We start from the raw sequence: 72,089 nt of genomic DNA on the forward strand, positions 1-72,089 counted from the left end.
GACACTGGAGTATCATCAAATGTTATCTTCACACCACCACCTGAGTGGGCCAGCACCGGAGTGCCTGCAACCAGTAGAGACTCTCCTCAGATGCAGGAAGCCCTGAAATGCATCATGGAGACAGATCCTGGGGCATACTTGCAGTTCCTTGACTGCCAGGCAGAGAGGAACGCCTTGGTATATGATATACTCCTGACCACTGCACTCTGTACTCAGGGCTGTATATGATATACTCCTGACCACTGCACTCTGTGCACGGGCCTAAGATATACTCTTTAACCCTGCACTCTATACACAGGGCTGTATCTGACGTATTCCTGACCACTGCACTCTATACACAGGGCTGTATCTGACATATTCCTGACCACTGCACTCTGTACACAGGGCTGTATAGGACATACTCCTGACCACTGCACTCTATACACAGGGCTGTATAGGACATACTCCTGACCACTGCACCCTATACACAGGGATGTATATGACATACTCCTGACCACTGCACCCTATACACAGGGATGTATATGACATACTCCTGACCACTGCACTCTATACACAGGGCTGTATATGACATACTCCTGACCACTGCACTCTATACACAGGGTTGTATATGACATATTCCTGACCACTGCACTCTATACACAGGGCTGTATAGGACATACTCCTGACCACTGCACTCTATACACAGGGCTGTATATGACATTTTCCTGACCACTGCACTCTATACACAGGGCTGTATAGGAAATACTCCTGACCACTGCACCCTATACACAGGGATGTATATGACATACTCCTGACCAGTGCACTCTATACACAGGGCTGTATATGACATGTTCCTGACCACTGCATTCTATACACAGGGCTGTATATGACATGTTCCTGACCACTGCATTCTATACACAGGGCTGTATATGACATACTCCTGACCAATGCACTCTATACACATGGCTGTATATGACATACTCCTAACCACTGCACTCTATACACAGGGCTGTATATGACATACTCCTGATCAGTGCACTCTATACACAGGGCTGTATATGACATACTCCTGACCACTGCACTCTATACACAGGGCTGTATATGACATATTCCTGACCACTGCACTCTATACACAGGGCTGTATATGACATACTCCTGACCACTGCACCCTATACACAGGGCTGTATATGACATAGTCCTGACCACTGCACTCTATACACAGGGCTGTATATGACATACTCCTGACCACTGCACTCTGTACACAGGGCTGTATATGACATACTCCTGACCACTGCACTATATACACAGGGCTGTATATGATATACTCCTGACCACTGCACTCTATACACAGGGCTGTATATGATATACTCCTGACCACTGCACTCTATACACAGGGCTGTATATGATATACTCCTGACCACTGCACTCTATACACAGGGCTGTATATGATATACTCCTGACCACTGCACTCTATACACAGGGCTGTATATGACATACTCCTGACCACTGCACTCTATACACAGGGCTGTATAGGACATATTCCTGACCACTGCACTCTATACACAGGGCTGTATAGGACATATTCCTGACCACTGCACTCTATACACAGGGCTGTATAGGACATACTCCTGACCACTGCACTCTATACACAGGGCTGTATATGACATACTCCTGACCACTGCACTCTATACACAGGGCTGTATAGGACATACTCCTGACCACTGCACTCTATGCTGATGACCTGGGAAGGCTCTCAATGTGTCATCTATGAACAATTTATGATGAAGACGTTTGTAACTCACAACACAATTTTGTTATTTCATTCAATAAACTTTTTATTGTAATTATATTTTTAACAAGATTGTAATCATAGAATCAGGAAATAACAAAGGAAGAAATCCGATTGGTCAGGAAGATCCCTTGTCTGGAATGTGGGGGCGGAGTCATTATTATTGGTGTACAATACAATACACAACGTGTTCCATTATTATAACAAAGTATTGTAGAAAAGATCCCAACATAGAAAATGGGGGAAAGGAGGAAATAAAGGCGGATATGAAGGGGAATCTGTGTACGGGGAACACCTTAACAATCACCACCATTTTATTCTCCAGGGCCTCTGATGTCACAGAATAGATGTTTGGGGGTTTATCTCATCTTCAGGACCAAAATCTGCATTTTCCCATGTGTGCAAAATCATGCAGAAACAGCTCTGGCAGTGAGAGGGTTAATGTGGGCTAGATGGGATCCCTCTGCTGGGGTGACATTAGAGCTCCCCCTAGCTGCAGCCTGGTAATAACATTGCTGGGAGGTCTCTTCATTTCTCTGCTCCATACTTCCCGTCTTTATAGAAACGTCTCCTGACATTTGGGGGTCTATTCATAGAATGTTTGTATAGCAATTCCCTCAGTGAGAGTTCATGTCCATTTCTCCTGTGTGAATGGGGGAACCAATGTTATTAGGATCACATCTGACCTGCTGGAATGTCTTCCATTCATGGAAAATACATTGAAAACTTCTTATCCTGATATCAATGGCCAACCCGGTCCCACACTTCATCCATGTCTTTGGGGGCCTCTCATCTCCTTGAACTGTTTCTTCCATGATGAAGATCAGCCATGGAGTATATCTGAGGTGTATATCAGGGTGTGCTTCTTCCCCACATGAGAGCTGGGATGTCCAGCAACATTCATCTAGAAGACATTTCCCGCACTCAAGACACTAATACACCTCCAGGGTTGTGTGGGACCCCTGATGTACAGGAAGACAGGACTTCAGTGAGGAACATTTCCCTCACTCAGGACAGGAAAGTGACTTTTCCCCCGTGTGAGACCTCTGATGTGTGTAAAGATTGGAGTTCTGTGAAAAACATTTCCCACACTCAGAACAGGAATATGGCTTCTCCCCTGTGTGACATCTCTGATGTTTGTAAAGATCGCCCTTCTGTGAAAAACATTTCCCGCACTCAGAACAGGAATATGGCTTCTCCCCTGTGTGAGACCTCTGATGTGTGTGAAGACGGGACTTCACTGAAAAGCATTTCCTGCACTCAGGACAAGAATATGGCTTCTCCACCTTGTGATATCTCTCATGTTTATGAAGAAGGGACTGCCGCACAAAACATTTCCCGCACTCAGGACAGGAATATGGCTTCTCCATTGTGTGTGATCTCTGATGTGTGTGAAGATGGGACTTCACTGAAAAGCATTTCCTGCACTCAGGACAGGAATACGGCTTCTCCCCCGTGTGAGATCTCTGATGATTATGAAGTTTGTACTTCTCTAAAAAACATTTCCCACACTCAGAACAGAAAAATAACTTCTCCCCCGTGTGAGATCTCTGATGTCTGCAAAGACTGGACTTCACTGAAAAACATTTCCCACACTCAGGACAAGAATACGGCTTCTCCCCCGTGTGAGATCTTTCATGCACATTAAGCTCTGATTTTTGCCAAAAACCCTTCCCACACTCAGGACAGGAATGTGGCTTCTCCCCCATGTGAGATCTTTTATGTGTGTAAAGATTGGACTTCACTGAAAAACATTTCCCGCACTCAGGACAGGAATACGGCTTCTTCACTGTGTGAGATCTTTCATGCACATTAAGCTCTGATTTATGCCAAAAACCCTTCCCACACACAGGACAGGAATACGGCTTCTCACCCGTGTGAGATCTCTGATGACTATGAAGTTTGGACTTCTGTGAAAAACATTTCCCGCACTCAGGACAGGAATACGGCTTCTCCCCCCTGTGAGATCTTTCATGCACATTAAGCTCTGATTTATGCCGGAAACCCTTCCCACACTCAGAACAGAAAAAAAGCTTCTCCCCCGTGTGAGATCTCTGATGTGTGTGAAGATTGGACTTCACTGAAAAACATTTCCCGCACTCAGGACAGGAATACGGCTTCTCCCCCGTGTGAGATCTTTTATGCCTATTAAGACCAGATTTATAAAGGAACCCCTTCCCACACTCAGTACAGGACAAGCTCTTCCCTGTTGGAAGGCCGGCCTGGTCCCTCACAGTCTGAGGTTCCTCAGGATACGAGGAATCTGATGGTCCATCTACACTGGGTGGTGCCGGATGGACATTGGAGGGAGCCGGGTTTTCTCCTGGACTATACTGTGTGATGTCCTCATCTTCTACTTTCCAGTCTGGAGACAAAGTGAGACAATCCTCGGAGGTTTTCCTCATCTCCCGGCCATGGACTAAAATACAAAGACAAAGAGGATTACTAGACAGGAGCTGATTGGTTCCCCCAAACCAGGACTCTGCCCACATCAGGCAGCTTGATCTCTGAGGAGCTTACAATTCCACCCTCAAGGGAACTAGGAAATGGCTCCTAGGAGGGGATTATAGGATGAGGGTCCCCACCCCCTCCATCACTCATCACCATCTTCCCACCACAAGAAGTACTGCACTTCCTTATTTAGTCCATGATTTAGTCATGAAGAACAGCGGGGCTGAGCCCCACCAGAGGTCAGAGAGTGAGGATGGGGGGAGTACAACCAAGATGAAGACTGGACTGATCCTGAAGACCACCATCATTGGGGTATTAACTCCTCCCTCATTATCACTTTCTGGTTAAGGGTCCAAAGTTGGAGGATGTTATCACATTATTATCACCATGTAAAAGTCTGTGCTCCAATCACATCATCCGATATAAAATGTCCAGCTGGGAGGAAATGGGTGTAACAAAAGAGAATCCATATTATGTGTATATATAGCAGTGGGGGGAGGGGGAGAGCAGAAGTCAGGAGTATGTCATGTACAACATAGAGTATATAGTGCAGGGGTCAGGAGTATGTAATGTATAACAGAGTATATAGTTCAGGGGTCAGGAGTATGTAATGTACAACATAGAGTATATAGTGCAGGGGTCAGGAGTATGTAATGTACAACATAGAGTATATAGTGCAGGGGTCAGGAGTATGTAATGTACAACACGGAGTATATAGTGCAGGGGTCAGGAGGATGTAATGTACAACATAGAGTATATAGTGCAGGGGTCAGGAGTATGTACTGTACAACATAGAGTATATAGTGCAGGGGTCAGGAGTATGTCATGTACAACATAGAGTATATAGTGCAGGGGTCAGGAGTATGTAATGTACAACATAGAGTATACAGTGCAGGGGTCAGGAGTATGTAATGTACAACATAGAGTATATAGTGCAGGGGTCAGGAGTATGTAATGTACAACATAGAGTATATAGTGCAGGGGTCAGGAGTATGTCATGTACAACATAGAGTATATAGTGCAGGGGTCAGGAGTATGTCATGTACAACATAGAGTATATAAAAAGTCGAAAAATGAGCGCTGGATATAATCTGAAAGGAGCTGCTAGAATAAAATGTAAAAACCTCTAAAACCTTCTAAAACATATAAAATAAACATGCAGCACTAAAAAATGTGACAAAAACATAGAAGATATAAATCATTGGTGACTGAGTCAAACTATGTTATTGATATGTTATAGATGTTATGTTATATGTTATAACATATAACATAACATATATGTTATGTTATATGTTATATAGGTGTGGAGAAAGTCTCCAGGTGGGTTTAGCCTGTCATTTATCATAGGTAGAAATGTCCACACATGGACTTCCACAGGGACCCCCAGACTACATATAGAACCTGTACAGTGTCCCCTGTAATGAATTGCTTCCCCCCAGGCCTATAGCAGAATGACAGCTGAGCGGGATCTCTCCCATCCTGGGTGGACATCATATGAAGTCCTCCAAGTCTAGCGACTCTGCTGTATCTTGATATGTCACCTGCTGTGTCCACTAGATGACAGATCATTGTACCAGGCCAGCCCAGTACCATGTGATTGCTATGACCAATCACAGTGATCACATGACAGTTGTACACAATAAATGTCTTTCATTCATAGCCATCCATTGTGTACTATTGTGATGATCTCTGTGATTTGTCACTGGCTCACTACCTCTACTGGAAATGTATTCCAAGCATCTACTACTCTTTCAGTAAAATAATACTTTCTGAGATTAGTTGTGAACTTTCCTCCAGTTAGTTGGAGGTCATGTCCTCGTGTTCTTCATTTTGGTTTCATATTGAAAATCCTGCCCTCCTGAACCTTATTCACTCCCTTGTTGTATGTAAAGGTTTCAGTCATGTCTCCCCTTTCCCTTCTCTCCTCCAGACTGGACATGTTACGTTCCTGAAGTCTCTCCTGATATCACTATTTGTATTCCCCGTCTCTGGACTCGTTCTATCTTATCACCTTTATGTAAGTGAGGTCTCCAGAACTGGACACAGTATTCTAAATGAGGTTGCTGGTGACCCCTCTAGTGATAGAAAGATCTATATAGAGGAATCAGGACCCCCTTCCTCCTGCCGGTGACCCCTCCAGTGATATAAAGATCTATATGGAGGAATCGGGACCTCCTTCCTCCTGCCGGTGACCCCTCTAGTGATAGAAAGATCTATATGGAGGAATCGGGACCTCCTTCCTCCTGCCGGTGACCCCTCTAGTGATATATAGATCTATATGGAGGAATCAGGACCTCCTTCCTCCTGCCGGTGACCCCTCTAGTGATATAAAGATCTATATAGAGGAATCGGGAACTCCTTCCTCCTGCCGGTCAAACTTCCAACTGAGTCAAACTATGTTGTGGGAAACATCCCAAGTTGGCGTTTCAAGGTGCAAATAGTGAAGAAATATTCAGTTCAGGTGTATTCAGTGGGGATCCATGATGGTGTATTAGAATATATGGCTGTAGATTGTACTCACCAGAGAGCGCAAATCAATGGGCATTTGAGATCATTAGGACAACTCCTGGTCATCCGCATCAGGTTACTGGAACGCCGGGACATCTGCATCAGGTTACTGGAACGCCGGGACATCTGCATCAGGTTACTGGAACGCCGGGACATCTGCATCAGGTTACTGGAACGCCGGGACATCTGCATCAGGTTACTGGAACGCCGGGACATCTGCATCAGGTTACTGGAACACCGGGACATCTGCATCAGGTTACTGGAACACCGGGACATCTGCATCAGGTTACTGGAACATCGGGACATCTGCATCAGGTTACTGGAACGCCGGGACATCTGCATCAGGTTACTGGAACGCCGGGACATCTGCATCAGGTTATTGGAACACCGGGACATCTGCATCAGGTTACTGGAACACCGGGACATCTGCATCAGGTTACTGGAACACCGGGACATCTGCATCAGGTTACTGGAACATCGGGACATCTGCATCAGGTTACTGGAACACCGGGACATCGACATCAGGTTACTGGAACACCGGGACATCTGCATCAGGTTACTGGAACACCGGGACATCTGGTGGGCATCACTAGGATAAGCAGCACACCATCAGGGCATCCAGGCACCAGGATTGCACTTAATCAGCCACCAGGGGGAGCCACACTTGTAGGTAAAGCCAAGTCCCCATGGATATCCTTGTAGGGACGGCTCATGACAAAGGAATCAGAGCAAAAAGAATGTCCATAGTGTAGTAACTTATTAAATAAAGGGGTAACAGAAGGAGATGCAATGTAACTCACATTAAAATCAAAGTGACAGTGGTTTAAAGATGGCTGCCAGCCGTCCACATGGGCCGTGCCGTGTGATGTCTATGAGGCAGCTTCCTTACATGTTTCGTGCACCTGCATGTTATCAAAGGAAGCGTGCCTCTCCTCATGACAGTTCTTATATAGTAGAATGCGCACTTGCGCAGTACCGTCCGCTACCGCCATTTGTGCATGAGCGAAGCATGCGAACGGCGGCCATCTTATTGTAGCTCAATATGCCAGGCAACATATAGGAGAAATCCCCATTACGAGAAGACAGAGGAGAGAGATGGTCTCCACTCTCGTTGGTATTATGGACAACAATCTTAATGAAAACAGCCGAATAGAACGATAGATATCAGGCTAAATAGATACAAAGGAGGACAATCCTCAGGTATTGATATAAAATGCCCAAATAGAAAACAGGAAACAGGAGGAATTCCATACCATATAGTCTGTGGGACTACAAGTGCCAGGGAAGAGTGGATATAGGAGATTCCTACAATGTTGCTGTGGCATCATGTGCAGATGTGCATCAGTAAAATGGGCAATAAATATCAAGTCAAATCTAGATACAGGAGACAACTGGTATCACAGTAAACCGAATTCTGTCATATTAATAATTAATAGATAAATAATAGTCATCAAAAAATAATCAAATGTGACTGATAGAATAAACAAATGGTAGTATGATCATAAAAATAACAATAACAAATGGATTAAATCGTATACTAAAAGTAATTAAATAGAAAATAATCATCAAATGTTAGTTACTGGATGTTACTGATAAAAGCAGGGAAAGGGATGTTCCCATCCTAGGAATATGGACAAGTCAATAGTAGGATCTCTGATGTGACATAATAAAGTATACAGAGAGATCAGAAATAAACCTGAAGATCAGATAGAGACGTGACTATATTACATGATATAATAATTATATATGTTACTGATAAAGCAGGGAAGGGATGTTCCCATCCTTAGAATATGACAAGTCAATAGTAGGATCTCTGATGTGACATAATAAAGTATACAGAGATCAGAGATAAACCTGAAGATCAGATAGAGACGTGACTATATTACATGATATAATAATTATATATGTTACTGATAAAGCAGGGAAAGGGATGTTCCCATCCTTAGAATATGACAAGTCAATAGTAGGATCTCTGATGTGACATCATAAAGTATACAGAGAGATCAGAAATAATCCTGAAGATCAGATAGAGACGTGACTATATTACATGATATAATAATTGTATATGTTACTGATAAAGCAGGGAAAGGGATGTTCCCATCCTTAGAATATGACAAGTCAATAGTAGGATCTCTGATGTGACATCATAAAGTATACAGCGAGATCAGACATAAACCTGAAGATCAGATAGAGACGTGACTATATTACATGATATAATAATTATATATGTTACTGATAAAGCAGGGAAGGGATGTTCCCATCCTTAGAATATGACAAGTCAATAGTAGGATCTCTGATGTGACATAATAAAGTATACAGCGAGATCAGAAATAATCCTGAAGATCAGATAGAGACGTGACTATATTACATGATATAATAATTATATATGTTACTGATAAAGCAGGGAAGGGATGTTCCCATCCTTAGAATATGACAAGTCAATAGTAGGATCTCTGATGTGACATAATAAAGTATACAGCGAGATCAGAAATAAACCTGAAGATCAGATAGAGACGTGACTATATTACATGATATAATAATTATATATGTTACTGATAAAGCAGGGAAGGGATGTTCCCATCCTTAGAATACGGACCAGTCAATAGTAGGATCTCTGATGTGACATAATAAAGTATACAGCGAGATCAGACATAATCCTGAAGATCAGATAGAGACGTGACTATATTAATATAAAAATGTTCCGTATTTTCCGGCTTATAAGACGACTTTTTACACCTTGAAAATCTTCTCAAAAGTCGCGGGTCGTCTCATACGCCGGTATACGGCATGCTGACACTTTCTAGGGGGGCGGCGCGGTGCCGCCGCCGCCCCCCCCCCCTTCCTTTCAAGGGACACTAAGTACAGGGGTGGACAGGGGCTGCTGTTTCTTACCTGGCTCCGGTCCCACGACGATCCGGTCCAGGAAGCACAGCTGCTCCTTCATTCGGTTCGGCTACTGGATGTTCGCGTGGCTGCTCGGCTCCGCCTCCTCACTGGTAATTGGCCGCCAGGCACACAGGCGGCCAATCACCAGCGAGGAGGCGGAGTCGAGCGGCCCCGCAAAAATCGAGTGAAGGAGCGGCCCATAAGTGTGCCGTACAGAGGTGCTGCTGCAACCACATATGCTGGCTGCAGCAGCACCATACTGGAACAGGGGTCAGCAAGTGTCATTGGTGTCAGTGGGAGGAATAGTGCCCCATCATTGGGGCATTATTCCTCCCACTGACACCAATGATGGGGCACTTTTCCTCCCCCCCACTGACACCAACGATGGGGCACTATTCCTCTCCCCACTGACACCAACGATGGGGCACTATTCCTCCCCCCCCACTGACACCAACGATGGGGCACTATTCCTCCAACCCCCACTGACACCAATGATGGGATACTATTCCTCCCACTGACACCAATGTTGGGACACTATTCCTCCCACTGACACCAATGTTGGGACACTATTTCTCCCACTGACACCAAAGATGGGGCACTATTCCCCCCACTGATACTAATAATGGGACACTATTCCTGCCACTGATACCAATGATGGGGCACTATTCCTCCCACTGACACCAATGATGGGGTGCTATTCCTCCCACTGACACCAATGATGGGGCACGATTCGTCGCTCTGACACCAATGATGGGGAACTATTCCTCTCACTAATACCAATGATGGGGCACTATTCCTCCCACTGATACCAATGATGGGGCACTATTCCTCCCACTGATACCAATGATGGGGCACTATTCCTCCCACTGATACCAATGATGGGGCACTATTCCTCCCACTGATACCAATGATGGGGCACTATTCCTCCCACTGACACCAATGATGGGGCACTATTCCTCCCACTGACACCAAAGAAGGGGCACTATTCCTCCCACTGATACCAATGATGGGGCACTATTCCTCCCACTGACACCAATGTTGGGACACTATTCCTCCCACTGACACCAATGATGGGGCACGATTCCTCCCACTGACACCAAAGATGGGGCACTATTCCTCCCACTGATACCAATGATGGGGCACTATTCCTCCCACTGATACCAATGATGGGGCACTATTCCTCCCACTGACACCAATGATGGGGCACTATTCCTCCCACTGACACCAAAGATGGGGCACTATTCCTCCCACTGATACCAATGATGGGGCACTATTCCTCCCACTGACACCAATGATTGAGCACTATTCCTCCCACTGACACCAATGATGGGGCACTATTCCTCCCACTGGTGTGCATTGGAAGAGGGGTAGTCTTATATGGCGAGTATAGACCAAACACTACATTTTAACAGGAAAAGTAGGGGGTCGTCTTATACGTTGGAAAATACGGTATATTAATAAAATAATGAGTCATGTAAAAAAATAAAATAAAATAAAAAATGACATAAAATATTTTAAATCTATTTTAAGATAATAAATAGATATGACAAATGTAAAACGGATATCAAGAGTATAAATACTAGGTAGAATGAAAATATAAAGGTGTTATGTAAAGAAATGATACATGTAGGACAGAAATAAATTACCTGGTGCCGATAAAGCACTTTATATCAAGGTCGATATTGAGGCCCAAAGGGGTATGAGTATGTAATAAATAAATCCATTTGGTCTCAAGCCTTGAAACTGCTCGGCGTTTGAAAGTGCCTCTCCAGTGCTTCTTCACAGTATCTATGCCTATGAATTTGAGGCAATGCGGGTTCCTGTTATGCGACTCTCAGAAGTGCAAAGATACTGAGTGTTCCTTAAAGCCCTTCTTAATGTTGCTCGGGTGTTCTCTAAGCCTATCTCCCAATCTCCTGGTAGTCCTGCCTATATACTGCTTTCCACATGGACACTCAAGGAGATATACAACGTGTGTACTATTGCACGTCATAACCGTTTGGATGTCATACACCTTGCCGGTGATGTTGGAACGGAAGCTTTTCACTGCTTTCTAATGGATCCATTATTAACACATAACATGCATCTGTTGCATGGGGAAAATCCTTTTAGGTTGAGGCATAGAGAAGGCTGTTTAGGTGGGTTGACAGTGTGAGGGGCTAGGATATTCCTCAAGGGGAGAGCCTTCCGATACGTGATCTAAGGCAGACCAGGTAACAGTGCCTAAAACTGGGTCGTTTTTAAGGATTGACCAGTTTGTCTTAATAATTCCAGCCACTTGTTTATATTGAACAGAGAAGTTTGTGATGAATGGACAAAATCTATCACTCTTATTGCTATTTATCGGAACAAGAAGGTCTTCTCTATTGAGGTTGCTCACTTCTATCATTTCTGTTTCCAGAGTAGCGGCATTGAAGCCTTTTTCCAAAAAACATTTTTTAAGAGTTTCTGATTGTGTGATATAGTCTTCAATTTTTTCACAATTCCGGCATATACGCAGAAACTGTCCCTTGGGGATAATATCCAGCCATCTCCTCACTGTCATGAGGAGAGGAACGTTTCCTTTGATAAAATGCAGGAGCACGAAACATGTAAGGAAGCTGCCGCATAGACATCACACGGCACGGCCCATGTGGACGGCTGGCAGCCATCTTTAAACCACTGTCACTTTGATTTTAATGTGAGTTACATTGCATCTCCTTCTGTTACCCCTTTATTTAATAGTTACTACACTATGGACATTCTTTTTGCTCTGATTCCTTTGTCATGAGCCGTCCCTACAAGGATATCCATGGGGACTTGGCTTTACCTACAAGTGTGGCTCCCCCTGGTGGCTGATTAAGTGCAATCCTGGTGCCTGGATGCCCTGATGGTGTGCTGCTTATCCTACTGATGCCCACCAGATGTCCCGGTGTTCCAGTAACCTGATGCAGATGTCCCGGTGTTCCAGTAACCTGATGCAGATGTCCCGGCGTTCCAGTAACCTGATGCAGATGTCCCAGTGTTCCAGTAACCTGATGCAGATGTCCCGGTGTTCCAGTAACCTGATGCAGATGTCCCGGTGTTCCAGTAACCTGATGCAGATGTCCCGATGTTCCAGTAACCTGATGCAGATGTCCCGGCGTTCCAGTAACCTGATGCCGATGTCCCGGTGTTCCAGTAACCTGATGCAGATGTCCCGGTGTTCCAGTAACCTGATGCAGATGTCCCGGTGTTCCAGTAACCTGATGCAGATGACCCGGCGTTCCAGTAACCTGATGCCGATGTCCCGGCGTTCCAGTAACCTGATGCCGATGTCCCGGCGTTCCAGTAACCTGATGCCGATGTCCCGGCGTTCCAGTAACCTGATGCCGATGTCCCGGCGTTCCAGTAACCTGATGCCGATGTCCCGGCGTTCCAGTAACCTGATGCAGATGACCCGGCGTTCCAGTAACCTGATGCCGATGTCCCGGCGTTCCAGGAACCTGATGCCGATGTCCCGGCGTTCCAGTAACCTGATGCCGATGTCCCGGCGTTCCAGTAACCTGATGCCGATGTCCCGGCGTTCCAGTAACCTGATGCCGATGTCCCAGCGTTCCAGTAACCTGATGCCGATGACACGGCGTTCCAGTAACCTGATGCAGATGACCCGGCGTTCCAGTAACCTGATGCAGATGACCCGGTGTTCCAGTAACCTGATGCAGATGTCCCGGTGTTCCAGTAACCTGATGCAGATGTCCCGGTGTTCCAGTAACCTGATGCAGATGTCCCGGTGTTCCAGTAACCTGATGCAGATGTCCCGGTGTTCCAGTAACCTGATGCAGATGTCCCGGTGTTCCAGTAACCTGATGCAGATGTCCCGGCGTTCCAGTAACCTGATGCAGATGTCCCGGTGTTCCAGTAACCTGATGCTGATGACCAGGAGTTGTCCTAATGATCTCAAATGCCCATTGATTTGCGTTCTCTGGTGAGTACAATCTACAGCCATATATTCTAATACCACCATCATGGATCCCCACTGAATACACCTTCACTGAATATTTCTTCACTATTTGCACCTTGAAACGCCAACTTGGGATGTTTCCCACAACTCTATTGTGCCAAACGCCTCAGTGCCTTCATTTATTTACTATATGTTTGATTACTGCTATAGACTGAGACAATCACAGACGGCCATTTACATTCTATCAATAACATAGTTTGACTCAGTCACCAATGATTTATATCTTCTATGTTTTTGTCACATTTTTTATTACTGCATGTTTATTTTATATGTTTTAGAAGGTTTTAGAGGTTTCCATGTCTTAAAATGGCCGCTGCCGGCATTTTGCCCTTTTGTCAGCCGGTATTTAAGGTCTATGAGCACACACGTCCGTATCCCTATTGAAAAAGTCTGGATGTGACGAAACGCGTCTGTGGCACGTGACGTAGTGATGCACTGACGTTTCCGGAAGTGCTTCAGCGGCCATTTTGGTTTCTGGTACACGCGGTTGTTCCTATCCCTAAGGACTTCCGTTTACCACCAATGGAGGTGGCTCTGAGACTCTCCTTTTCTATGTAGACGCCAATTGTATTGGAGATACTGCCGATTGTGGATGCCGGTTGTATTTCTCCCATTATGGATGCAGATTTCAGCCTTTTTATATGTAAGTTGCTACAATAAAATGGTGTTTTATTTGATCCTAATACTGACCCTTGGTCTGTCTATGAGGTCTGTGGAAAGTATCCAGAGAAGCACATGCCATTTTGATGCAGCTCCATCCCACTTATGGATTCAATGCTGGTTATATTTACCTTCGGGTAATCATGCATTGTTACTGCGGTCAGGGGGTGTATTTTAGTTTCATTTTCACGATTGCTGTGGCACTGAGTTACCTTGTATGTGGCAGGAGAGGCACATTTATGTTATCCTGAGATAATACACTATGTTTAGGTTTTGTTTATTTGAGGTCTATGAGGAATATCTGGAATCCATCACCGACCCGTTCTGGAATCTAAGCTATTTGGATCTGCTTGGAGTATTTGGATGACTGTTTGCACTATTTGTGGACTTTAAGTTTATTCATTTTATTTATTTATTCAAGTCTGCAATATTATTCAGTAAACTGATACGAGGCATGGAGGAGATCAGCTATGAGGAAAGATGAGAGGAACTGAATGTATTCTCTACTGAGAAGAGGAGATTAAGGGGGATATGATCTCCATGTATAATACATAAGGGGGGGATATGATCTCCATGTATAATACATAAGGGGGATATGATCTCCATGTATAATACATAAGGGGGGTATGATCTCCATGTATAATACATAAGGGGGGGATATGATCTCCATGTATAATACATAAGGGGGGATATGATCACCATGTATAATACATAAGGGGGATATGATCTCCATGTATAATACATAAGGGGGGGATATGATCTCCATGTATAATACATAAGGGGGGATATGATCTCCATGTATAATACATAAGGGGGGGATATGATCTCCATGTATAATACATAAGGGGGATATGATCTCCATGTATAATACATAAGGGGGGATATGATCTCCAAGTATAATACATAAGGGGGGATATGATCACCATGTATAATACATAAGGGGGGATATGATCTCCATGTATAATACATAAGGGGGATATTATCTCCATGTATAATACATAAGGGGGGATATGATCACCATGTATAATACATAAGGGGGGATATGATCTCCATGTATAATACATAAGGGGGGGATATGATCTCCATGTATAATACATAAGGGGGATATGATCTCCATGTATAATACATAAGGGGGATATGATCTCCATGTATAATACATAAGGGGGGATATGATCTCCATGTATAATACATAAGGGGGGGATATGATCTCCATGTATAATACATAAGGGGGGGATATGATATCCATGTATAATACATAAGGGGGGATATGATCTCCATGTATAATACATAAGGGGGGATATGATCTCCATGTATAATACATAAGGGGGGGATATGATCTCCATGTATAATACATAAGGGGGGGATATGATCTCCATGTATAATACATAAGGGGGGATATGATCTCCATGTATAATACATAAGGGGGGATATGATCACCATGTATAATACATAAGGGGGGGATATGATCTCCATGTATAATACATAAGGGGGGATATGATCACCATGTATAATACATAAGGGGGGGATATGATCTCCATGTATAATACATAAGGGGGGGGATATGATCTCCATGTATAATACATAAGGGGGATATGATCTCCATGTATAATACATAAGGGGGGGGATATGATCTCCATGTATAATACATAAGGGGGGGATATTATCACCATGTATAATACATAAGGGGGATATGATCTCCATGTATATTACATAAGGGGTGATATGATCTCCATGTATAATACATAAGGGGGGATATGATCTCCATGTATAATACATAAGGGGGGATATGATCTCCATGTATAATACATAAGGGGGGATATGATCTCCATGTATAATACATAAGGGGGGATATGATCTCCATGTATAATACATAAGGGGGGATATGATCTCCATGTATAATACATAAGGGGGATATGATCTCCATGTATAATACATAAGGGGGGGATATGATCACCATGTATAATACATAAGGGGGGATATGATCTCCATGTATAATACATAAGGGGGGATATGATCTCCATGTAGAATACATAAGGGGGGGATATGATCACCATGTATAATACATAAGGGGGATATGATCTCCATGTATAATACATAAGGGGGGATATGATCTCCATGTATAATACATAAGGGGGGATATGATCTCCATGTATAATACATAAGGGGGGATATGATCTCCATGTATAATACATAAGGGGGATATGATCTCCATGTATAATACATAAGGGGGGATATGATCTCCATGTATAATACATAAGGGGGGATATGATCTCCATGTATAATACATAAGGGGGATATGATCTCCATGTATAATACATAAGGGGGGATATGATCTCCATGTATAATACATAAGGGGGGATATGATCTCCATGTATAATACATAAGGGGGGATATGATCTCCATGTATAATACATAAGGGGGGATATGATCTCCATGTATAATACATAAGGGAGGGGTATGATCTTCATGTATAATACATAAGGGGGATATGATCTCCATGTATAATACATAAGGGGGGATATGATCTCCATGTATAATACATAAGGGGGGATATGATCTCCATGTATAATACATAAGGGGGGATATGATCTCAATGTATAATACATAAGGGGGGATATGATCTCCATGTATAATACATAAGGGGGGATATGATCTCCATGTATAATACATAAGGGGGATATGATCTCCATGTATAATACATAAGGGGGATATGATCTCCATGTATAATACATAAGGGGGGATATGATCTCCATGTATAATACATAAGGGGGGATATGATCTCCATGTATAATACATAAGGGGGGATATGATCTCCATGTATAATACATAAGGGGGATATGATCTCCATGTATAATACATAAGGGGGGATATGATCTCCATGTATAATACATAAGGGGGGATATGATCTCCAAGTATAATACATAAGGGGGGATATGATCACCATGTATAATACATAAGGGGGGATATGATCTCCATGTATAATACATAAGGGGGATATGATCTCCATGTATAATACATAAGGGGGGATATGATCACCATGTATAATACATAAGGGGGGATATGATCTCCATGTATAATACATAAGGGGGGGATATGATCTCCATGTATAATACATAAGGGGGATATGATCTCCATGTATAATACATAAGGGGGATATGATCTCCATGTATAATACATAAGGGGGGATATGATCTCCATGTATAATACATAAGGGGGGGATATGATCTCCATGTATAATACATAAGGGGGGGATATGATATCCATGTATAATACATAAGGGGGGATATGATCTCCATGTATAATACATAAGGGGGGATATGATCTCCATGTATAATACATAAGGGGGGGATATGATCTCCATGTATAATACATAAGGGGGGGATATGATCTCCATGTATAATACATAAGGGGGGATATGATCTCCATGTATAATACATAAGGGGGGAATATGATCTCCATATATAATACATAAGGGGGGATTGCTGTAGGAAAGTCCTGGATCCTTTCTTGGATACACAGAATATAACTGGATATAACATTTATAGGGAAAGTTGATCCCGGGAATATCCGATTGCCTCTCGGGGGGTCAGGAAGGAATTTTTCCCCGGCAGGAGGAGATTGGATCGTGCTTTGCTGGGTTTTTGCCTTCTGGTGGATCAGCTGTGGGTGTCGGATTATAGCTTTTATTTTTAATGGTACAACTAGATGGATGTCTTTTTTCAGCCAGACTATGTAACTATGTAGGTCCCACACCGCTGCCTCCCATCTCCTGAGACTGCACTCAGTGACTTGGGTCTGAGACACTACGGACATATCCCTCCACCCGGCACAGCCAGCAGATAACAGAGAAGGTACCCTGGAGGAGTTCGGCACAAGGCAGGAGACCCCAGTCACATGTCCTGGGTGCCTACATTATGCAATGCTTATAGGAAAAATCCACATTTTGCTGCCAGCTGAACCCCAGAACCTCCATAAATCCAGTCTAGATACATAAATTGTGTCTGCAGCACAGAGAAGGAAGATTATCCGAGAGAAATCCAGGAATACAGGACGGGGAACACAGCTCAGGAAAGTGACCAGGGGATTACAGGCTGATATCACCCAGTCCCCGCCCTACTCTGGACCAATCAGTGAGCAGTATGGGTGGAGGAATGGATTTAGTGTTCATGACCCACCTGTGCTGATCTCTGTAGGAGTGTCCTCCTCTATAAATGTCCCCGTTATTCCATCCTCCTCCATAGACTGCTGATCATCCCTCACATACGCCTCTTCTTCTTCTGCTTTCACCTCAAATTCTATATCGATTGGATCTCCACTCTAAATCAAGGAAATGAGAGAAAATATCATCTGTAAAATTTAAGGTCACATAAACATCCACACATCATCTATACAAGTCCATGTTCTAGATGCTCAATCCCACCAACCTTGCAACAATGAGGGATGGTGTGACCTTCCTGTGTGGAATCCCGGGAATACAGAGGACGGGGACATCTCTCTGGTGGGTTCCCATGACTGGATCCATCTGTAGGAAACACACACACTGACTGAATCCATTGTTTCTATGTGTTTATCAGATGATGGGGGATCTAGGTGGATCCTCCGTACTGCTCTCTCCTTTACAATAAAGTCTCCTCTTACCCGGTGATGTGAGGGGCGGCTGATTGTCCATCATGACGTCCTTGTAGAGATCCTTGTGTCCTTCTAAATACTCCCACTCCTCCATGGAGAAATAGACAGTGACACCCTGACACCTTATAGGAACCTGACACACACAATGATACAGTCACCATCCAGACACATCCCTTGTCTGTTACTGGAGAATGTCCCAGAATTCCCGGCACCGCTCACCTCTCCTGTCAGCAGCTCCATCATCTTCTTGGTGACTTCTAGAATCTTCTGTGTCTTCTGTCTTGTAGGGATCAGGGATGGAGGTGGGGGGATGGTGATGGGATTCTGGATTCTCGAGGATCTTGTGGTCATACGATGAGATCTCCTTCTGGTGTCATTGTCGGTAGATTTCTTCATGACTCCTGTACAGTTCTGTGTGATACAAAGATAAATCTCACTCTCCCATAATCCCTCACTTCTATGGTCAGCTCTAGATTTATTCTCCAGGGATTGGCCACAATGTGCCGACTCAGCAAAGGACAGACATGTCCATCCAAAGATATGATGACAATGGGGTCAGATTTATAGCTCCTTCTAGAAGTCATATAATAGAGTCACTAATGGTTTACTAGTAAGGCTCACTGACCCACCAGGAAATGTCACCCATGGATTAAGTGGTCAGTGGGCGTGGCATGCTGGTAATCATGGGTCTCACTGATTGGACGAAAGCTGAGATTGTTCTCTTCTATAACCAATGCCGCCATCTTGTGCTATAACCAAATCTCATAGAGTCCGGACACTTTATGTATTCATAGTACTTGTGTGGATGTCGTTATTGATTACAGAACATCAGAAGACTTCAAGTGACTCTGAATACCTCCCAGTGTACAGCCGAGTCAGATTTAACCCCTTCATTACACTCACCTCTCCAGTCAGCAGGCTGAGGATCTCCAGGGTGAGCTTCAATATCGTCTCATTCCGGGGAAATTCCTTCCTTACAATCTTCACAAAACCCAAAGTCTGCTGATTGTCCATCATGACGTCCTTGTAGAGGTCCTTGTGTCCTTCTAAATACTTCCACTCCTCCATGGAGAAATAGACAGTGACACCCTGACACCTTATAGGAACCTGACACACACAATGATACAGTCACCATCCAGACACATCCCTTGTCTGTTACTGGAGAATGTCCCAGAATTCCCGGCACCGCTCACCTCTCCTGTCAGCAGATGGACCATCATGGTGGTCAGTTCCAGAATCTTCTGCTCTTTCTCCCTCTCAGGTATCAGAGAATGAGATGGAGGCACCATGGTGAGGCTCTGGGTTCTGCTCCATCCTCCTGAGATTGGCTCCCCACTAGACTTCTTCTTTACAACATAATCCTACAGATCAGGAGACAAATAAAACAATATCAACCACCTGACATCATCTAAATGTGTGCAAAAATAAAATGGTCTATTGACCAGAATAGACAAGAGTGATGTCATGTGACCTCCCAGAATCCTCCTCACCTCTCCGGTCAGGTCTGTGTTTTATTAATAGAGATCAGAGTGATGTCATGTGACCTCCCAGAATCCTCCTCACCTCTCCGGTCAGGTCTGTGTTTTATTAATAGAGATCAGAGTGATGTCATGTGACCTCCCAGAATCCTCCTCACCTCTCCGGTCAGGTCTGTGTTTTATTAATAGAGATCAGAGTGATGTCATGTGACCTCCCAGAATCCTCCTCACCTCTCCGGTCAGGTCTGTTTTTTATTAATAGAGATAAGTGATGTCATGTGACCTCCCAGAATCCTCCTCACCTCTCTGGTCAGGTCTGTGATTTATTAATAGAGATGAGAGTGATATCATGTGACCTCCCAGAATCCTCCTCACCTCTCCGGTCAGGTCTGTGTTTTATTAATAGAGATGAGAGTGATGTCATGTGACCTCCCAGAATCCTCCTCACCTCTCCGGTCAGGTCTGTTTTTTATTAATAGAGATGAGAGTGATGTCATGTGACCTCCCAGAATCCTCCTCACCTCTCCGGTCAGGTCTGTGTGTTATTAATAGAGATGAGAGTGATGTCATGTGACCTCCCAGAATCCACCTCACCTCTCCGGTCAGGTCTGTGTGTTATTAATAGAGATACGAGTGATGTCATGTGATCTCCCAGAATCCTCCTCACCTCTCCGGTCAGGTCTGTGTTTTATTAATAGAGATGAGAGTGATGTCATGTGACCTCCCAGAATCCTCCTCACCTCTCCGGTCAGGTCTGTGTTTTATTAATAGAGATCAGAGTGATGTCATGTGACCTCCCAGAATCCTCCTCACCTCTCTGGTCAGGTCTGTTTTTTATTAATAGAGATAAGAGTGATGTCATGTGACCTCCCAGAATCCTCCTCACCTCTCCGGTCAGGTCTGTTTTTTATTAATAGAGATAAGTGATGTCATGTGACCTCCCAGAATCCTCCTCACCTCTCTGGTCAGGTCTGTGATTTATTAATAGAGATGAGAGTGATATCATGTGACCTCCCAGAATCCTCCTCACCTCTCCGGTCAGGTCTGTGTTTTATTAATAGAGATGAGAGTGATGTCATGTGACCTCCCAGAATCCTCCTCACCTCTCCGGTCAGGTCTGTTTTTTATTAATAGAGATGAGAGTGATGTCATGTGACCTCCCAGAATCCACCTCACCTCTCCGGTCAGGTCTGTGTGTTATTAATAGAGATACGAGTGATGTCATGTGACCTCCCAGAATCCTCCTCACCTCTCCGGTCAGGTCTGTGTTTTATTAATAGAGATGAGAGTGATGTCATGTGACCTCCCAGAATCCTCCCCACCTCTCCGGTCAGGTCTGTGTTTTATTAATAGAGATGAGAGTGATGTCATGTGACCTCCCAGAATCCTCCTCACCTCTCCGGTCAGGTCTGTGTTTTATTAATAGAGATAAGAGTGATGTCATGTGACCTCCCAGAATCCTCCTCACCTCTCTGGTCAGGTCTGTGTTTTATTAATAGAGATAAGAGTGATGTCATGTGACCTCCCAGAATCCTCCTCACCTCTCCGGTCAGCAGGTAGATAATCTCCAGGGTGAGGTTTAGTATCTTCTCAGTCATGTGACTCCGGTCCTCCTCCATCCTCATTGGTGCCATCATGTGATCTATACAGGTCTCCTTGTAGACGGATAACTTTGGGAAATGAAAGTAAGAATGATTTGGATGGTATTGGTCACACAATAATAGGATGTGGATGTGAGGGGGGAATAGGAGGGTTGCTGGACATTGAAGAACTACTCCCCCCATGGGAAGACATTTTGTTTGGACTGTTTAGTGTTTACTACAATTTTGGGGTCCGGGGCCCCTTTTCTCTGTTGGGTTTGTTTGGTCTCTGAACTGGTTTTGATGAGTTTTAGATCTGCAGACAAGGAATGATAAATCTGATCCTTCCTATGACTAGTTTGCTCTGAGGCAGTGCTGTGAGGTCAATGTCGGCTCATCATGCAGGGATGGTCACTTTACATCACCCGACGCCCGGGACATGTAGTTCTGGGTGCCGGGCAAGTATTGTTTTTAATCTTTATCCCTGCTGAGGGCAAGCCGCAGGGCTCTCCTTTCAGGTGCCAGCCTCTGCCACCCCATGTGTGTGAACCTCTCCTGTACCTACCATGCTTCCCCGGCTCTGCTTGCCCATCTGTGGGCCCGGGTCAGCGGGTGTTGGAGGGTAGAGGGGACGGAGGAGAGCGGACATGTTCACTCCCTTCTTGTCCTGACCCAGAAGTGATATTATGACAGATTTCCTGACCATCGAGGACGGCAAAGAATGTAATCCGATGCGATGTGCACTACATTACGTCACATGCCTGATCGTCACATGCCTGATGAAGGGGTCCTGCGAGACTCCGAAACGTTGCCTTGCTGTAACTATGTGATGGTTTATTAAAACCTTTGGACCCATATTGGTGATCCTCGGTGTGCTGGTGACATTTTTTCCGTGCACTACATTACATCCAATGGAGTACAGGGGAGACATTGGGGGTCTTTTAGACCCTGGATGTCTCAATAAAGAGAACCTGTCATCAAACGTCATCTCATAGAGGACTTTGTCCCCTTAAGTAAAAATGTTTTTTTTAAATGCAAAGAATTAAAGTTATAACCAAGTACATAACTCCTTCCTTTAAAAAATTTTAAGGCCCCCCCCCTCCCCCACATATATGCACACCCAAACATAAGAGCACACACTGGAGGGCCTACACATGATAAAATTGATTGTGATACACGTTACATATCGCCGGTCACACCAGAATGAGAGGATAATTCTAGGAGCAGACCTCCTCCGTACTCTATACTGATGACCTAGAAGGGGCTATAAATGTGTCCCCTATAGATAATACCGGGGACTAAAGGTTGTCACCATTTCAGCACACACAACTTAAGGTTTGACATGTTGGATATCTATTTACTCGCTGCAACCTCGGCTTTTATATTATTACAAATAAATGAGTCATTTATTGCTTTTTTGTGCCCTGAAATTAACTTAAGTGTATTTTTTACTGAAATTTGGCATTTCCTAGACTTTGTGATAACATTTTGTGACATAAAAAATTGGAACTGCCGCTATTTTATTCTCTAAAGTCTCTACTTTCAGAAAATCGATATTTTGGGGGTTTTGTGTCAACTTCAGGATAAAATGATTTTTTAAACGTGCAAAAATGCAAAAATGGCTCTGGGAGTGAAAGGGAGAAAAGATAAGCCGGACACTCCCCTTTCCTGAGGAGCAGCCAATCGGTTCTCATTACACTGCAAGGAATCTCCCCTCCCTGCTAGTCCTTGGGTGCGGTGCTGGAGACAGGCGGGGGAGGGGAGGAGGAGATAAACAGCGAATGTTACACATATTAAATGTTTTAGTCTCTATAAAGCCCCATTTATTTTTTAAACCCCAGATATTCCTAAAAGCGTCTCAGATTTATATACATTTTCTGTTAAAAAGGAATGTTTTCCTCCTCCTGAGCAGCAATGTAAGGGGCTCTATGCTCCATACTCCTGACCCCGGCACTCCATCATTGTGTTGGCTGCATAGTGTAATGATTGCCCATTGGCTGCCTGTGTAGTGTCATCATTGCCCTTTGTAGGCCATGTATGGTCAGGATGGTCCTTGTCTTGTCTATTTATTGTCAGTGCTGTTTGTTTAGAGGACCATATTACTAGAATTTATCTCCACAATGAGGAGAATGTTCCGGCCCCGGAAGTGGGGGAATGTTCTGCCCCTGAAGGGGTTCATCTGGGTTCCCACACTATATATGTGTGTATCATCATCTGCTGGAGATAAAAGACTTCACAGTGACTGTCAGGAATGGACTTGCCAGTAATGGTGGGACTCACCTGCCTTGTGGGCTGCAGTACCAGGGCTGGCTAGCGGGTGCTCCCGGCAATCAGAGACTCAACCTTGCATCCAGCCAAACACCTGAAGCTGATTATGGAGGTGTATTTAAGGGATGGCCAGACCTGCAGTCTCTGCCTTGGTGTGTGTTTTTCCTGGGCCCTGTATCTTGTTACCTGCATCCCTGTTCCTGTCTGATTCGTTGCTGACCCTGCCTGATTCCGGACCTCTGCTGACTTCTCCTGTTTCATCTCTGGCTTGTGACCCCAACCATTCTCCGCTTGCTCCTCCTGTTCCTACCTGCCCGATTGTTATTGACCCGGCCTGCCTGACGACGCTTGCATTGTATGTACTGTTATCTGTGGGTGGTTTGGTTCGTTTGCACTGTGTTATGTTTTAGTATTGCACTGCGTTTATGTTTGTATTGTTAGTCTTTAATAAATTATATTGTTTATAACTTATCTGAAGCCTGCGTTTCCCTGCGTCAGTCACATACCTCTGGTCATACCCCGGAGCCCTGACAGTGACTATGGAGGAAGAGGACGGACGTGACTATGGAGGAAGAGGACGGACGTGACTATGGAAGAAGAGGACGGACGTGACTATGGAGGAAGAGGACGGACGTGGCTATGGAGGAAGAGGACGGACGTGACTATGGAGGAAGAGGACGGACACGACTATGGAGGAAGAGGACGGACAGGACTATGGAGGAAGAGGACGGACAGGACTATGGAGGAAGAGGAGGGACACGACTATGGAGGAAGAGGACGGACACGACTATGGAGGAAGAGGATGGACATGACGGTGAGGTTACTGGGTGTAAATAGGAAATAACATCTTATTACCTCCTCTGCTGCCACGTCCACCAATGTCTCTGATCTGCTTCCTCCCAACTCACCTCTCTGTCTACCTGACATCACTTCCTGTCTGTACCTGACATCACTTCCTATCTGTATCCCATAGAGAAGTCCTGTCTGGGGAGAAATGAGATCACCATCTTGTGGAGTTCAGAGGAACTGCAGCCCCAAGAAACATCCCCTAATAACCATTCCTGCATTGTATCTACCTTACAGAGATACCAGGAAAGATCAAAAAGAACTAAAAAAAGTAAGAAACAATAAACCTAACTCTTATGCAACCGACTGTTTAAATAATATATTTTACTACAGATAGAAAAGACTTAAAGACACAGAACACAAGATAAAAACAAAATACATAATAAAACAGAGACCTCCAAAACAGATCTTTTTGGGTAAAAAAAATGCAAAAATACATCCTAAAGTATAAGAATATCTATCAATCCACTCATAATGAGGATGTTAGACATAAATGACAAGGATGTAATGGTCACAGAGGAATGGTGGTGGAGATCTCTCAAAGTAAGAACACTTCCTTGAATGGTTCTATAAATAAAGAATGAATCCTGGAGGGAATAAAGCTGTAAAGCAATAAATAATATATAAACTGGGCCATCCACTTCATCCATAAAGACATTGTGATTGAAGATCTTCTAGATCACATAGAAGGAGGACTCATCCATGATTTCATACATTTGTTTGGAAGGATAGAACAATCCTCAGAAGGGAACATGTAGGATGACAGGAAAGGCTCCTGACTGGTGAGATCCTCCAAACATAATGATGACATCCATGAACTGGAGCGAGCTCGTTGGGGTGATAAAGCCAATCTGGAAACACTGTGTAGACGTTCTCCAAGAACTCAGCACACTCCAGGTGTGGAGAAAGTCTCCAGGTGGGTTTAGCCTGTCATTTATCATAGGTAGAAATGTCCACACATGGACTTCCACAGGGACCCCCAGACTACATGTAGAACCTGTACAGTGTCCCCTGTAATGAACTGCTTCCCACCAGGCCTATAGCAGAATGACAGCTGAGCGGGATCTCTCCCATCCTGGGTGGACATCATATGAAGTCCTCCAAGTCTAGTGGCTCTGCTATATCTTGATATGTCACCTGCTGTGTCCACCAAATGACAGATCATTTTATCTGGCCAGCCCAGTACCATGTGATTGCTATGACCAATCACAGTGATCATATGACAGTTGTACACAATGAATGGCTTTCATTCATAACCATTCATTGTGTACTATTGTGATGGTCTCTGTGATTTGTCACTGGCTCACTACCTCTACTGGAAATTTATTCCAAGCATCAACTACTCTTTCAGTAAAATAATACTTTCTGAGATTAGTTGTGAACTTTCCTCCAGTTAGTTGGAGGTCATGTCCTCGTGTTCTTCATTTTGGTTTTATATTGAAAATCCTGCCCTCCTGAACCTTATTCACTCCCTTGTTGTATGTAAAGGTTTCAGTCATGTCTCCCCTTTCCCTTCTCTCCTCCAGACTGGACATGTTACGTTCCTGAAGTCTCTCCTGAAATCACTATTTGTATTCCCTGTCTCTGGACTCGTTCTATCTTATCACCTTTATGTAAGTGAGGTCTCCAGAACTGGACACAGTATTCTACATGAGGTTGCTGGTGACCCCTCTAGTGATAGAAAGATCTATATAGAGGAATCAGGACCTCCTTCCTCCTGCCGGTGACCCCTCTAGTGATATAAAGATCTATATATAGAATCAGGACCTCCTTCCTCCTGCCGGTGACCCCTCTAGTGATAGAAAGATCTATATAGAGGAATCGGGACCGCCTTCCTCCTGCCGGTGACCCCTCAAGTGATATAAAGATCTATATAGAGGAATCGGGACCTCCTTCCTCTCGCCGGTGACCCCTCTAGTGATATAAAGATCTATATAGAGGAATCAGGACCTCCTTCCTCCCACCGGTGACCCCTCTAGTGATATAAAGATCTATATAAAGGAATCGAGACCTCCTTCCTCCTGCCGGTGACCCCTCTAGTGATATAAAGATCTATATAAAGGAATCGGGACCTCCTTCCTCCTGCCGGTGACCCCTCTAGTGATATAAAGATCTATATAGAGGAATCGGGACCTCCTTCCTCTCGCCGGTGACCCCTCTAGTGATATAAAGATCTATATAGAGGAATCAGGACCTCCTTCCTCCTGCCGGTGACTCCTCTAGTGATATAAAGATCTATATAGAGGAATCGGGACCTCCTTCCTCCTGCCGGTGACCCCTCTAGTGATATAAAGATCTGTATAGAGGAATCAGGACCTCCTTCCTCTCGCCGGTGACCACTCTGTAAGGGAATTCCCGTGAGACGGCTGGTGATTAGACGTGCGCATGTGCACAGAAATGCACGATCATGCACGGTGAAGATTGGCTCCAGGTGGACTATTTAAAAGGTGCCTTTGCCTGTGCTGAGTGCTGACTGGTCTTCAGCTGTTCCCTGTTTCCTGCTCGTTCCTGTGTGTGATTTCCTTGTTGCTGACCCGGCTTGTTCCTGACCTGACTCTGATTACTCCCCTGCTTGATACTGGTTCCTGACTTCGGCTCTGCTCCTGACTTTGGCTTGCTTATGATTTGGTACCTTGCTGTCCACCCATTAATGACCCCGGCTATTCCTATGACATTGCTCCTGTCTCCCATGCCTGCTTCCTGCCTTGCTCTGGTGCACACCTGGTGATCTACCATACCAGCTCTGCATATCACTACTGTGCCTCAATTGGAGGTTCATCAGTCTTCCAAAGTCAAGAGCTGCAAACAACACCTGCTGGCGCTCTTGTCCCCCTGGTCCCTAGACACCCTCTGTTCCTCTTTCAGTGGGGTCAGGGCTAGTGATACAAGTAAGGCCGACCTCGTCATTTCAGTCCCCCATCAGGTACATGACAGTACCAGTCAGCCAATGATGGAGTCTGAAAGGGAGGCCTCTGCAATAGGGGACATCTGTCAATCAATCTCTGCCTTGTCTTACATGGTGCAGAGGTTGCAAAAGAATCCTTGAGCACATGGAAAACCAAATACCAACCAAGTCAGATGTCTCAACAGCCATGGGTCCTTCTGCAGTCTCAGACATAACTACCCAGAGAGGGCTCAGCATGATTCATGACCCCTCTAGTGATATAAAGATCTATATAGAGGAATCAGGACCTTCCTCCTCCTGCTGGTGACCCCTCTAGTGATATAAAGATCTATATAGAGGAATCGGGACCTCCTTCCTCCTGCCGGTGACCCCTCTAGTGATATAAAGATCTATATAGAATAATGAGGACCTCCTTCCTCCTGCCAGTGACCCCTTTAGTGATATAAAGATCTATATAGAGGAATCGGGACCTTCTTCCTCCTGCCGGTGACCCCTCTAGCAATATAAAGATCTATATAGAGGAATCAGGACCTCCTTCTGTGATGTTTGTGTGCAATAGAGGCATAGACGTTGTACATGACAGCCATCTTGTTAGGTTTCAGCCATGTTCCCTTCTGTCCTCCCTCATCCCTTTGTCCATGGAATGCATAGCTACAAGTTGACGGAGGTCAACAGGATCTCTTATCCTAAATAAAACACAGATAGATCAGCTCCAGGGCTGTAAACCTCTAATTAGTCTGGTTCCAAGGGGTTTGCTGGAAAACCACTTCCCTCTGCCCGGTTGTAAAACAATAACTCAGTCAGTCATGACCTGTTAGGCTATTAGGGCAGAGCGTGCCATAAAATGTACATTCCACAAGAGTCATTTTTCATACAATTTATACACTTCAGCAGGAACTGGGCACATTAATATGAAGTATATATACAGATATATAATTTTAATATGAGTCACACAAGACCTTACATTACTATGTTAGTGCCTACAAGAGAGAAGAAGCAGTCTCTTTCCTCCTGGGTGACAAGGGTACGCTATGTTTGGTATCTTTGTGTTCCAAACAGGGGCGGACTGACAACTCATGGGGCCCCTGGTCAATAGGGGATCATGGGGCCCCTGTGTCCTTGCCCAAACTCAAAAAAGCCTATGAAAAAGGTACCAGGGGCATCTCATGGGGCCCCCTACTCACCCTGAGCCCTCGGGCAGTGCCCGAGTTTCCAAATGCTCAGTCCACCCCTGGTTCGGAATATATTTCTAAATATTAATCTGCCAGTTGCAAGGATGCTACCTGTACCTATTGAAGGTTATTGACCTTAGTATAAAATTGTAAGGGATTTGGTCATAACCTTGGTTACCACCTAACACCCATCCCCAAACTGGATGATTGGTCATTTGTTCTCAGGAGACACCCCTTTAATATGGTAGAAAAAGACTGACAGCCTGGAGAAGACAGCTCTCATTTAACATCAATCAGAAAACATCTAACAGACTTGAGAGCCAAGGCAATCTTTTTGTTCGGACAATTGAACTCTGCTCAAACCAAGGATATTGCAAGTATTCTGCCTTCTGAACTCCTTTCTTTTATTTCTCTGCTGTTTTATTGCTTTCTTTATATCTTTGTTACAACTTTGTTTGTAAATATTTTTATTGCACCATTTTGACCTTTTTAGTAATAAATCCTATTTTCTGAAAAGTGTTGAACTGTCTCTAAAGCTTTTATTGCAAACTAAAGAATCTCTGACCCTGGAAGAGTGCTCCTGTATGTGATAATCCTCTGAATATCCCTGTCCCTGGAAGAGTGTTCCTGTATATAATAATCCTCTGAATATCCCTGTCCCTGGAAGAGTGTTCCTGTATGTAATAATCCTCTGAATATCCCTGTCTGAGGTGACAGTGTGTATTACAGACACTTATACTAATATCATAGTGTTACTGCTAAGATTTCTGAGTTTCCTCCTTCTCTGTAAAAAGGTGGTGGTGGCAGTGTGAAGGGTTAATTGCGTAATTAACCAGTAACAATCGCTCTCAGGCTGCTGGCACATAGATTGTAGTCCCACAAGCTGGAAAATCTTTGTTCAGGGCGCAACTGAGAGTGGCATTGTTACGCAAGTGGCAGATCGGCTGGTCCTTCGGTCACGAGTTGGTGAGAAGGGCTGAGGTCGGATGCCGCATTCTGTCATACCTTCCTCCCGCTGGTGACCCCTCTAGTGATGCATCCTAGAATTCTATTCGCTTTCCCCACTGCCTGGCTATGCTGTTTGTTCATTTTGCAATCATCTGAAATAAGTACCCAAAATCCTTTTCTTCTGAAGTGTTGGCCAACACTTTACCTCCAATGTTGTACTTTCTCAAGGGATTCTTTTTTCCTGGGTGCATTATTTTAGATTTGAAATATTGAACTGCAATTTCCACTTTTTTACCGATCTTCCTGCAATGCTAAATCCTGTTCCATGTTACAGACACCTCCAGGGATATCCTCCCTATTACACACCTTTGTGTCATCAGCAAAGAGACATCCCCTTACCCAACAACCCTTTAGTTCTATCACTTACATATAGATTACATATAGAACAGCTCCCAGTACAGAGCCTTGGGGTACACCACTAGTGACTGCTCTCTGTTCTGTGTGAACCCCATTTACAACCACACTCTGGTATCTATCATTTAGCCAGCTGCACATTCACTGAACCACCCAAGGGCTAAGTCCTAGCTTGTCCAACTTCTGTATTAGATCATTATGTGGAACTGTATCACATGCCTTGCTGGAATCAAGATATTCTATGTCCACAGCACCACCCTGGTCCAAAACATTGGTGATATAGTCAAAATGTCCAATCAGTCGAGTCTGCCATGATTTGCCCTCAGTAAAGCCATGCTGCTTTGGATCCAGCAAGTTGTGTGTTTTTAGATGATCAATGATCCTTCCTTTCAGGAGTGATTCCATTAACATGACTACCACCGATGTTAGACTCACTGGCCTGTAATTGCCGGCTTCTACCTTGCTGCCCTTCTTGGATGGAACACACTGTGCACTCCATTACATGAACAACATTGGGAGTTCTGCAATCATCATCTGATCAGGATACACAGGAGTATGAGCCAATCGTAGATCAGCAGGTGCCTACAGGTTACCACCCCACAACGTTATGAGCCAATCATAGATCAGCAGGTGCCTACAGGTTATCACCCCACAGGGATATGAGCCGATTGTAGATCAGCAGGTGCCTACAGGTTATCACCCCACAGGGATATGAGCCAATCGTAGATTACCAGGTTGTCAGAACTGTTCTGGGCTCACAGAATGAAACAGGAAGGCTGAACTTATCATCTCTACATGGACATGTTGGAAGCCATTTTGTTCTGTATATTCTATTTCATGGTTTCTGAACACAGATTCTAAGAGCATTCCAAGGTGGTTACAGCTTATGTTCCCAGGTTATAAATCTGGGGGGAGGTATGGTGGGATCAGACGGCTACAAGATGAAGACTAGACATGACACCAAGTGGTAAGATAAATGGATGAGTCCATGTCTAGATTGAACAAAGGACACAAGAACTGGTCACAATGATTGTTTCCCATGATCCTCTAGAAAGAGTGCATATTATACCTTACATTGTATATGATGTTATTATTATGTGACAGGAATATCTGATCCAAAAATGTCAATTGTATTATTATTAGTATTACATGAAGTGAATGCTTGCTTACTTATGTCATCCAGGTTTATGTTACTACATTCCATTTCCACATACATATATTTATATGAAATGGTTTAACAATGAATACATATTGATATATTGGGGATATTGATAAACTCCCATGGCTTTAAGTACCATCTCTATGCTGATGACACACAAATCTATCTTTCTACTCCTCACCTCACCCCCTCAGTCTCCTCCTCACCTCACCCCTTCAGTCTCCTCCTCACCTCACCCCTTCAGTCTCCTCCTCACCCCACCCCTTCAGTCTCCTCCTCACCTCACCCCCTCAGTCTCCTCCTCACCTCACCCCTTCAGTCTCCTCTCGCATTACTAACCTACTGAGTGACATATCGGTATGGATGTCACTCCACTTCCTAAAACTCAATCTTTCCAAAACTGAGCTCCCGTGCCCCCTCCACTAACTTCTCCATCAAGATCAATAATGCAACCATCAGTCCCTCCCCTCATGCCAGGGTACTAGGTGTAATCCTAGACTCCCAACTGTCCTTTCACCCCCAAATCCAATCGCTGTCCTAATCTTGTAGACTTCACCTCCCCAACATCTCCAAGAGATGCCGTTCTTAACCTTTGAAACTACTAAGCAACTTATTCACTCCCTGGTTATCTCTCACCTTGACTATTGTAACTCCCTCCTCATTGGCCGACCTCATCGTAGGCTATCCCCTCTTCAGTCTATCATGAATGCTGCTGCCAGACTCATCCACCTTACTAACCATTCTGTATCTGCCACCCCTCTCTGCCAATCCCTCCATTGGCCTCCACTCAGTGTCCTCCACCCCTCTCTGCCAATCCCTCCACTCAGTGTCCTCCACCCCTCTCTGCCAATCCCTCCACCAGCCTCTACTCAGTGTCCTCCATCCCTCTCTGCCAATCCCTCCACTGGCCCCCACTCAGTGTCCTCCACTCCTCTCTGCCAATCCCTCCACTGGCCCCCACTCAGTGTTCTCCATCCCTCTCTGCCAATCCCTCCACCGGCCCCCACTCAGTGTTCTCCATCCCTCTCTACCAATCCCTCCACTGGCCTCCATGCAGTGTCCTCCACCCCTCACTGACAATCCCTCCACTGACCTCCACTCAGTGTTCTCCACTCCTCTCTGCCAATCCCTCCACTCAGTGTCCTCCACCCCTCTCTGCCAAGACCTCCACTGGCCTCCACTCAGTGTCCTCCATCCCTCTCTGCCAATCCCTCCACTGGCCTCCACTCAGTGTCCTCCACCCCTCTCTGCCAATCCCTCCACTGGCCTCCACTCAGTGTCCTCCACCCCTCTCTGCCAATCCCTCCACTGGCTTCCCATTGCCCAACAGATAAAATTAAAAACATTAACAATAACATATAAAGCCATTTATAACTCTGCCCCAAATTACATCACCGATCTTGTCTCTAAATATCACCCAAACCGTACTCTCCACTCCGCATATGACCTCCTGCTCTCTAGCTCCCTTTTCTTCTCCTCCCATGCTCATCTGCAGGACTTCTCCAGAGCTTTCCCCATCTTCAAACTCTCTACCACAATTTATCAGACTATCGCCTACTCTGCTCACTTTTAGGTGATCTCTGAAAACCGATCTCTTTAGGGAAGCCTATCCTGCCCTCAGCTAATAATGGAATCTTCTACTCCTCCTACCAGACCTTGTCATGTTCCAGAAGACCCAAATCCTTCCCAATCCTATACTGCCCCCTTCAGGTCATTGAAATCTTTATATAGAGAAATGACACCTAGTCTGAGGTCACTTTTAGGTGAAGATAAGCTTTGCCCGCCTAGGTTTATGTGGGGGATAAAAGTAAGAGACGGACAGAGAGGAGACCACATCACCAAAGAGACCTCACAAGACAGGAGACAAGGGACAACAGACGGACACAGACACCCCCTGAAGTGAGCACTGAAAGCTGACACCACTGACACCATACAGTCCATATTGGGAACTAGAACTTTCATTTTCCTCAGATAACTTGTACTCCCTTTATATCTCCAGATACATTGTTTAGTCCGATAACGGTTCTGGTGAGCACAGGAGGGGATGTGACGTCATTTTACCTGCAGAATAAATTATTATCATTTCCCTCCTCTGGGGAAGATTTATTTTACATATCCCTGAAGCTGATTCTGGCTTCTAGTCAATGGTTTATCCGGATGTATACAGTATATATATATGACAAGGTAGACTACTTCATGTAACATTACATCTTCATCTCAGATTGTAAGCGGATTGGATTGGCCTGTGTATGGGATTCCAGATCAAGTCATGGCAAGGTACACGTTGAGCGTTGAATATCTGGGTGTAGAGAGATCACGGGGGGGATTTGTATATCTGTTGTCACATGTTGCTGAGTTACTGATTTCTTACACGACATTTCCAGACAGTTGGATGTAATTCATTAATATTTGGCAGTAATTGCTGGCTTGTATTTCTCCCCATTATTGTGGATTAGATCATTGTACTGTTATCTTGTATTGTTTATTATTTATCATCACCTATTATATTTCATCCCCATTTTGTACTGATTTATATTATTAATAAATATATATTTTTGCACATTATTGCGTTTTATTTCATCTTCCAATTATCACAAATACAGAACTGGGATGTCGGTTACTTTGTGAGAATTAGTAGGGAATCTCCTTCATTCCAGATCCCGCCTGTTTCCATGAATTGTATACGGATTATTTCCTCACAGATAAAGTTCTGTCATATTTCGGAGATCCCACCAAGATTTGCCTACATTTGAAACAGACTGAAAAATATAATGGTGCAAGTATAGATATTTTATTGTCATTTTCTTGGCTCTGAAAGCGCTGTTGTCAGTTACAAATACAGAAAATGTGTGATGTGAGAAGTGTTCCTAGTAGATGGAGCCATTCTGGTGCCGAATCTGAAGCTATTCTGAGTCAGAGAGATGTCAGAGAATTGGCGACATTTCAGGGGATGTCTTTTGTGAAAGATAAGTTGGACATTAAGCAGGATATGAATGATTGGGTACCTGAAATGTGGAGTAGGATTCCAGGGTATACAAATGATATCTGCTCTGATAATTCACGTGTTGCTGGCTATCTGTATATAATAGCTGAGGATAAAACAAAGAAAGAAAAAGAAACACGGCTGCATAAATCTCGGCCAGAATTTCTTGATGTCATTTTTGAATTGGCAGAACAATTAAATAAAGCAAATTGGATATCAGGCCAGAGGCTGAGAACGTTAAACATTTACAGAGAAAACTCCATGAGATAGAAACTCAATCTACAAACATTTCTGCTGAGATGGAGCAATTGTCAGATAAAATGGTCAATTTTAAGAAAATTATTTGCAAAATAAAGAATTGATCGCTTCTTTAACCACTTCAAGTCCAGACACTTTCCTTCCTGTCCAGGCCAGTTTTCAGCTTTTAGCACTGTTACACTTTAAATGACAATTGCGCGGTCATGCAACACTGTACCCATACAAATTTTTTAGCATTTTTTTTTTTGAGACAGATAAAGCTTTATTTTGGTGGTATTTATTCACCGCTGGGATTTTTATTTTTTTTGCTATATAAATTAAAAAGTCCAAACATTTTCAAAAAAGTGTTTTCTTATAAAATTTTGCAAATAGATAATATTTCATCATAAATCTTGGCCAAAATGTATTCCATTATCTTTTTTGTAAAAAAAAAAAAACAAATTAGTGTATAACCAAAAATTATAATTTTTAAAAAATGTTTTTTAGATTATTATTTATGTTTTTTTTACCTACTGTCACCCTAGCAGTACAGTGTCACCATGGTGATACTGTACTACTTGTGGGGGGTGATGAAGATTTTTTTTTTACACTGATTATTTTACACCCATAAAGGCTGTAAAAGCAATCATTTCTCCTTCACTCTGGCTGCATTCTTGCAGCCATTGATAAATACTGTGAGAGCTGTGATTGGTCACAGCTTGTCACATGGTACAAGGCTGTTGTGAATAGCCCTGTACTATGTGACCTCTGTGATCATTCACAGATTTCACACATAGTAAGCAATGATGTCAGAAGTAACATCTTGCTTACTACTCTGCATGTGATCACTGATTGGCCAATCGGTGATCACATGATTAGGACCTCACACAGAGGTCCCGTACGACGATCGGTGTTCCACTGTGTCTGGAGGACACAGCGGGCACCGGATCGCATTGCTGCGCACTCCCAGGGAGCGCACACAAGCAGGGGGCGGGGAGGCTGTTTATAAACGTCCACCTGCCCCTGCACTGCCTGTTCTGTCTCTCCAATCTAAGCATTGATAGTGTGATCTCTGTAACTTACAGTTGTGATGAGATAGCGATAACTTCAACCTCAGCTGGATACCACAGTCAGTGACTCAATCGATAAGACATCTTGCAGATCTTGTGAAGTTTATTCCATAAACTGAGAGACTCTTACAACAATGAACATTTAATAGGTCAAAAGATCATAATGTTTCCTGCTCCATGACATGAGGCTAGAGCTGCAATGCATTCCTGGGAAAGGGGGAGGGCTATCTATACAACATTAACTAAACCAAAGGAAAGGGAGGAGCAGAGAAAAAATATAGAAAACACTTAAAGGCATATGACAGTCATGTGAAACATGACACTGCCACCATCTGGCTGTTTATATACAACGGCCGGATGGGAGGTGGTTAAGAATCTAGATCAGATCTCTGAGGATTTGTCTGACTGTAAAGGGATAAAATCAACTTTAGAAATGAGAATGTGAAAAGCTGAGCATTGCGAATACCCATCTCCAGCATGAGGTAGATGTCCAGAACCGCGCAAATCAGCAATTGGTACCGGAGACACAGGAGCTAAAAGCCAGCAGTACAAGGGTTACACCTTCTACTTGGCAGACTACAAATGTCATTGAACCCTTTAGCAGCTCACACCCAGACCATTCTATGAGGCCTAAAATTGTAATCCCATTAAAATCAGAGGCTTCAGAATCTCAGAGTAACTACAGTGACCCCCCAGATGAGGATGAAATGCCTTCCAGTAGGGAACATTATCTTCCTAAATTAAGACCCATCTCACTTCATAAACACCCCAAAAGTGAGAGAAAATCCCAGAGGCCTGTGTATGATACCACCAAAGTGATACCATTCCTAACAGAAACTGTGGGCCTCTTACTAAGAAAGGATCCCTTCTATAATTGATCACACAGAAACCTACGAGGAGGCGATGATGACCCGAAGTTTGAATTCTGACAAACAGAAAACTGAATTTGTCCCATGGGTGTCTCAGCCAAAGCTCAGGAATTTCTTGACTTGCCTTAGAGACACGGGTGTAATAAGATGGTCTGAAGTGGTATCAGAAATAAAAGCAGAATTTGGTCCCTACCGCTCAGCTACTGCTGATAAAAGAGACATTTTGTCTTTAAAATAATTGTAATACAGCCCACGATAGGGCACTTCGGGTAGCGATGGCCCAAGCCCTCGGGGGGGGGGGGGCAGTCCAGGTAGCTATAGTCTGGGCATGCAATGGGGCAGTTCAGGCAAGGGTAATCCGAGCACACAATAAGGACAGTTTGGGCAAGGGTAAGTTGGGCACATAATAGGGGCAGTTCATGGCACTCCGCAACATGCAGCTTCTAGGGACACTCACAGTAAGCAGCTTGCAGACACTCAGCAGCAGGCGGCTTCTAGGGACACTCACAGTAAGCAGCTTGCAGACACTCATGGTAGCAGGCTCATGGGGACTCAATGGTGTCTTGGCTGTGGAGTCTGACCTCAGCACAGCCCTCACACAGCTCTCTAGGCACAACAGCAGCCTCACGGGGACTCAGAGGGGTCTTGGCTGTGGGGTCTGACCTCAGCACAGCCCTCACACAGCCCTCTAGGGACAACAGCGATCAGCGGAAACTCAGCATCTAGGGAGGGTAATGGAGGGGCTCTCAGACAGTCCCGGTAGGGAGAAATAAGGGGGGGAGTTCACAGACAGTCCAGGCAGGGGAAACGGGGTATGGACACTCACAGTTCTGGCAGGGGTTCTTTCTGGCTCCCAGCGGTCGTCAACAGCTAACAGCAACCCTCAGTACATGGCAGGTAATACACAAAGCAGGTAGTTCTGACACACAGCAGCAACGGGTAATCCTGGCCCCAGCATATTAGGCAGAGTATTGTGGGGCCCACAGCAGATATTTCTGGTGCATGGCAGCAGTGGGTAGTCCTGGCCCCAGAGTATTAGGCAGAGTATCGTGGGGCCCACAGCAGATATTTCTGGCACACAGCAGTGGGTGATCCTGGCCCCAGAGTATTAGGCAGAGTATCGTGGGGCCCACAGCAGATATTTCTGGCACACAGCAGCAGCAGGTGATCCTGGCCCTGGTGTATTAGGCAGAGTACCAGCGGGTAATAGTCCTGACCCAGCGTAGTATGCAGAGCGGCAATGGGTACTCCCAACCCAGAGTATTAGGCAGAGCGGCAGCGGGTACTCCCAACCCAGAGTATTAGGCAGAGCAGCAGCGGGTAATAGTCCTGACCCAGCGTAGTATGCAGAGCAGCAGCGGGTAATAGTCCTGACCCAGCGTAGTATGCAGAGCAGCAGCGGGTAATAGTCCTGACCCAGCGTAGTATGCAGAGCAGCAGCGGGTAATAGTCCTGACCCAGCGTAGTATGCAGAGCAGCAGCGGGTAATAGTCCTGACCCAGCGTAGTATGCAGAGCAGCAGCGGGTACTCCCGACCCAGAGTATTAGGCAGAGTGCCAGTGGGTAATAGTCCTGACCCAGAGTAGTATGCAGAGTGGCAGCGGGTACTTCCAACCCGGAGTATTAGGCAGAGTACCAGTGGGTAATAGTCCTGACCCAGTGTAGTATGCAGAGCGGCAGCGGGTACTCCCAACCCAGAGTATTAGGCAGAACGGCAGCGGGTACTCCCAACCCGGAGTATTAGGCAGAGTACCAGTGGGTAATAGTCCTGACCCAGCGTAGTATGCAGAGTGGCAGCAGGTAATAGTCCTGACCCAGCATAGTATGCAGAGTGATAGCAGGTACTCCTGACCCGGAGTATTAGGAAGAGCAGCAGCGGGTACTCCCAACCCAGAGTATTAGGCAGAGTACCAGCGGGTAACAGTCCTGACCCAGCGTAGTATGCAGAGCAGCAGCGGGTACTCCCGACCCGGAGTATTAGGCAGAGCAGCAGCGGGTACTCCCGACCCAGAGTATTAGGCAGAGTGGCAGCGGGTAATAGTCCTGACCCGGAGTATTAGGCAGAGTGGCAGCGGGTAATAGTCCTGACCCGGAGTATTAGGCAGAGTTGCAGTGGGTACCGACTGTGGGGGTCTGGCCACAGCTCAGACCCCTCACAGCACCCTGTCCTGAGTGGGGGATGAACACACACCCACCTGGGTCCTGCGCCGGCCTTCTTAAGCGAGCACAAGACACTTCCTGGTTGCTCTGGCAATGGCCGGTCCAGCGTCGGGTTGCTGGGGCAACGAGGCACGCCCCTTACTCTGGCCGCACTTTTGGGAGCACAACATTTGTCTCCGGTGGGTGCAGAGCTCGGGAAGCCTCGTGCCCATGCTGCGCCCGCCGGGGGGCATGTGGAGACAGGTCGGCAGTACCGCGCTGGAACCCCCTGTGGGTGGTCACTTTCCCCCCATCCTGCACAGCCTTTCTTCAAAGGGTACATCAGGATGTGAAGAGGTGACAAGAGGTGGGGGGGAGAGGTGCCACTTCTCATCCTATGAAGAGGGTGAGGGGACACAGGGGAGACACAGGCACCGGGGGGGGGGGGGTGGCAGGAGAAGAGCAGGCACTCCGTGACAGATGTGATGAAGTGTAAAACACCCCCCAACATCAGTGACGTGAGATCATTTGTGGGTGTGATGAATTACTCACGTACGTTTATTGATGACTAGGCAGAAATCAGGAAACCTTTATTGACATTACTAAAGAAGAATATACCATGGACATGGGGGGGGCTCAGGAGCGAGCCATGAATGAGCTGACAAGGAAACTCACCCAAGCCCCGTGCCTGGCTTATCCAGAAGGAGGAAAACCCTTCTACCTGGAAACTGGATTCACAAACCTCAGTATCAATGCTGTACTGGATCAAATACAAGACAATCTGAACCAATCATTGCCTATGCCAGTAATTCCCTGTCACCTGTACAAATCACATCCAATGACTGTGAGAAAGCATTACTAGCCCCAGTCTGGGCCCTTCAAAACTGTAAAAGTTACATTCAGGGTGAGGAAATAATAATATAACTGAACATCAACCTCTGCAATATTTACAAAGTGACAAATCCGAGATGGTAATTTATCACCCAGCAGAATCCCTGCCTGGACATCATCCTCACAAGGATGGCCATTACAAGTCCCATATAAAGGAAATAAAGAGTTGTATCCCGAGGTCCGGCCAACTCCAGGATTGTTCAGCTCCTTCTCATACAGAAGAGCCATTAGATGACTTCTTAGAAGAACAATGATCTTCCCCTTACAAGGCCGATGACGAGGACTACTGTCCATTCCTGCCATGTGTATATATTGATGGCTGTGCTGATCACACCCCCATAGACCAGGAAAGACAATGAGTAGCCGGCGTTGGAATCACCCGGACAGGACAATTCCCAAATGTATCAGTAGGGGGCAGTATTGGTGCCAAGAGCAGCCAAGTGCTGGAATTCCCAGCTGTATACAGAACTGTTCACATTGCTACAGACCATAATATCAAGGAGTTTGTTGTCGTCACGGATTCCATCTGTGTGTGGAACAGTTTTGTGGAAGATCTGCCGACTTGGAAAAGAAACAACATGTTCCGATGTAATCAATAGAGTATAGGTGAGCGCACAAAACACACAAATGAGCTGCTGGCATAAAAGGACAGAACCCCGAAATCCTCTGCTAAATGGTCAATAGGTATGCAGTGCTAATACAAAGGATCTGGTGAAAACAATGAATAACTGGAGAAAATCCAGTGACAAGAAATATGGTGAATGGATTAAAACCAAAAGAAGCACAAATAAATCCATAAATATTCCACTAAAATGTATAAGTGTAAACATAAATAAATAAAGTGCATAAAGTGCAAAAACGTGCTGATGAATCCATATTCCAGTAAACTGGTGACTGGATGAGAATTGAGATGGTGATCGTTATAACACTTCAAGTAGAATAGTGATTCTGGTGACTGGGAAGCAGGAATATTGGAAATAACTCCAGTGCAGGGGTGGACTGACCATTTGGAAACTCGGGTACTGCTCGAGGGCCCGGGGTCAGTAGGGGGCCCCATGAGATGCCCCTGGTACCTTTTTCATAGGCTTTTTTGAGTTTGGGCAAGGATACAGGGGCCCCATGATCCCCTATTGCCCGGGGGCCCCATGAGTTGTCAGTCCACCCCTGCTCCAGTGCTCGTGACTTCAGATGGTGATAGATTGGTATGTTCTTGCTCTTACCGCATGTAACAATACCCTCCAAACAGGACCCTGGTGGTCATCATGGATGTGGTCGGGGCAGAAGGGGGCTCCACTGGCACACACACAGCAGGGGGAGCACTCCAGACATCACTAATGGACCAATCCATTACAGGGAGTGGGGGAGGAACTGCTCCTTAATATCCAATCCAGCCAAGGTGCACCGATACTGTCAGATGTTACTCTTCCACCTTCCACGGCTCAGTGATCAGCCACCACACATGGATATTATAGTGTAGGAACTCTGGAATAGATATGGGCAAAGAATCCAAATATTGATGCCAAAAAATCAAACTTACATATGCAGTGATAAAGATGGCCGCCGGACCAACATGCAGCCTCGGCGACGTGACGTCAGCACGGCATTGCTCCTCCCTTACGTGTTTCATGCAACAACACGTTATCAAAGGAATAGCCTTGCCACTGACGTCATCCGCTATTTATAGCTCCCGAACGCATGCGCGATGCGGGCGCCATTTTGTGGAAGACCTGCAAGGCAGCCGGACAAAACAGAACCGCTTAGGGAAAACCACTCAGCCCATCAGGGAATGCAATACAAAGGAATGAATAATAAATGCTGAACAGTAGGATGATAAAGGACAAAAATAAGAGCAGCTAAAGAAATAAATGACTATACATAACGGCCGCCATTTTATTGAAGGATAACAATATTAATGATAGGGATAATACAGGAGACGCTCTCCATTTTGTTGTAGACCCCTAAAATGATATGGAAAAATGAATGTATATATAAAATAATGAATAATAATACTCTGCCAATTATAGGGAGTGAGCCAGCTGGGATTATAATATACAATGTATACACAACATGATGTCATCAAACTAGATATAGCGTATTGCCATTCACCTGGAGGACTACAAGTGCCATAATGTCATAACAACAGAACTATTGGATTACAGAGCCATTATAATATTAAACATGTCTGATAAAAAGATACTTTATTATTACAAATATAAAGGATGAAGTGTGTATAGAAAAGACAATTAACAAAATGTAATATTCAGAGCCAATTAGAAAATAAAATATTAAATTCCAAACATGGAAATAGTAAATAAAAATATGGAAATAGTAAAACCATCATCTTTATTCAGTGCTCTAGGGCAGGACTCCATTGTTATTCTTCTCCTGCCATCAATGGCCAACCCGGTCCCACACTTCATCCATGTCTTCGGGGACCTCTGATCTCCTTATGAACTGTTTCTTCCATGATGAAGATCAGCCATGGAGTATATCTGAGGTGTATATCAGGGTGTGCTTCTTCCCCACATGAGAGCTGGGATGTCCAGCAACATTCATCTAGAAGACATTTCCCGCACTCAAGGCACTAATACACCTCCAGGGTTGTGTGGGACCCCTGATGTACAGGAAGACAGGACTTCAGTGAGGAACATTTCCCTCACTCAGGACAGGAATGTGGCTTCTCCCCCGTGTGAGTTCTCTGATGTCTGTAAAGATCGGACTTCTGCAAAAAACATTTCCCGCACTCAGAACAAGAATATGGCTTTTCCCCTGTATGAAATCTCTGATGCGTGTTAAGGCCGGATCGCCCTGAAAAACATTTCCCTCACTCAGGACAGGAAAGTGGCTTCTCCCCCATGTGAGACCCCTGATGTACAGGAAGACAGGATGTCAGTGAGGAACATTTTAATCACTCAGGACTGGAAAGTGGCTTCTCAACCATGTGAGATCTCTGATTTCTGGAAAGACTGGACTTCGCCATAAAACATTTCCCACACTCAGGACAGGAAAGTTATTTCTCCTCGTGTGAGATCTCTGATGTCTATAAAGACTGGACTTCTCTGAAAAACATTTCCTGCACTCAGAACAAGAGTACGGCTTCTCCCCCGTGTGAGATCTCTGATGTTTATGAAGATAGGACTTCTCTGAAAAGCATTTCCCGCACTCAGGACAGGAATACAGCTTCTCCCCCGTGTGAGATCTTTTATGCCTATTAAGATTGGATTTAGAACAGAAACCCTTCCCACACTCAGTACAGGAGAACCTCTTCCCTGTTGGAAGGCCGGCCCGGTCCCACACAGTCTGAGGTTCCTCAGGATACGAGGAATCCGATGGTCCATCTACACTGGGTGGTGCCGGATGGACATTGGAGAGAGCCGGGTTTTCTCCTGGACTATACTGTATGATGTCCTCATCTTCTACTCTCCAGTCTGGAGACAAAGTGAGACAATCCTCGGAGGTTTTCCTCATCTCCCGGCCATGGACTAAAATACAAAGACAAAGAGGATTACTAGACAGGAGCTGATTGGTTCCCCCAAACCAGGACTCCGCCCACACCAGGCAGCTTGGTCTCTGAGGAGCTTACAATTCCACCCTCAAGGGAACTAGGAAATGGCTCCTCTGATCTCCTACCAGGTCATTTCTTTATTCATGGACCTTAGTCAGAGAGTGAGGACACAACCAGAACTGTCTTTTATAGGAGGGACAGTGATGAGGGGATTATAGGACGAGGGTCCCCACCCCCTCTATCACTCATCGCCATCTTCCCAACACAAGAAGTACTGCACTTCCTTATTTAGTCCATGATTTAGTCATGAAGAACAGCGGGGCTGAGCCCCACCAGAGGTCAGAGAGTGAGGATGGGGGGAGAACAACCAAGATGAAGACTGGACTGATCCTGAAGACCACCATCATTGGGGTATTGACTCCTCCCTCATTATCACTTTCTGTTTAAGGGTCCAAAGTTGGAGGATGTTATCACATTATTATCACCATGTAAAAGTCTGTGCTCCAATCACATCATCCGATATAAAATGTCCAGCTGGGAGGAAATGGGGGGAACAAAAGAGAATCCATATTATGTGTATATATAGCAGTGGGGGGAGGGGGGAGAGCAGAAGTCAGGAGTATGTAATGTACAACATAGAGTATATAGTGAAGGGGTCAGGAGTATGTAATGTACAACATAGAGTGTATAGTGAAGGGGTCAGGAGTATGTAATGTACAACAGAGTATATAGTGCAGGGGTAAGGACTATGTAATGTACAACATAAGAGTATATAGTTCAGGGGTTAGGAGTATGTAATGTACAACAGAGTATATAGTGCAGAGGTCAGGAGTATGTAATGTACAACATAGAGTATATAGTGCAGGGGTCAGAAGGATGTAATGTACAGCATAGAGTATATAGTGCATGCAGGGGAAAGGAGTATGTAATGTACAAAATAGAGTATATAGTGCTGGGGTCAGGAGTATGTAATGTGCAACATATAGTGCAGGGGTCAGGAGTATGTAATGTACAACATAGAGTATATAGTGCAGGGGTCAGGAGGATGTAATGTACAACATATTGTATATAGTGCAGGGGTCAGGAGGATGTAATGTACAACATAGAGTATATAGTGCAGGGGTCAGGAGTATGTAATGTACTACATAGAGTATATAGTGCAGGGGTCAGGAGTATGTAATGTACAACATAGAGTATATAGTGCAGGGGTCAGGAGGATGTAATGTACAACAGAGTATATAGTGCAGGGGTCAGGAGGATGTAATGTACAACAGAGTATATAGTGCAGGGGCCAGAAGTATGTAATGTACAACAGAGTATATAGTGCAGGGTCAGGAGTATGTAATGTACAACATAGAGTATATAGTGCAGGGGTCAGGAGTATGTAATGTACAACATAGAGTATATAGTGCAGGGGTCAGGAGGATGTAATGTACAACATAGAGTATATAGTGCAGGGGTCAGGAGTATGTAATGTACAACATAGAGTATATAGTGCAGGGGTCAGGAGTATGTAATGTACAACATAGAGTATATAGTGCAGGGGTCAGGAGTATGTAATGTACAACATAGAGTATATAGTGCAGGGGTCAGGAGTATGTAATGTACAATATAGAGTATATAGTGCAGGGGTCAGGAGTATGTAATGTACAATATAGAGTATATAGTGCAGGGATCAGGAGTATGTAATGTACAATATAAATTATACAGTGTAAGGGTCAGGACTCATAATATTGGTATTCAGTAATCAGTGGAAGCATAACCACTAGGGGACCACTCGCAGTAAATATACTGCTATAAGGTGGCCCCTGTGTGGAGGATCACGTATATATACATAATCCTGCATTCTGGGGTAGGGAGCGCACACGAGGGGCGTGACCACCATGGCTGTGGATGTCAATCACTGGGTTCCAGCCAGTGATTACCCACCAGAGCCCGGCGATTGCCAGAGAGGAAGGCTGCATTGAATTCAGTGGAGCTCTCCTCCCTGTCAGCTTTCAGCACACTGTTCCAGGATCACTGAGCTCAGCCTTCCGGGATAGTGTGTAACAGAGAGGTACACACACCCCGCCCCCTAGTAACAGACCCCACCCCCTAGTAACAGACCCCACCCCCTAGTAAAACTCTCCTCACACAGTTAACTCTTTGTCTCCAGAAGTTAACCCCTTCCTCCCCAGTGCTATTAGTACAGTGTCAGTGGGTTTTTTTTTTGCTCTGATCACTATATTGGTGTCACTGTGGATGTCAGTGACCCCAAGTCAGTTCCCCCCCAGTGTCAGAATGTCCACCTCAGTCCCGCAGTCCCGCCATGAGTCGCTGATCGCCATCATAAATTGCTGATTTCCACTATTATTAGTATATTAAAAGAAATCCAGTATCTATACCGCCATTTCTAAATGCTATAACTGTCATGTAAACCAATTAACTTACACAAATTGGGATTTTTTTCAGCAAAGACACGGAGCAGAATACATTTTGTCCAAAATTTATGACTAAATTTGATATTTACATTTTTTTATTAGACATGTTTTATAGCAAAAAGTCCAAAATATTGTTTTTTTTCTCTCAAAATTGTTAGTCTTTTTTTTATAGCGCAAAAAATAAAAAAATGCACAGTCGATCAAATACCACCAAAAGAAAGCCCAATTCGTGGGGAAAAAATCTGTAAATTTAATTTTAGTGCAGAGTTGCATGACCGCGCAATTGTCAGTTAAAGTAACACAGCACCGTATCACAAACAGTTTCTGTAACCGCTTCCTGACCGCCCTATAGCAGAAATACTGCTACAGGGCGGCATGGGTGCACAAAATCACATATATAATTGATTGGCACTCCAGTGGTTTTCACGCACCTCCCAGATGGCGTCAGATTGCCCATCAGTACACCAGTAATCACATTTAACCCCTTGATTGCCAGGAAGATGCTCATACACAAGAAACCTCCATTGCTAGTATAGTGTCTGAACGGGTCAATATCTTTGATCAGATCAGCACTATACCAGCGTTCACATTACTATAGTGTCCCCAAAAACGCAGCGTTAGCGGGATCAGCCCCGGCACCTGCCAGCACCTGCATTTAGCCCCTAAGCTTACCCCCCCCGTCTCCCTCAGCAAGTGCAGTGTCAGTAGGTCATTGTCACTTGATACATTGTACACAAAACCGCAGTGTTCACAGAATCAGGCCTGATCTCTGCTAGCACTTGCTGGTAAATTTTGATGACTCTCATATGCAGCAGAGTGCCAGTACTAGTGCCACGCTACCTTTTGGTGAACTGGCGAGCACCAGTGGCCTAGTACATCCTTTCACATTTCTCTTAGATTGTAAGTTCCCAGGATCAGGCCCTCCTCTCCCTCTTGTATTGGGACTATATAAATCCTGTATAATAATAATAACTAGAAAATCTACAATTTCTGGGGAAATTGTGTGAAGTGTTCTTGCCTGCACAACTGGAGTGGGCGGAGTAGCTTTGGTCACTCTGCTGGCTGCTCACACAGCTGGGTTGCTATGGCAACTCACTCTAGTGCAAGCTGAGAGGAACTTTTATAAACAAACTGCTCCAACTTGCTCACTTCACTGGCAGTTGCCATCTTCAAACGGTTGTAGTTTTAAAAGTATATATCCTACAGCAAAGAGCTTTATATTGTGAGAATCATAAGACCTAGACCTACATTTTGATGCATAGTATGTCTCTGAAATATGAAAAATGAAGGCACAGTTGCAGTTTAGAAATGTCCCTTCAAATTTCAGGTGTCTAGAGTGGAGATTCAATGAATGTCAATGGGCGGCATGAGTTGCAAACAAATGGTCATATTGTGAAAACTATCAGGACTATGGCTTAGTTGTGAACATTTTTAGTGGCAGCAGGGATAGCTAAACGTTTTGATATAAAATTTGTGTAGGTGGGCTTGAAAATGAGGGAGTGATGGCAGTTTAGAAATCATGTCCTGATTTTTCCTTTCACACTCTAACTTTGTCAGCCCCAACTGAAGTTGCTCCATTCATTCCTATGGGAAAATTTCACCACAAAAACCACAATATTTTGTGAACCATTCGGTGAAACGTTCCATAAATAGCAATCCAATCTGGAACAATCAGCACGTTTTGATATATTACTTGTCTTTGTAGTGTAAAAACTGTGGGAGGAGTTAGGGTGGTAAATTTGGCTATAATAATAAGAATATATTTGTGAGATAACAATAAGTGTTCTTGCAAGAACACTTATTAATACCAGGTGAGTCCTATAAGTGCAGTACAAGCTGGTGAGGTGGCGAGCACAAGTATTGTCACGCAACCACCAAGAATTCGCACACAGGCCCATTGTCAGTGCAAGAGCTGTGGAATGGACAGGCAGGCTTAAAGGTAGGGTCACGCACCGACTGCCGACAACCACCACCCACAGACCGGAGTCCCTCAGAGCGCGGAGTCTAAGCCCCAGGCTGCCCTTCACCAGGGCCCGTGATGGTGGGGATGGACTTGACACAGCCAGGGACCAGGTCGCGGCCCCCAAGAAACCCCAGCTGCGGTAATGGCCGCCGCCAATGGCGTATAGCTGGTAGGAACCAGACAAGAACGATAGCGTAGTCGGACAGGCCGGGTCAATAACAGCGGGACAGACAATACCGAACGGTAGACAAGAATACTCAGGTCACAAGCCGGGTCAGCAACGGGAGGTCAGATAAAGGGATAAGGCTGAGAATAGTCTTAGACAAAGCCGAGTCAGTTTCCAGGAGAGCCACGAGAGTAGAGTAAGAGCTTGCAACAACACTATCATACAGGACACGAATGCAAAGAGGAAGTGCAGACAACAGGCTTAAATGTGCTCAACCACACAGGCCTGAAATCATAAAAGGCTCCCACCATGCTTTGCAGAAACCCAAGATGGATGCCAGCACATGGAGCAGCAAACCTCTGGGAAAAGGTAGGACCTTGACACCCATAGAGCTGCCCAAACCAGAATTCAGGTGGAAATAGCAGATTTAACTCCTCCGCTTGATTTTTTAAAGCTGTTTTTCACTAAAGATCTCTATGCATTGATTGTGGATCAAAGCATTTTATATGCACAACAATTTATCGCCGCCAACCAACATTCAAACATTACCAGACCATTCGCATGGAAACCCATTACGGTTTTTGAATTTATATTTTTTGGGGGCTTAACCCTCAACATGGACATTACTAAAAGAAATGAATTGCAGTTGTATTGGTCCACAGACCCGATTCATCATATGCCGTGTTCTCTGCTGCCATGGCCAGGCATAGATATCAGAGTATAATGTGTTTTATGCATTTCAATGACAATACAATCTGTCGTCCTCGGGGTGACCCTGATTTTGACCGGCTCCACAAAATTCAGCACCTCGAAAATCACCTTAACCAAAAATTTGCAGATGTCTATACTCCCCAGCAAAACATCTGCGTTGATGAGTCCCTCATTCATTTTTCTAACCACCTTGCATTCAAACAATTTCTCCCCAGCAAGCGTGCCAGATATGGGGTCAAGATGTAGAAGACCTGTGAGAGGACAACAGGCTATACTTATAAGTTTTGGATTTACGTGGGAAAAGATAGTCATGTGGAGCCCCCTGGATGCCCAGACTACATAGGGAGCAGTGGAAAGATAGTTTGGGACTTGGTGTCATCATTTCTCCATATGGGGTACCACTTATACGTGGACAATTTTTATTCAAGTGTGCCACTATTTAGACATTTGTACAATCTTGGAAATGGCACATGTGGCACCGTGTGACCTAATGTGTGCCCACCATTAGAAGTGGGTGGATGCAGGGCACTATATTCTAATGGTGGGCACACCACACACTTTTTCTGGCAGAGATTTCTTCTCATTTTTTCATTCAGTCCACAGGCTGCATACAAAAAAAAAGAATATAGTATATATACCCAACAAGGACCAGCGATGTACTGGTACATCCCTGGACTTTGAATGGTTATACCAGGATGATGCCTACAACTGCAGGCATCATCCTGGTATCATTTTTTTCAGCTGGCGATCGGCTTTCATGTAAAAGCAATCCTAGTAGATAATTAGCTACAGGATTGCTTTTACAAGCAGCGGGATATGATTCCCCCTCCCCCACTGCCTTCCAAGGCTTTCTCGGGCAGTCCCGTGCCATCGGGGGAACCTGAGAATGCAGCCGGTGTTTCTGCCAGCTGACCATAGAGCTGATTGGAGACTAAAATGGTGCCAATCATCTCTATAATCTAGGAAATCGTAATCTACGAGCATTTCATCACTTCATTTTCGCAGGATATAAACAGCGCCATTTGTAAATTGGGAAAGCATCTGATCACCGATGTTGGTTTGATTAGATAATGTAAGGGCAGTGGAGAGATCCGGAGTCTGATAGACCCCAGATTTCTCAAAAAAGAATCTATGACAATGCCCATTGAAGTTATCGGGGATATTTGCATTCCCTGTGATAGCATTAAAAGTGATAAAAAATCAAAATAACTTAAAAAAAAAGAAAGAAAGTACCCTCACCCCCGTGTGCACATACACACACCTGCGTTTGTGAGCCTTGATCCTGTGCTGGTATGTAAACAGCGGTTGCACCATACATGTGAGGTATCGCCACAAACGTCAGATGAAGGGCAGTAATTCTAACACTAGACCTCCTCTGTAAATCTACAATGGTAGCTTGTAAAGGCTTTAAAACATTACCTATGGATATTAAAAATGTATGCAGTTTGTCACCATTGCACGGGGCATGCACAGTTTTAAAGCAGGTCAGGTTTGGTATCTATTTACTCGGCATACCATCATCTTTTATATTTTACCAAATAATTGGCCAATATATTGTATTTTTGTGCATTAAAAGTAAAAAAAAGTGTATTTTTTAATAAACAAAATTGCGTTTTAAACATTGCTGCGCAAGTACTATGGGACAGAAAAAATTTCAGCACCCACCATTTTATTCACTAGGGTGTTTGCTTTAAAAAATATATAATTTTTGGGGTTTTAAATTAATTTCCTAGCAAAATATATAGATTTTTTTCATGTGAACAAAAAGGCTTGGTCTTCAGGTGGTTAGAAGAGTGAGTGATGTGTGGCATAAACTTCTAATGCTGGGCATAAAATGACCCCACCCCCCAAAACAACTTCTTTTTGGAAAGTAGTCACCCCAAACTATTTGCTGAGTGGCATGTTGAATCAATAGATGAAATTATTTTTTTACCACAAGTTTTTGGAAAATTACAAATTTGTTTTTTTTTTTTACACAAAATTGTCACTTAAATGATTTACTGCTCACACACATGCCATGGGTATATGTGGAATTACTCCCCAAAATACATTCTGCTACTTCTCCCGAGTATGGGGGTACCGCATGTGAGACATTTTGGCAGTCTAGCCAAGTACAGGACCCCAAAATCCAATAACCACCTTCAAGCTTTTAAAGGGCTTTATTTCCTCATTACACTTCCTGACTACCTATCACAGTTTCGGAGGCCCTGAAATGCCAGGATAGCACCTAACCCCCCCAAATGACCCCTTTTTGGAAAGTAGAAACCCCAAGGAATTTGATAAGAAGCATGGTGAGTATTTTGCAGATCTCGTTTGTTAACACAAGTTTTTGGATAATTAAGAAAAAAACAAAAACATTTTTTCTTTTCTTTTTTTATATTTCAAAAGCTTGTGAGAAAAAATGAGATCTGCAAAATACTCACCATGCCTTTTTTTAAATTCCTTGGGGTGCCTACTTTCCAAAAAGGGGTCATTTGGGGGGGTTTGGTGCTGTCCTGGCATTTCAGAGCCTCCGAAACTGTGATAGGTAGTGAGGAAGTGAAATGAGGAAGTTACGCACCTTCAGGCTTTCAAAGTGGTCATTGGATTTCAGGCTCCTGTATGTGGCTAGGCTCCAAAAAAGTCTCTCACATGTGGTACCCCCATACTCGGTAGAAGTAGCAGAATATATTTTAGGGTGTAATTCCACATATACACATGGCTTGTGCAAGAAATATATAATTTAAATGACAACTTTTTGTAATTTTCTAGAAACTTGTGGGAAAAAAAAAAATCTTCCATGGACTCAATATGCCTCTCAGCAGATAGCTTAGGGTGTCTACTTTCCGAAAAGGGGTAATTTGGGGTGTTTGTACTGTCCTGGTATTTTAGCACCTCAAGAAATGTGATGAGCAGTCAGAAAGTAAAAGCTGTGTAAATTCCATTATCTCTCCCATAGTTTGTAGACGCTATAACTTTCACACAAAGCAATCAATATACAATTATTGGGATTATTTTAACCAAAAACATGGAGCAGAATACATTTTAGCCTAAATTTATGAGGAAATTTTAGTTTTTTGGGATATTTATGACAGAAATGAGAAAATATTGTTTTTTTAAAAAAAACATTTTTTTTTTCTCAAAGCTTTCTTTGTTTATAGCGTCAAAAATAAAAAGTGCACACGTGATCAAATACCACCAAAAGCTCTATTCGTGTGAAAAAAAGGACATAAATTTCATCTATGTACCGTATTGCATGACTGCGCAATTGTCAGTTAAACTAGTACAGCGCTGTATAGCAGAAAAATGGTGCAAATTCCATTATCTATCCCATATTTTGTAGACGCTATAACTTCCACACAAAGCAATCAATATACATTTATTGGGATTTTTTTACCAAAAACATGGAGCAGAATACATTTTGGCCTAAATCTATAACTAACTTTGAGTTTACTATATATTTTTTATAGCCGAAAGTAAAAAATATTATTTTTCTTCAAAATGTTTGGTCTTTTTTTGTATATTGCACATAAAAAAAGTGCACAGGTGATAAAATACCACCAAAAGAAAGCTCTATTTGTGTGAAAAAAGACATAATTTTGTTTGGGTGCAGCATTGCATGACCGCACAATTATCAGTTGAATTAGTGCAGCGCAGAGTAGCAAAAAGAGGCGTGGTCATTAAGGGGGTAAATCCTCTGGAGGTCAAGTGGTTAAATGTTTACTGTAGACAAGTTGCAGAGATCCCACACCGCTGCCTCCCATCTCCTGAGACTGCACTCAGTGACTTGGGTCTGAGACACTACAGACATATCCCTCCACCCAGCACAGCCAGCAGACCACAGAGCAAGGAACCCTGGGAGAAATGTTCTGTCAGAGATCTTACTAGACCCGAACATGGGGAAGGAGATCCAAATCACATGTCCCAGGAGCCTAGGTCACATAATGCTGCCAGCTGAACCCCAGAACCTCCATAAATCCAGTCTAGATACATAAATTGTGTCTGCAGCACAGAGAAGGAAGATTATCCGAGAGAAATCCAGGAATACAGGACGGGGAACACAGCTCAGGAAAGTGACCAGGGGATTACAGGCTGATATCACCCAGTCCCCGCCCTACTCTGGACCAATCAGTGAGCAGTATGGGTGGAGGAATGGATTTAGTGTTCATGACCCACCTGTGCTGATCTCTGTAGGAGTGTCCTCCTCTATAAATGTCCCCGTTATTCCATCCTCCTCCATAGACTGCTGATCATCCCTCACATACGCCTCTTCTTCTTCTGCTTTCACCTCAACTTTTATATACATCAGATCTTCACCCTAAACCAAGAAAATTAGAAATTTCACCAAAAATATATAAATATAAGCTCACATGAAAAATCCACATATTTTCTCCTCAAATGTATGTTCTAGATGCTCAGTCCAACCAACCTTGTAACAATGAGGGATGGTGTGACCTCCCTGTGTGGAATCCCGGGAATACAGAGGACGGGGACATCTCTCTGGTGGGTTCCTGGTATTAGGTGGCTCCATCATATCCTTGTGTCCTTCTGAAAACTCCTCCATCACTCCATACTCCTCATCCTCCTCTTTATACTCTTCTTTAACATCAATATTATCATCCCCGAGGATTCCACTCTGAAAGATATAATAAAACATTCATTGTAACAAACATGCTGTGTATAAATCACAACTACCAATAATTGTCATCATCTACCTGATGATGGTGAGGGATGGTGTGACCTTCCTGTGTGGAATCCCGGGAATACAGAGGGCGGGGACATCTCTCTGGTGGGTTCCCATGACTGGATCCATCTGTAGGAAACACACACACTGACTGAATCCATTGTTTCTATGTGTTTATCAGATGATGGGGGATCTAGGTGGATCCTCCGTACTGCTCTCTCCTTTACAATAAAGTCTCCTCTTACCCGGTGATGTGAGGGGCGGCTGATTGTCCATCATGACGTCCTTGTAGAGATCCTTGTGTCCTTCTAAATACTCCCACTCCTCCATGGAGAAATAGACAGTGACACCCTGACACCTTATAGGAACCTGACACACACAATGATACAGTCACCATCCAGACACATCCCTTGTCTGTTACTGGAGAATGTCCCAGAATTCCCGGCACCGCTCACCTCTCCTGTCAGCAGCTCCATCATCTTCTTGGTGACTTCTAGAATCTTCTGCATGTTGTGTCTCTCAGGGTTTAGGGAGTCACATGGAGGCACTGTGATGGTCATATGATCACCTGACTTCAGAAGAGGAAATCTCTGTATTGGGGAACCAATAGAAATATCATGTTAGACTCCCAGAATCCTCCTCACCTCTTCGGTTAGGTCTGTGTTTTATTAATAAAGAGTGATGTCATGTGACCTCCCAGAATCCTCCTCACCTCTCTGGTCAGGTCTGTGTTTTATTAATAGAGATAAGAGTGATGTCATGTGACCTCCCAGAATCCTCCTCACCTCTCCGGTCAGGTCTGTGTTTTATTAATAGAGATAAGAGTGATGTCATGTGACCTCCCAGAATCCTCCTCACCTCTCCGGTCAGGTCTGTGTTTTATTAACAGAGATCAGTGATTTCATGTGACCTCCCAGAATCCTCCTCACCTCTCCGGTCAGGTCTGTGTTTTATTAATAGAGATGAGAGTGATGTCATGTGACCTCCCAGAATCCTCCTCACCTCTCCAGTCAGGTCTGCGTTTTATTAATAGAGATAAAAGTGATGTCATGTGACCTCCCAGAATCCTCCTCACCTCTCCAGTCAGGTCTGCACTTTATTAATAGAGATAAGAGTGATGTCATGTGACCTCCCAGAATCCTCCTCACCTCTCCGGTCAGCAGGTAGATGATCTCCAGGGTGAGGTTTAGTATCTTCTCAGTCATGTGACTCTGGTCCTCCTCCATCCTCATTGGTGCCATCATGTGATCTATACAGGTCTCCTTGTAGACGGATAACTTTGGGAAATGAAAGTAAGAATGATTTGGATGGTATTGGTCACACAATAATAGGATGTGGATGTGAGGGGGGAATAGGAGGGTTGCTGGACATTGAAGAACTACTCCCCCCATGGGAAGACATTTAGTCAGGACTGTTTAGGGTTTACAAAATTTTCAAGGTCCCGGGACCCTCTTGACCTGCTGCATCAGAAATCCCCTTTTCTCTGTTGGGTTTGTTTGGTCTCTGAACTGGTTTTGATGAGTATTAGATCTGCAGACAAGGAATGATAAATATGATCCTTCCTATGATTTGTTTGCTCTGAGGCAGTGCTGTGAGGTCAATGTCGGGTCATCATGAGGTCCAGGAAGGGAACTTGCTGGCCGGAATTGCTGGATAATCAGGATAATTGGCAGAACTCCGGCTGCAAGGCTCCAATCTCCAGCAGCCTGCTGACTGACAGGAGTGATGTCACTGTCACTCTCTGCAGTAAGAGAAGGGATTGGATTGGGTAGCAGGAGGATGGTGCTGGTGGAGTAGAGAGCTGTGGGGGAGGAGTCTGTTCTCATCTCTTCTATGTGTGGGTAGGAGGAGGACAGCAGGGGGAAGGGTTTGATCTCTTAGTTGCCAAGTATTCTGACATTTCCAGGACATTGTACAGAGTCGCAGTGGATTTTTCTGGCTCTGACTTCCAACACCGGGAACTGCCAGATTCTGTGGTATGGGAAGGTATTGGACTGTCTGCCCATTAAGCATTAATGCTATGCATACAGACCTCCCCAAGGACCAAGTGTCCTTCTTTGTTCTATTCTGTGTCTTGACCAGTGAGATGGAGAGGTGAAGACTCCCTACACGTGCTGGCAGGAGTTCTTTAAGGAGGTCAGAAAAGTAAGTGAAGGTGGGGTGGGAGGACCATCAGAGACCAAGAGTTCCTATGAGCCCTAAAGCCCCCTCTTACCTCAGAGCCTTGCAGCCTGAATACCCCTCAGAGGTCCCCACAGTCCTTCAGCCCCACTAACCTCTCAGAGTTGTTCAGCCCTATTACTTCCTAACAGACTCCCAAAGTTCTTCAGCTACTCCTCCTCCTCAGAGGTCCCAGAGTCCTTCAGATGCAGGAAACCCTCAGAGGATCCAGAGTTCTTTAGTCCCACTACTTCCTCAGAGACCCCTCAGTCCTCTACTTCCCTCAGTATTTCCCTCCCTCTGACACCAATGATGGAACATATTCTTCATGGCCGGCTGGGGAATGTTTCCTTCCTCCTGAGCAGCAATGTAAGGGGCTCTATGCTCCATACTCCTGACCCCGGCACTCCATCATTGTGTTGGCTGCATAGTGTAATGATTGCCCATTGGCTGCCTGTGTAGTGTCATCATTGCCCTTTGTAGGCCATGTATGGTCAGGATGGTCCTTGTCTTCTCTATTTATTGTCAGTGCTGTTTGTTTAGAGGACCATATTACTAGAATTTATCTCCACAATGAGGAGAATGTTCCGGCCCCGGAAGTGGGGGAATGTTCTGCCCCTGAAGGGGTTAATCTGGGTTCCCACACTATATATGTGTGTATCATCATCTGCTGGAGATAAAAGACGTCACAGTGACTATGGAGGAAGAGGACGGACGTGACTATGGAGGAAGAGGACGGACGTGACTATGGAGGAAGAGGACGGACGTGACTATGGAGGAAGAGGACGGACGTGACTATGGAGGAAGAGGACGGACGTGACTATAGAGGAAGAGGACTGACGTGACTATGGAGGAAGAGGACGGACGTGACGATGGAGGAAGAAGACGGACGTGAGTATGGAGGAAGAGGACGGACGTGAGTATGGAGGAAGAGGACGGACGTGAGTATGGAGGAAGAGGACGGACGTGAGTATGGAGGAAGAGGACGGACGTGACTATGGAGGAAGAGGACGGACGTGACTATGGAGGAAGAGGACGGACGTGACTATGGAGGAAGAGGACGGACGTGACTATGGAGGAAGAGGACGGACGTGACTATGGAGGAAGAGGACGGACGTGACTATGGAGGAAGAGGACGGACGTGACTATGGAGAAAGAGGACGGACGTGACTATGGAGGAAGAGGACGGATGTGAGTATGGAGGAAGAGGATGGACATGACTATGTGTAAGGGACCGCCCGGCGGTACCACTAGCACTCCACTGGTCGGATGTTCCCAGCGCACGGAATCTAAGCCCCAGGGTACTTGTTCACCAGGGCCCCTGATGGTGGGGATGGACTTGGAGTACCCCAGGACCAGGTCGTGACTACTGAGGACACCCGTCAGTGGTAGGGGTATTCGCCAGGGGCTCCCACGGGAGAGAGCCAGGTATGAGGAGGTCTGGAGACCCCGTAGAGAGGGACGGACGGATGGATGGATGGATGGATGGCTGAGCAGGAGCCGGGTCATACAAGCCGGGTCGGTAACTATGGGGACGGTGCGGTACAGAGCAGCGGGCAGAGAATAGTCGGGTCACACGCCAGGTCAGCAACAGCAGGTCAGATCCAATAGGGGGCATACAGGAGAGAGGTCAGGCAAGCAAGGGTCAAAACAGGAGAAAACAGCAAGGTCAGGGCACAATCCGGGTCAGCAACTTACTTCAGACAGGTTCACAGGTTCACAGGATACAAAAGACCAAAAGGCACTGAATGACAGCTCAGGGCCGTTTAAATATCCCGCCCTGCGCTGTCATTGGTGCCAGGCGCGCGCCCGCGGTCACTACTGCGCATGCGCGAACCTGATTGCCGCGGTCGGCCAAGTCCCGGCGCTCGCGTACAGGGAGGTGTACTGCGCCTGCGCCGGGACCAGCGGCGCGACGATCCCCGACATTGCCCCCCCCCTACGGGCAACCTCCGGATGCCCACCCGATCTCTCCACCACGGGTGATCGTGAAGAAACTCCCGGACTAGTCTAGGTGCGTGGACATTATGAGCCGGTTCCCAGGAATTGTCCTCAGGACCATAGCCCTTCCACTTAATTAGGAATTGGGTCTGGCCCCCCCTTCTTCGGCACTTAAGGATCGTTTCCACCTCAAATTCCTCTTGTCCTTCGACCGTTATGGCCTCAGGGGGTCTGGATTCTCGTTCTGGGAAGGCATCTGGGATCACTGGCTTCAGCAGAGATACATGGAAAACTGGATGAATTCTGAACGTGGCCGGAAGGATCAGCTCATATGCCACTTCGTTGACCATCCGCTTTACCTGAAAAGGCCCCACAAATTTAGGTCCCAATTTTTTCAAGGGACAAAGCATCTTCAAGTTGGTTGTGGCCAACCACACCTTCTGCCCAGGCCGCAACGCCAAATCCCCTCTTCGTTTCTTGTTAAACTCCTTCTTATTGTCCTCTTGGGCCCGAGCGATGGCTTCCTGGAGTAATTTGTTATTGACGGAGAAGAAGGTCAACGCATCCTGCGTGGCTGGAACTGGGCATTCAGAGACCAAGTCAGGGAGGAAGACAGGGTGAAACCCATAATTCGAAAAGAATGGGGACTGCCCCGTTGCCGAATGGCTTGCGTTGTTATAAGCGAACTCCGCCAGGGGTAAAAGAGACAGCCAATCATCCTGCAGGAAAGACGTGTAGCAACGCAAGTATTGCTCCAGGGTCTGGTTCGTCCTCTCGGTCTGACCGTTGGTCTGAGGGTGGAACGCGGAGGAGAGGGACAACTTGATGTCCAGGGCCTTGCACAGAGCCCTCCAAAACTTAGATGTAAACTGGACCCCTCGATCAGAGACGATGTCCTCGGGTACTCCATGAAGTCTAACGATCTCCCGGATAAATATTCGCGCCGTCTCGGTTGCTGACGGAGTCTTCCTTAGTGGCACGAAGTGAGCCATCTTGGATAGGCGATCAATAACCACCAGAATTGCTGTGTGGTCTTGTGACGGTGGGAGCTCGACTATGAAGTCCATCGCGATCTTCTGCCAAGGCCGTTCGGGAATCGGCAAAGGTCGCAACAGCCCCCAGGCTTTGCTCCTTGACGGTTTGCTCTTCTGGCAGATGGTACAGGATCTCACGTAGCGCTTGCAATCCTTAGCCATGTTTGGCCACCAAAACGAGCGCCGGAGAAGCTCCAGAGTCTTGACTGGGCCAAAGTGACCCGCCAGCGGGTGATCGTGGCAATGCCCCAAAACCAGGGTCCGGACTTCCTCAGGTACCATGATAGAATCCTCCTTCCACAGGAGTCCCCCTTTGTTCTGGAGGGATACCCCAACTGGGGTTGGTGTGGCCGTAGATGCTTCTATTAACTTGGAGCGAAGGTCCGACTGGAGCGCCAAGAAGTTCCCTGAGGACAAGATAGTGTCGGGTACCAGTTCTTCTTCGGAGTCCTCAAACATACGAGATAGCGCGTCAGGCTTCGTATTTTTAGATCCGGGCCTGTAAGTAATTTGAAAATTGCATCTGGAAAAGAACAGGGCCCATCTTGCCTGCCGTGGGCGTAGACGCTTGGCAGTCCTCAGATATTCCAGATTCTTGTGGTCTGTGAAAATCAATATAGGGTGTGAGGCACCTTCCAGCAGGTATCTCCATTCTTCTAGCGCTGCTTTGATAGCCAGCAGCTCTCGATCCCCGATATCGTAATTCTTCTCTGCTGGGGTGAGTTTCCTCGAGAAGAATGCTACGGGATGGAGTAACTCTTTGGTGCCTTTCCGCTGAGACAGGATGGATCCTACCGCATTCTCTGATGCATCTACCTCCAAGATGTAGGGCAGGGCCGCGTCCGGGTGGCCCAGGATGGGTGCCGAGGTAAACAGCTTTTTCAGAGCTTCGAAAGCTTTTTGAGCCTCTGGTGTCCATTTGAACCGGGTTCCAAGTTTGGTTAGTTGGGTAATGGGGGAGACCAGACCCGAGAAGTTTTTGATGAACTTCCAATAAAAGTTCGCGAACCCTATAAACCGTTGGACACCTTTTTTGTCCGTGGGTTCAGGCCAATCTAAAATTGCAGAGACCTTCTGGGGGTCCATCGCGACCCCCGCAGTGGAGATAATCAGGCCTAGAAACGTGATGCTAGATTGCTCAAAGCAACATTTCTCCGCCTTAGCATATAACCCATGCTGCCGCAATCGCCCCAAAACTTTCGCCACATGTATCCTATGATCCCCTAGAGAGGGTGAAAAAATTAGTATGTCGTCCAAGTAGACGATAACGAAGACATCCAAAAAATCCCTGAAGATGTCGTTCACAAAGTGTTGGAAGGTGGCTGGTGCATTGCACAGCCCAAATGGCATGACCAAGTATTCAAAGTGGCCAAACCGGGTACGGAAAGCAGTTTTCCACTCGTCCCCCTCTCTTATGCGTACCAGGTTATAGGCCCCCCTTAAATCAAGCTTTGTAAAAATAGCCGCAGCCTTTAGGCTCTGAAACAGTTCTGGTACCAATGGCAATGGGTAACGATTTTTTATCGTGACCCTGTTCAGCTCCCGGTAGTCAATACAAGGTCTCAGGGTTTTGTCTTTTTTCTCCACGAAGAAGATTCCCGCTCCTGCTGGAGAAGTGGAGGGGCGGATGAATCCCTTCTGGAGGCTGTCCTCGATATATTCCTTCAGGGCCCCCAATTCAAGCTCAGATAGGGGGAAAATACGCCCAAAAGGGATTTCAGAGCCTGGTAACAGGTCGATTGGACAGTCATACGGGCGGTGGGGGGGCAGAGTGTCGGCTCCCCGCTTACTGAACACATCCAGGAACCCATGATAGGCTGCGGGAATAACCTGTTTCAAGTCGGAGTCTCCTTCGGAGCAAAGGAGAACTCGGGGCCCCGTGGGGCCCGAAGTGCGACAATGTTCCCGACAGTATGGGGAAGGGAACGAGATTGACCCGGTCTCCCAGTCAATCTGGGGGTTATGGGCCCGTAACCATGGGAGCCCCAGAATGACTGGGAAAAGAGGTGATGCAATAGCGTCCAGGCGGAGGAACTCCTGGTGCTGGTTGGCAATGATAGTGGCAATGGGGGGAGTTTCCTGATTAACTACCCCCGATTTTATCTGGGAACCATCAGCCAAAAAGATGTTGAAGCCCTTCTGTCTGTGTTGGAGGGGAATGCCCTGCTGGTGAGCAAACTCTAGATCCAGGAAACAGCTGCATGCCCCCGAATCAACTATGGCTGTCACCTCCACGATCTTTCCTGGAAGCTGAAAGGAGAGGGGCACTACTAAGTATTGCGAAGGACAGGTATTGCTAATAGACAAGGAAGAAAAACGGGTGCACTTACTCATTTTTTGAGGGCAGGATCGCACCATATGACCAGCTTCACCGCAGTAAAGGCAGAGGTTCTGGGCTCGTCTGCGCTGGCGTTCCTCCGGTGATAATTTAGGCCGTGCCAGACCTAGCTGCATAGGTTCCGGAACATCTCCTGGTGGTGGGTTCTGGATGCTTTGTCGGGTTGGTGGGCTGGGGCCTAGGAATGGACCCCAGGTATTTCCGCGACCCTGGCCGGACCTCTCAAGCCTGCGTTCCCGCAGTCTTCGGTCAATCTTAATTGTCAGGGCAATAAGGTCTTCTAGAGACTCGGGAACCTCCACCCGGGCCAGCTCATCTTTCAAGGGATCGGAGAGTCCCATACGGAACTGGTGCAATAGAGCGAACTCGTTCCAGCGTGTGTCCCCCATCCACCGCCTGAAATCAGAGGCGTATTCCTCTGCCGCCCGCCGGCCCTGTCGGAGCGCATATAAGGTCGCTTCGGCAGAGGCTGCCCGCTGTGGGTCATCATACAAGATGGCCATTGCTTCAAAGAAACTATTGACCGATCCCAGGTGAGGATCATTGTTTCCCCTTAGCCGGTGGGCCCAATCCTGGGGTTCACCCTGTAGTAGTGAAATAATGAATCCTACCTTCACGTTTTCGGTCAGGAAGGTACGGGGTTGTAGCTCAAAGAACAAGAGACAGGAGTCGCGGAATGACCGGAAGCGTGTGCGGTCCCCGTGAAAACGCTCCGGTAGGGGTACTCGGGGTTCTACCATAGGGAGCGGGGCGGAAGCCCCTGAGGCTGGCTCCTGAGCTACCAGGGCCGGGGGTGCAGAAACCGGGGCCTGTGGGGCAGGATCAGAAATAGAGCCAGTCTGGATGCGATTCTCCAGCTGCATGCATCTGTCCTGCAGGACCGTTACGGCCTGCGTCAAAGTAGCCAGGTGCCTGCAAATTTCCTCTAGCGGGGAGGGCCCTCCTCTAGGCTCAGTCATGGCCTTTTGGTACTGTAAGGGACCGCCCGGCGGTACCACTAGCACTCCACTGGTCGGATGTTCCCAGCGCACGGAATCTAAGCCCCAGGGTACTTGTTCACCAGGGCCCCTGATGGTGGGGATGGACTTGGAGTACCCCAGGACCAGGTCGTGACTACTGAGGACACCCGTCAGTGGTAGGGGTATTCGCCAGGGGCTCCCACGGGAGAGAGCCAGGTATGAGGAGGTCTGGAGACCCCGTAGAGAGGGACGGATGGATGGATGGATGGATGGCTGAGCAGGAGCCGGGTCATACAAGCCGGGTCGGTAACTATGGGGACGGTGCGGTACAGAGCAGCGGGCAGAGAATAGTCGGGTCACACGCCAGGTCAGCAACAGCAGGTCAGATCCAATAGGGGGCATACAGGAGAGAGGTCAGGCAAGCAAGGGTCAAAACAGGAGAAAACAGCAAGGTCAGGGCACAATCCGGGTCAGCAACTTACTTCAGACAGGTTCACAGGTTCACAGGATACAAAAGACCAAAAGGCACTGAATGACAGCTCAGGGCCGTTTAAATATCCCGCCCTGCGCTGTCATTGGTGCCAGGCGCGCGCCCGCGGTCACTACTGCGCATGCGCGAACCTGATTGCCGCGGTCGGCCAAGTCCCGGCGCTCGCGTACAGGGAGGTGTACTGCGCCTGCGCCGGGACCAGCGGCGCGACGATCCCCGACACTATGGAGGAAGAGGATCGACATGATGGGGGGTTACTGGGTGTAAATAGGAAATAACATCTTATTACCTCCTCTGCTGCTACTTCTGGTAATGTCTTTTTTATACTTCAAAACCACCGGGAACTTCCTGCCTGACATCACTTCCTGTCTTTACCTGACATCACTTCCTGTCTATCTTCCATAGAGAAGTCCTGTCTGGGAAGAAGTGAGATCACCACCTTCTGGAATTCAGAGGAACTGCAGCCCCGAGAAACATCTGTAAGGCTCTGTTCACAGCTTTGTAGTTTGCTTTTTGGTTTTTTTTTGCAGTGCTTTTCGCAGTTCATTTTGAGTTTTTTATGTGTTTTTGATATGTTTGTAAGGGAGAATGTCACCAGCACACCGAGGATCACCAATATGGAGCCAAAAGTTTTAATGAACGATCACATAGTTACAGCAAGGCAATGTATCAGAGTCTCGCAGAACCCCTTCATCAGGCGTGTGACGGAGGGGTCCTGCGAGTCTCTGAAACATTGCCTTGCTGTAACTATGTGAACGTTCAGTAAAACGTTTGGCCCCATATTGGTGATCCTCGGTGTGCTGGTCACATTCTCCCTTACTGATTCTGTTCGGTTCCAGCCGACGGTTGCTGCAGCACCCACTTATATACACAGCCATTTATACACAGAACATGTGCGTTTGGATTGTACACTTGCATGTTGATACGTTTGTGATGCGTTTTTACTGAGTTTTGTGTTTTGTTCAGCTTTTTTTTTTTTCAAAGTGCATTTTTTTTTTTTTTGCTGGGCAGAATAAAAATGCAAAAATGCACAACCATGCATTTCAGCAGATTCTCTATTGAACTCTATTGTAGCAAAATGCTGCTTTTTGCTTTTAAAAAAGTCCCTGACCCTTTCCAAAAACACAGCAGCTCAAAAAAGCCTAGATGTGAACGTGTCCCATAGGAAGCCATGTTAAGTTGTTGTGCGATTCTGAAAATAGAAAGTACTAACATACACGTTGGTGAGAATGGAGCCTGAATAATCATTCCTGTAAAATATCTACCTTACACGGCTACCAGGGAAATTCAAATATAACACAAGATAAGGAAGAACAAGTCATTCTAGTTCTTATGGAACCAACGCTTTAACAAAGATATTTTATTACATATAGAAGACAAATTAAAACAGATTCCCTCTGAAATCAATCTTTTTGGTGAAGAAAATGTAAAAATATTATTTAAAGTATAAAAATATCTATCAATCCACTGATAATGAAGATGTTAGACATAAATGACAAGGATGTAATGGTCACAGAGGAATGGTGGTGGAGATCTCTCAAAGTAAGAACACTTCCTTGAATGGTTCTATAAATAAAGAATGAATCCTGGAGGGAATAAAGCTGTAAAGCAATAAATAATATATAAACTGGGCCATCCACTTCATCCATAAAGACATTGTGATTGAAGATCTTCTAGATCACATAGAAGGAGGACTCATCCATGATTTCATACATTTGTTTGGAAGGATAGAACAATCCTCAGAAGGGAACATGTAGGATGACAGGAAAGGCTCCTGACTGGTGAGATCCTCCAAACATAATGATGACATCCATGAACTGGAGCGAGCTCGTTGGGGTGATAAAGCCAATCTGGAAACACTGTGTAGACGTTCTCCAAGAACTCAGCACACTCCAGGTGTGGAGAAAGTCTCCAGGTGGGTTTAGCCTGTCATTTATCATAGATACAAACACACTGTAACCGGGATGGATCACTATGCCATTTGCTCTCTTTTTTAGTCTGCTGGCATAGCTGTGTCCAAATTCGATAGATCTGTACCTATGATCCGCTGTGCTTTATTTCTCCTCCCGAGACCGACACTTCCTATCCTCCATCCTACAGCCATCATACTACACTGCAGTGTGGATGGGAAGAATACTCTCCATGGTGCAATGATAGAAACTGACCAGAATTCCTGGACACCATAACACCAATCATATGAATGTGGAACTCTTTGGCGTAATCCTCTTTGGACATACTGCAAAAAGTTCTGCAATGCCTTCTCTTCTCACCTTGGAACTCCTATCTGAAGATATCCACCTGTAAACTTGTACACAAAGGGCATTTACTCTGTCAAAGATCTGCTGAACAACACTTACATAAGAACGTTTCAGGATCCCAGCCTCACTTATTTTCCGGACCAGAAAGACTTCTACAAATTCCTCAGAATTAGACATATGCTACCTCACCTGCACTGGTGTGAGAACACTCAGCCCATGGGCCTCATAACACTCTTCAACAGCTCTACACCGTCCAGCTCCCATCTCTCTACCTTCTACCACCTACTCCAAAAACAAACTCATACAACCAAACTCCCAACGATGGGATTCTGGAAATCGGGAACTTTAATTCTCTATCTTTTGGAAAAAAAAACAATATTTTCTCATTTCTGTTATAAACAATATCCAATAAACCCAAATTTTGTCATAAATTTAGGCCAACATGTTTTTTGCTATATGTCTCTGATAAAAAAAAAAAATCTCAATAACTGCATAATAATTGCTTTGTGTAAAAGTTATATCATCTACAAACTATGGAATTTACACAGCTTTTACTTTCTGACTGCCATCACATTTCTTGAGGTGCTAAAATACCCGGATAGTACAAACACCCCCAAATGAGCCCTTTTTGGAAAGAAGACACCCTAAGATATCTGCTGAGAGGCATGTTGAGTCCATGAAAGATTTTTTTTTTTCCACAAGTTTTTTTTTGTACACAAAATTGTCACTTAAATGACATATTGCTCACACAAGCCATGGGTATATGTGGAATTACACCCCAAAATACATTCTGCTACTTCTACCAAGTATGGGGGTACCACATGTGAGAGACTTTTTGGGAGCCTAGCTACATACAAGGGTATGAAATCCAATGACCACTTTGAAAGGTGCATAACTTCCTCATTTCACTTCCTCACTACCTATCACAGTTTTGGATGCCCTGAAATACCAGGATAGCACCAACCCCCCTCCCCAAATCACAGTTCTGATATACATATCTGGCCAGCTTATTGGGGAAAAATAGTTTGAATGCAAGGTGGCCTAAAAATTAATGAGGGACTCATCAACGCAGATTTTTTTGGTGGGGAGTATAGACATCTGCACATTTTTGGTTAAGGTGATTTACAAGAGGACGAATTTTGTGGAGCCGGTCAAATTCGTCAACCCGAGGATGACAGATTGTATTGTCATTGAAATGCATAAACACATTATACTCTCATATCTATGCCTGGCCATGACAGCAGAGAACACGGCATATGATGAATCGGGTCTGTGGACCAATACAACCGCAATTCATTTTTCTTAGTAATGCCCATGTTGAGGGTTAGGCCCAAAAAAACCTTAAATTCAGAAAGCATAATAGGTTTCCATGCGAACAGTCTGGCAAGCTTTGAATTTGGGTTGGTGGTGATAAACTGTTGTGCATATAAAATGCTTTTATCCGCAATCAATTCATACAGATCTTCCGTGAAAAACAGCTCCAAAAAATCAAGGGGAGGAGTTAAATTTGCTGTGTCCACCTGAATTCTGGGTTGGGCAGTGAATGGTGGAAGTACGGGTGCTGCAGAATTTGTGGGCTGCCAATCGGCAAGCATACCCAGAAGGATACTAGGGGCTCTACGGGCCTGTGTGTGAAGTTTTGGTGGCTTCAGGACACTACTTGTACTCACCACTGCACCAGCTTGTACTGCACTTATGGGACTCACCATGTCACCAAGTCATACTGCAGTGCTGGTATGTAAAAGACCAGGATGTACTAGGCCGCTGGTGATGGCCATTCATGCGGCACTCTGCTGCATATGAGAGTCATCATGCGATTGTAACACCTCATCACCCTGGGAATGGGGTCGGGTACGCCTGACCTTAGCAGGGACCTCTCCTCCATCATCTGAGCAATCTGTCAGGGTACCACTGTTGTCTACAGGTTCATATTCTGTGGCTGATTGTGTCAGTGAGTCTTCCCCTTCACTCTCATCTGATATGCTCAGAATCCTGTAGGCCTCTTCACTGGAGTACCTTTCGCTGGACACTAAATATATAGGTACCTAGTGCAATTCATAGGAAAAAGAGTGCCTGGCTGTCAGGGACTGCTTGAACCACTCAAAAAAATGTACTTGCAAGTGCTAGCAGAGATCAGGCCTGATTCTGCCAACACTGCGGTTTTGTGTACAATGTATCAGTGACAGTGACCTACTGACACTGCACTTGCTGGGGGAGAAGGGGGGGGAAGCGTAGGGGCTAAACACAGGTGCTGGCAGGTGCCGAGGCTGATCCCGCTAACGCTGCATTTTTGGGGACGCTATACTAATGTGAACGCTGGCATATTTCTGATCTGATCAAAGATATTGATCCGCTCAGACACTATACTAGCAATGGAGGTTTATTGTGTATGAGCGTGTTCCTGGCAATCAAGGGGTTAAATGCGATGACTGGTGTACTGACGGGCAATCTGATGCTATCTGGGAGGGATGCTAACTGACACTAATGCTATCTGAAGTCGCTGGTGACACTAATACAGTAATCAGCAAAAAATCTGTACACTGTACTAATGACACTGGTGACAGGGCAGTGAAGGGGTTAACTGGGGGAGATCAGGGGGTTAAATGTGTCCTAAATGTGGTTTTACTGTGTGTGTAGTGCTTTTACTCACATGGATCTGCTTTCTTATCTCTCTGGGACGGAATGTGCTCAGAGAGAGAAGATGTCATCATTTCCTGTATCTGTATAATGGAAACACAGGTACAGGAAGATCTCTGATAGGGCAGGGATCGATCATCAGATCCAAGCCGAACATCACTGGCCTGAACATGATGATTGATCGGTCAGGAACTGAATCACGGCAACGGCAGGTTGGCGTGTGCACATGTGCCCCCCTGGCAACTGCGGGAGCGCAAATCACATACATATGATTTTGTGCAGGGAGTCCGCACTGTAGCAGTATTTCTATTATAGGGTGGACTTAAAGTGGTTAAAGAAAGTGCAGCGCTGTATTTATATTTATTGACATTTTTGCACATTTATATGAGTATGTTCAGGTGTGGGCAGCGTTTTTTCAGTTGAATTCACTGTTAAATTGGTTTATTGATCACCTTTTTTAGCTGCTTGTGGGAATACTTTGTATTATTTGTGCTCCTCTTCACTAGTGTACCTTTCCAGTTCCTGTTTATAAATATGGACACAGGATGATCTCTGATTCTGTACAGGTGATCAGCAGGTCCAGGTGATCAGCAGGTCCAGGCCAGAAATCATTGGCCTGGACCTGATAATCAGCTTGTGATGTACTGAATGACAGCACAGTCAGGGCAGTGGGCTCACACGTGTACATGTACTGTATGTGATCTGGAACAGAGGGGCTGCCCTGCCGCAGTATAAGTGTGGTGGTCGGTCCTGAACTGGGTAAAGTCAGATTGTTTGCTGATGATCTTTTACTTACTTTGGTCCAACCCAACACCTCCCTGCCAGTCCTATTCTCTGTACTCCATACATTTCCCTTTCCTCTGTAAAACAGAATGATAGTTTTCTTGGCCCACCTCCTACCTGGATTATTTGGGCATTCATCTCCCTCGCTCATACAACACACTTCATGAGGCCAACTACATCCCCACTTTCAAATACTTGAGAGTCCTACTTCTGTCCTGGACTCATCTTCACCTCTCCTGGATGGGGAGGATCAGTGATGGAAAATTGGCAATTTTACCAAAACTCCTTTACTTGTTCTGTACTCTTCCCCATCCCCACCCCCACCGATCCCCATCTCCTCCTATACTCTGAAATCTTTTTAAAATCAGGTCTTGTGATTCAACTGAGCAGACAAAGGGCCACGAATCCCAAGACATGCTATGTATATACATAAGGAACAAGGAGGTTTGGGTGTTCCAAATGTTACTAAATATTTCTTGGTGCCCAGATTACCCCACTAACCCCCCTTTACACCACAATACATGGCCCCTTATGGGTGACTTAGAAGCATTGCTCTGTTCTCAAACTTCTCACCATTCACTCCCATGGAGTCCTCCTAAATCCAGACCTACGTCTATCAGCCTCTTGATGGGTCACACACTCTGCACCTGGAACTCTGATAACTATTCCAGCAACTTCATATCCCCTCACTTGCCTCTCTGTCCTCTTTTGGGTGATCCTAAAACGGTTACAAACGTTACTAATCTGCGCTCCCCCCGGAACCCTTGGTACATCTTAATGCATTTGCAGCCCCCAGGCCTCACAAGTTCCCAATATAAATTGTCACACATTCCATACCCTGGACTTTGTCTGCCCTTGTACTACATAGCTGGGGGGAGATCTAGAGGAGATTGTCCAATCAGATTGTATAGGAAGGTATTATAATGAGGGAGGTGTGGTCCCAAGCGGTGAACACGCCCTGTCACACCCCCTTCTGTGATGCAACAAGGAAGTAAAGGCTTCTGGGAAGTAGCCTACAGGAAGTGGACAGGAAATGATGCAATCTGAAAATCTGTTCCAATAAACTGACAGACAAGTGATGGTCCTGTGGATGAGGGGAGAGGAAAGCCCATCGGGACGGCCGGGCCAGAGATGGCATCCGAGAACGCTTCTGTGTATTATGGGAGGGATATTCTGCCCGAAAAGGGGAACTTCTCCTTCAAGTATGAACCAAACTGGTCACGTCTGGGTGAATGATGGTCCATTCATTCAACAATTTATAGACTCAGCCAATCACAGGGCAGGACTCCATTTTTATTCTTCTCCTGCCATCAATAGTCAACCCGGTCCCACACTTCATTCCTGTCTTTGGTGACCTCTGATCTCCTTATCAACTGTTCCTTCCATGATGAAGATCAGCCATGGAGTATATCTGAGGTGTATATCAGGGTGTGCTTCTTCCCCACATGAGAGCTGGGATGTCCAGCAACATTCATCTAGAAGACATTTCCCGCACACAGGGCACTAATACACCTCCAGGGTTGTGTGGGACCCCTTATGTACAGGAAGACAGGACTTCAGTGAGGAACATTTCCCTCACTCAGGACAGGAAAGTGGCTTCTACTCCGTGTGAGATTGCTTATGCCTGGAAAGATTGAAGCTCCTTGAAAAACATTTCCCAAACTCATGATAGGAATACGGCTTCTCCCCCGTGTGAGATCTCTGATGTTTGTAAAGACTAGACTTGCCTGAAAAACATTTCCCGCACTCAGGACAGGAATAAGGCTTCTCCCCTGTGTGAGATCTCTGATGTACATAAAGATTAGACTTCCGTGTAAAACAGTTCCCGCACTCAGGACAGGAAAATGGCTTTTCACCCGTGTGAGATCTCTGATGTCTGGAAAGAACGGACTTCTCTGAAAAGCATTTCCAGCACTGAGGACAGTAATACGGCTTCTCCCCCGTGTGATATCTCTGATGGCTGTAAAGACTGGATTTTTGTGAAAAACATTTCCCACACTCAGGACAGGAATATGGCTTTTCCCCCGTGTGAGATCTCTGATGTGTGTAAAGATTGGACTTCTGTGAAAAACATTTTCCGCACTCATGACAGGAATATATTTTTTCTCCTGTGTGCAGCCTTTGATGTGTGACAAGATGTGATTTTGATACAAAACATTTCCCGCACTCAGCACAGGAATATGGCTTCTCCCCCGTGTGACATCTTTTATGTCTATTAAGTCTGGATTTATAACGGAATCCTTTCTCGCACTCAGTACAGGAGAATGTCTTCCCTGTTGGAAGGCCGGCCTGGTCCCGCACAGTCTGAGGTTCCTCAGGATACGAGGAATCCGATGGTCCATCTACACTGGGTGGTGCCGGATGGACATTGGAGGGAGCCGGGTTTTCTCCTGGACTATACTGTGTGATGTCCTCATCTTCTACTTTCCAGTCTGGAGACAAAGTCAGACAATCCTCGGAGGTTTTCCTCATCTCCCGGCCATGGACTAAAAGACAAAGACAAAGAGGATTACTAGACAGGAGCTGATTGGTTCCCCCAAACCAGGACTCCGCCCACATCAGGCAGCTTGCTCTCTGAGGAGCTTACAATTCCACCCTCAAGGGAACTAGGAAATGGCTCCTCTGATCTCCTACCAGGTCATTTCTTTATTCATGGACCTTAGTCAGAGAGTGAGGAAACAACCAGAACTGTCTTTTATAGGAGGGACAGTGATGAGGGGATTATAGGACGAGGGTCCCCACCCCCTCTATCACTCATCGCCATCTTCCCAACACAAGAAGTACTGCACTTCCTTATTTAGTCCATGATTTAGTCATGAAGAACAGCGGGGCTGAGCCCCACCAGAGGTCAGAGAGTGAGGATGGGGGGAGAACAACCAAGATGAAGACTGGACTGATCCTGAAGACCACCATCATTGGGGTATTGACTCCTCCCTCATTATCACTTTCTGTTTAAGGGTCCAAAGTTGGAGGATGTTATCACATTATTATCACCATGTAAGAGTCTGTGCTCCAAGCACATCATCCGATATAAAATGTCCAGCTGGTAGGAAATGGGTGTAACAAAGGAGAATCCACATTATGTGTATATATAGCAGTGGGGGGAGGGGGGAGAGCAGAAGTCAGGAGTATGTAATGTACAACATAGAGTATATAGTGCAGGGGTCAGGAGTATGTAATGTACAACATGGAGTATATAGTGCAGGGGTCAGGAGTATGTAATGTACAACATAGAGTATATAGTGCAGGGGTCAGGACTATGGAATGTACAACATAGAGTATATAGTGCAGGGGTCAGGAGTATGTAATGTACAACATAGAGTATATAGTGCAGGGGTCAGGAGTATGTAATGTACAACATAGAGTATATAGTGCAGGGGTCAGGAGTATGTAATGTACAACATAGAGTATATAGTGCAGGGGTCAGGAGGATGTAATGTACAACATAGAGTATATAGTGCAGGGGTCAGGAGTATGTAATATACAATATAAATTATACAGTGTAAGGGTGAGGACTCAATATTTTGGTATTCAGTAATCAGTGGAAGCCTAAATGTTTACTGTAGACAAGTTGCAGAGATCCCACACCGCTGCCTCCCATCTCCTGAGACTGCACTCAGTGACTTGGGTCTGAGACACTACAGACATATCCCTCCACCAGGCACAGCCAGCAGACAACAGAGCAAGGAACCCTGGGAGAAATGTTCTGTCAGAGATCTTACTAGACCCGGGAATGGGGAGGGAGACCCAAATCACATGTCCAGGTGTCTAGGTCTAGTAACATTTATGGTGAAATGAACATTTTGCTGCCAGCTGAACCCCAGAACCTCCATAAATCCAGTCTAGATACATAAATTGTGTCTGCAGCACAGAGAAGGAAGATTATCCGAGAGAAATCCAGGAATACAGGACGGGGAACACAGCTCAGGAAAGTGACCAGGGGATTACAGGCTGATATCACCCAGTCCCCGCCCTACTCTGGACCAATCAGTGAGCAGTATGGGTGGAGGAATGGATTTAGTGTTCATGACCCACCTGTGCTGATCTCTGTAGGAGTGTCCTCCTCTATAAATGTCCCCGTTATTCCATCCTCCTCCATAGACTGCTGATCATCCCTCACATACGCCTCTTCTTCTTCTGCTTTCACCTCAAATTCTATATCGATTGGATCTCCACTCTAAATCAAGGAAATGAGAGAGAATATCATCTGTAAAATGT

At 45.3% G+C, this 72,089-nt stretch overlaps 3 protein-coding genes across 3 annotated transcripts; all 3 read right to left on the bottom strand.

Annotated features, from left to right (window-relative positions):
* Positions 1-1,848: 1,848 nt before the first annotated feature.
* Positions 1,849-53,853, bottom strand: LOC149469365 (uncharacterized). The gene is made up of 5 exons (XM_089669340.1): positions 53,727-53,853; positions 19,788-19,991; positions 19,104-19,295; positions 18,894-19,017; positions 1,849-4,187 (listed from the first exon to the last, which is right to left on the bottom strand). The coding sequence occupies exons 1-5, from the start codon at positions 53,829-53,831 to the stop codon at positions 2,773-2,775; spliced, it is 2,040 nt and encodes a 679-aa protein (XP_089525466.1). The 5' UTR covers positions 53,832-53,853; the 3' UTR covers positions 1,849-2,772.
* LOC149469366 (oocyte zinc finger protein XlCOF29-like) lies at positions 20,013-22,029 on the bottom strand. The gene is made up of 3 exons (XM_089669364.1): positions 21,904-22,029; positions 20,078-20,245; positions 20,013-20,036 (listed from the first exon to the last, which is right to left on the bottom strand). Exons 1-3 carry the CDS (start codon positions 21,997-21,999, stop codon positions 20,013-20,015), a joined length of 288 nt encoding a protein of 95 aa, XP_089525490.1. The 5' UTR covers positions 22,000-22,029.
* Positions 41,710-53,645, bottom strand: LOC149469367 (uncharacterized). Its single transcript, XM_089669385.1, has 5 exons — positions 53,517-53,645; positions 53,303-53,400; positions 53,017-53,223; positions 52,764-52,905; positions 41,710-43,325 (listed from the first exon to the last, which is right to left on the bottom strand). The coding sequence occupies exons 1-5, from the start codon at positions 53,599-53,601 to the stop codon at positions 42,748-42,750; spliced, it is 1,110 nt and encodes a 369-aa protein (XP_089525511.1). The 5' UTR covers positions 53,602-53,645; the 3' UTR covers positions 41,710-42,747.
* Positions 53,854-72,089: the final 18,236 nt, after the last annotated feature.

Source organism: Staurois parvus, unplaced genomic scaffold (assembly GCF_062004578.1).
Source record: "Staurois parvus isolate SC_StPar_1 unplaced genomic scaffold, SC_StPar_1.0 ptg000073l, whole genome shotgun sequence".
In the NCBI taxonomy this organism is placed as follows: Eukaryota; Metazoa; Chordata; class Amphibia; order Anura; family Ranidae; genus Staurois; species Staurois parvus.

Coding starts and splice junctions, on each gene's coding strand:
- LOC149469366 (XM_089669364.1), bottom strand. CDS start 21,999: ATGATGGCACCAATGAGGATGGAGGAGGACCGGAGTCACATGACTGAG. Junction 20,246..21,903: donor TCTACCTGCTGACCGGAGAG/GTGAGGAGGATT, acceptor CCTGATCTGTAG/GATTATGTTGTAAAGAAGAA. Junction 20,037..20,077: donor TCCATCTGCTGACAGGAGAG/GTGAGCGGTGCC, acceptor CTCCAGTAACAG/ACAAGGGATGTGTCTGGATG.
- LOC149469365 (XM_089669340.1), bottom strand. CDS start 53,831: ATGACCATCACAGTGCCTCCATGTGACTCCCTAAACCCTGAGAGACAC. Junction 19,992..53,726: donor TGGAGCTGCTGACAGGAGAG/GTGAGCGGTGCC, acceptor TGTGTGTGTCAG/GTTCCTATAAGGTGTCAGGG. Junction 19,296..19,787: donor TCAGCCTGCTGACTGGAGAG/GTGAGTGTAATG, acceptor TGTATCACACAG/AACTGTACAGGAGTCATGAA.
- LOC149469367 (XM_089669385.1), bottom strand. CDS start 53,601: ATGGAGGAGTGGGAGTATTTAGAAGGACACAAGGATCTCTACAAGGAC. Junction 53,401..53,516: donor GCCGCCCCTCACATCACCGG/GTAAGAGGAGAC, acceptor TGTTTCCTACAG/ATGGATCCAGTCATGGGAAC. Junction 43,326..52,763: donor TCCTACAGAGATCAGCACAG/GTGGGTCATGAA, acceptor TTTGTATTTTAG/TCCATGGCCGGGAGATGAGG.